Source organism: Triticum dicoccoides, chromosome 3A (genome assembly GCF_002162155.2).
Source record: "Triticum dicoccoides isolate Atlit2015 ecotype Zavitan chromosome 3A, WEW_v2.0, whole genome shotgun sequence".
In the NCBI taxonomy this organism is placed as follows: Eukaryota; Viridiplantae; Streptophyta; class Magnoliopsida; order Poales; family Poaceae; genus Triticum; species Triticum dicoccoides.
Genome location: NC_041384.1, coordinates 25,197,268 through 25,252,480, shown reverse-complemented (window position 1 = coordinate 25,252,480; position 55,213 = coordinate 25,197,268). Strand labels below are relative to the sequence as shown.

General features: G+C 46.1%; 1 pseudogene; it reads right to left on the bottom strand.

The window, feature by feature from the left end:
- Nucleotides 1-10,325: 10,325 nt before the first annotated feature.
- LOC119271797 lies at nucleotides 10,326-45,563 on the bottom strand (annotated as a pseudogene).
- Between the last annotated feature and the right edge of the window lie 9,650 nt (nucleotides 45,564-55,213).

Here is a 55,213-nt window from a genome sequence, read left to right as displayed (position 1 = left end):
TGGGGGGTTAATTTAGGTGTTTCATATATTGTGTTAGCTAGCTATAATTAATAAAAAGAAGTGTCCTCTCTTATGTCCGTGCTTGGTCGACGCTACGTACTATACATACGTATAGAGAGGACTAGACACGCTGGCTAGCTAGTAAGCAAACGAAGGAAACAGAAGATCGTCATGAACATATATGCATACAGAGAGAAGTGATATCGACCACCTCTCCTTCTCCGAGAGATTGGTCGAACAACAAGTTCTCGTATATCTATCTGACACTACCGGCTACATATATATAATAATTATCTCTTACAAATATAATCATACGGACTCAGGGTCCACATAGAATTCTCCGTCTTCAGGGATCACGTGGTCAAGAAAGAATGCCGCCAATTCCTCTTGAATTGCTCGCATGCGAGCTGGTGCTAGGAGTTCATCCCGCTTCCGAAACATCTAATTTGAAGAAAGGGGTCAATACATATATATATGAATGAATGAAACTCAATACAAATGATGTTAATAAAATAAAATTGTGAATGTTGTTATTTACGTACTTCATATTGTTCGTTAGAGTACCCGCCCCGCTCACAGGTCGTGTGGCGGATGGACTCGCAGATGTAGTATCCACAGAAATCATTCCCTTGTTCCTGCCACAACCACTTTACAAGAAATAAAGGTCAATCAAACTGATAAGCAAGAATGCTAAATGGTATTGATGAAACTAGCGCTTGAATCACTAGGAGATGCGCGGAACATGCTACTATAGTACTTACTTTCGGGTGTCTAAATTCCAGCTCCTTCGGCAGTTCCGGAACTGTTTTGGTGAATTTTCTTCAAACCCTGCCGGACAAAAAAAACAATTTCTTGATATCAGGAAATGAACAAAGTTGCTGATATGGTGGATAATGATCGATTTAACTTACTTCTGAAGTATTTGAGTCATGTCTGCATAGTCCTGGGGATCTTTTCGTTTAGAGTCTAAGACGGTTACTACTCCCTGCTCAAGCTTAATCTCTAGGAGAATATAGTGGAAACTGCACACACATGCATAACTCATCAATTATATTACTATAACCTTGACTAATATATAAGGGAAACCGAATACGCACAAGACAGTAACACTCACCTGAAGTTGTAAGGAAAGAGTATTATATCTTTGTTTTGATTTATTACGAACGATCGTAGCAAGTTGGCCTCGGTAGCTGCAGCATGAAGTTTAACCTGAGTTGCATCTATGAGATATGTGTTAATGAACCCAATATCACCGACTTGTCTTTTCTTCAATTCGGCGATCTTCAATCTGCATAATATAGTGAGGATGATTATAAATACATGCAATGAAAGAGCTAAGCTATATAGAGAAACTTAATGACAGAAGTAGTACTACTTACAGACAGTAGCAGGCGACCGTTGTTTTATCGAGGGCCAATTGATTGAAAAACTAATAGAACTCCTCAAATGGAACAGGCAACAGATCAATTCCAACGAGGTCATGCTCCTTTTTAACTTTCACATACAAAGTACTCCTCCCCCCAGAGTCTCTGCAGATTTTCAAGTACCAATCATGCAATCTTCGCATCATCGTTGATAGAGATCTTTCATGTTTGACGAGAGGCTTCCCGTACTCGTATCTTTGTATCTGCACGTCCATGGGTTCATAATGTACTTCGTCGGGCAGGTAATCTGCAAGATTGCTATAACCGGGCACCATCCTCGGATCATTAGCGACGTTGTGGCTAGGCACCTTCAGCGGGGGGCACGATTGCTTCGCTTGTTCGCCGAGCTGGGCAATTTGTTTCCCAGCTCGTCGTTCTTTCAGCCTTTGATCACTAATAGTACTTTCCGACCACTCCGCTTCGGCAAATTCCTTTCCAATAATGCGGTCATAGTTTCCTTTCGGCAGATCAGACTTCGGTGGTTTTGTCAAGGCAGCCAGAGTGCGCTTCACTTTCACCCGATCTACCTTCTCCTCCGGAGGTGGATGTTTCTTTGCTTTCACCCCTTCAAAGAAGTTCCTCACTTCTTCTCGCACGATCTCGGCGTTGTCCTCCAGGGTCCTCTCATATGGTAACTTCTCTAGAGTCTTCAGAGAAGGACCGAATCTGTATGTCCTCCCGCCTCTGGTTGTACTGCTAGACGCCGACCGAGCAGACGTAGAGGTTGTCTTCTTTACTTGCTTAAGAGGCGGAGGAGAAGGACTACGACGCGCCGGAGCAGCTGGAGCGGCAGCAGGTCTCTTCCGCCCTTGCTGATGAGGCGGAGAAGGAGGAGGCTGGCTGCTCGGGCGCGTCGGCGCAAGCGAAGAAGGAGGCGGAGTGCCGCCACGCGCCGGAGAAGGAGCCGGCCGAGGGCCCTGATCGTCACTCGCCGGAGGAGGAGGCGGTGGAGGCGGAGTGCCCTGACTCGCCGGAGGAGGAGGAGGAGGCGGTGGCGTCCAGTTCGGAAGATTGATGTGCTCCTTCCGCCATAGGCATGGAGTCTTCAGAGCAGACCCTAGCCGAGTCTCCCCTTCACCGGTAGGGTGGTCAAGCTGGAGGTCCTCAAATCCCTCCGTTATCTCATCCACCATCACCCTAGCATATCCTTCTGGAATCGGCCGGCAGTGAAAAGTTGCGCCGGGTTCAGTAGGATAAACAGAGCCAACAGCCACCTTGACCTTCAAATTCATCCATTGCGTCATAAGGTGGCAATTTTGAGACTCCGTTATAGTATCCACGGGATAGCTGGCAGGAGCCGTCAAGGCATGCTCCGGCTGAAGAAGCTCGGTGGAAGCCATGCTGCTTCTGCGCTGAGATGGCGGGGTAGCTTCGGGGGAGGCTTCGGCAGTACGTTTGCTGCGATTTGCTTCTCGTTCCTCTATCGCGTCTACCCTTGCTTGCAGCGCCTGCATTTGGGTCTGCTGCACTTTTTTCCTCCTCTCATGGGATTTGTAACCGCCTGCGTCCGGAAACCCAACCTTCCACGGAATGGAGCCTGGCGTGCCTCGTGTCCGTCCAGGGTGCTCAGGATTCCCGAGGGCCATTGTGAGCTCGTCGTTCTCTCTGTCTGGAAAGAACGTCCCTTCCTGCGCTGCTTCGATATACTGCTTAAGCTTACTGACTGGTATGTCCATTTGATCGTTCGTCCAAATGCACTTCCCTGTTACAGGGTCCAGGGTTCCGCCAGCCCCGAAGAACCAAGTCCGGCAACGGTCTGGCCAGTTAATTGTCTCTGATTCGATCCCTTTATGAACCAGATCATTCTCAGTCTTGGACCACTTAGGCCGGGCTACGAGGCCACCTGACCCCGTGCGATGGTGAAGCTTCTTCTTCGCAGCATTTTGCTTGTTTGTCGCTGACATCTTCTGAATCTTTTTCGATGACTTGTGGGCCACAAATGCGGGCCAGTGATCTCTGATCTTCTCATATCTGCCCTTGAATTCTGGTGTCTCATTATTTTCGACAAACTTATTCAGCTCTTTCTTCCACCTCCTGAATAGTTCTGCCATCCTCTTCAGAGCAAAAGACTTGATTAATTTCTCTTTAACTGGGTTCCCTGGATTATCCTCAGGCGGTAGGGTGAAATTTGACTTCAGCTCAGTCCAAAGATTATTTTTCTGCATATCATTGACATAAGAGACCTCAGGGTCTTCTGTAGCCGGCTTAAACCATTGCTGGATGCTTATCGGGATCTTGTCCCTAACCAGAACCCCGCACTGAGCAACAAATGCGCTCTTTGTCCAGAGGGGTTCAATAGGTTGGCCGCCGGGCGCGATTGCTATGATCTCAAACTTTTCATCCGAGCTCAACTTTTTCTTCGGGCCTCGTCTCTTTACCGAAGTTGTGCTCGATCCGGAGGGCTAGAAAAAAGAACAAAGACTTAATTAATATGTGTACATACCAAAACAATGAATGCATCAATCAGCTAGTCAGCATAGGCTTAACTAATATATATACCTGGCTGGACTCGGTTCGGTCACCGGAGCCGTCCTCATGTTCTTCTTCTTGCACCGGCATTAGGTCACCGTAGCCAGCTTGTTCACCCTCTCCTTCCAGACCATCGGTTTCATTGAGAAACAACGAGATGGCATCACTTCCTTCTGCGATTATGTCCCTCAACAACGCTTCTTTTGTTGCTTCGTCTAGGGCGGTGTCCATAGTTTCTACAAATATTTACAACATGGCAATTATTATTCAAACATGACAGATGGATATATTAGTGCCAAACGTAGAACTAGCTACCTAATCATAGTAAGCTATCGGGAGGGGGTATATATCGACAACGATGACACTACATCTATGTCCCTCGACGACCCTCGTTCCCGATAAAAAAAGAGGAAGAAGAAGAAAAAAAAAGAGGAGAAGAAAGAATAGAGGAGAAGAACCCTCGAACCCTCGACCCCTAGACGACCCTCTTCTTCCTCTCATGTTGGAGAGGATCGCCGAGGGGTCGGGAGGTTGCCTAGTGTCAAAGGATTCAAGAAAACCATGTCTTCATCATTAGGCGAAAGTAACATGTGCATGATGGTACGAAGCTCTTCAAAGTTGTTCTGGAACGGAGTCCCAGATAGGATAATTTGCTTTTTGGTACAAAGTTCAGCAAGAGCCTTCCGAATATCACTATTTGGAAGGCCTTTGCTGAATTTGTACCAAAAGGCAGATTATTCTATCCGGGACTCCATTCCAGAACAACTTTGCAGAACTTCGTACCAACATGCCCTGGTTACTTCCGGCTAATGATGAAGGCATGGATTTCTTCAATACTTTGACACTAGGAAACCTCTCTCGACCCCTCGGCGATCCTCGACCCCTCGAACCCTAGACGACCCTGGAACCCTCAACCCCTAGACGACCCTCTTCTTCCTCTCATGTTCGAGAGGATCGCCGAGGGGTCGGGAGGTTGCCTAGTGTCAAAGGATTCAACAAAACCATGTCTTCATCATTAGGCGAAAGTAACATGTGCATGATGGTACGAAGCTCTTCAAAGTTGTTCTGGAACGGAGTCCCAGATAGGATAATTCGCTTTTTGGTACAAAGTTCAGCAAGAGCCTTCCGAATATCGCTATTTGGAAGGCCTTTGCTGAATTCGTACCAAAAGGCGGATTATTCTATCCGGGACTCCATTCCAGAACAACTTTGCAGAACTTCGTACCAACATGCCCTGGTTACTTCCGGCTAATGATGAAGGCATGGATTTCTTCAATACTTTGACACTAGGAAACCTCTCTCCACCCCTCGGCGATCCTCGACCCCTCGACCCCTAGACGACCCTACTGGAACCCTCGACCCTCTACCCTAGTTCCCGACCCTCGACCCCTCGAAGAGGAAAAATAAATAAGAAGAAGAAACAAGAAGAAAAAGAAGAGGAGAAGGAAGAAAGGAATAGTGGAGAAGAAGAGAAAATAGATTCTATTTTCTCTTCTTCTCCACTATTCCTTTCTTCCTTCTCCTCTTCTTTTTCTTCTTGTTTCTTCTTCTTATTTATTTCACCTCTTCTTTTCCTCTCCTCTTCTTCTTTCTTTCCTCTTCTTATTTTCTTCTTTCCTATCCGTCTTTTTCTAAAATTGTAATTTTTGCATATATAAAACTTTTCTAAAATTGTAAATTTCTATATAAAACTTTCCTATCGGGAGGGGGAGAAGATTGAAGAAAAAAAGAAGAAAAAAAAGAGGAGAATAAGAAAGGAATAGAGGAGAAGAAGAAAAAATAGAAAAAAAATTCTATTTTTTCTTCTTCTCCTCTATTCCTTTCTTCTTCTCCTCTTCCTTTTCTTCCTCTTCTCGTCTTCTCCTTCTTCTTCTCCTTCTTTCTCTACTTATTTTCCTTTTCCTTATTTTACTTTTTCCTCTCCACTAACATAAAATGCACTAACCTAAAATGCAACAAACATAAAATGCACTAAAGAGGCTCAACTAACCTAAAATCAGTGATAAAATGCACTAACCTAAAATCGATATCTACTAACAACTTAAAAAATTAATACATATATGAAAAAATGCATATATGAAAAAAAACATCATCATATCATCAACAAAAAAAACATCATCATATCATCAACAGAAAAAAAATATCATCATATCATCATATCATCAACATCATCAACCTAAAGGGCCGGCACCGGCGCGGGGCGACGACGGGTCTACCTGTCATTCCACTGTTGTCATTCCGTACTGTGGATTTTTCAGATCCACTGTTGTCATTCCATACTATGGGTCTACCTGTACCCCGCCGCCTAACAGATTGGCCCATTTGCACTTAAACAAAGGGACCTTAAAATCAGGTCCGTAGTCAAGTTCCCATATGTCTACTATGTAACCATAATATGTGTCCTTTCCGCTCTCGGTTGCTGCATCAAAGCGGACACCGCTGTTTTGGTTGGTGCTCTTTTGATCTTGGGAGATCGTGTAAAATGTATTCCCATTTATCTCGTATCCTTTGTAAGTCAATACAGTCAAAGATGGTCCCCTTGACAACAAGTACAACTCATCACAAACAGTGTTGTCACCTCTGAGACGTGTTTCCAACCAACTGCTGAAAGTCCTGATGTGTTCACATGTAATCCAGTCGTCGCACTGCTCCGGGTGTTTGGAGCGCAGACTGTTCTTGTGTTCATCGACATACGGGGTCACCAAGGTAGAGTTCTGTAGAACTGTGTAGTGTGCTTGAGACCAAGAATATCCGTCCCTGCATATTATTGAGTCTCTTCCAAGAGTGCCTTTTCCAGTCAGTCTCCCCTCATACCGTGATTTAGGGAGACCTATCTTGTTAAGGCCAGGAATGAAGTCAACACAAAACCCGATAACATCCTCTGTTTGATGGCCCATGGAGATGCTTCCTTCTGGCCTAGCGCGGTTACGGACATATTTCTTTAGGACTCCCATGAACCTCTCAAAGGGGAACATATTGTGTAGAAATACGGGCCCCAGGATGACAATCTCGTCGACTAGATGAAGTAGGACGTGCGTCATGATATTGAAGAAGGGTGGTGGGAACACCAGCTCGAAACTGACAAGACATTGCGCCACATCACTCCTTAGCCTTGGTACGATTTCTGGATCGATCACCTTCTGAGAGATTGCATTGAGGAATGCACATAGCTTCACAATGGCTAATCGGACGTTTTCAGGTAGAAGCCCCCTCAATGCAACCGGAAGCAGTTGCGTCATAATCACGTGGCAGTCATGAGACTTTAGGTTCTGAAACTTTTTCTCTGGCATATTTATTATTCCCTTTATATTCGACGAGAAGCCAGTCGTGACCTTCATACTGAGAAGGCATTCAAAGAAGATTTCTTTCTCTTCTTTTGTAAGAGCGTAGCTGGCAGGACCTTTATACTGCTTCGGAGGCATGCCGTCTTTTTCATGCAAATGTTGCAGGTCCTCTCGTGCCTCAGGTGTATCTTTTGTCTTCCCGTACACGCCCAAGAAGCCTAGCAGGTTCACGCAAAGGTTCTTCATCACGTGCATCACGTCGATTGAGGAGCGGACCTCTAGGTCTTTCCAGTAGGGTAGGTCCCAAAATATAGATTTCTTCTTCCACATGGGTGCGTGTCCCTCAGCGTCATTCAGAACAGCTAGTCCACCGGGACCCTTTCCAAAGATTACGTAGTGTAAATCATTGACCATAGCAAGCACGTAATCACCGGTGCGCATGGCGGGCTTCTTCCGGTGATCTGCCTCGCCTTTGAAATGCTTGCCTTTCTTTCGACATTGATGGTTGGTCGGAAGAAATCGACGATGGCCCAGGTACACATTCTTCCTGCATTTGTCCAGGTATATACTTTCAGTGTCATCTAAACAGTGCATGCATGCGTGGTATCCTTTGTTTGTCTGTCCTGAAAGGTTACTGAGAGCGGGCCAATCGTTGATGGTCACAAACAGCAACGCCTTAAGGTTAAATTCCTCCTGTCTGTGCTCATCCCACGTACGTACACCGCTTCCATTCCACAGCTGTAAAAGTTCTTCAACTAATGGCCTTAGGTACACATCAATTTCGTTGCCGGGTTGCTTAGGGCCTTGGATGAGAACTGGCATCATAATGAGCTTCCGCTTCATGCACATCCAAGGAGGAAGGTTATACATACATAGAGTCACGGGCCAGGTGCTGTGATTGCTGCTCTGCTCCCCGAAAGGATTAATGCCATCCGCGCTTAAAGCAAATCATACATTCCTTGGGTCCTTTGCAAACTCATCCCAGTACTTTCTCTCCATTTTTCTCCACTGCGACCCGTCAGCGGGTGCTCTCAACTTCCCATCTTTGTTTTGGTTCTCACTGTGCCATCGCATCAACTTGGCATGCTCTTCATTTCTGAACAGACGTTTCAACCGTGGTATTATAGGAGCATACCACATCACCTTCGCAGGAACCCTCTTCCTGAGGGGCTCGCCGTCAACATCACCAGGGTCATCTCGTCTGATCTTATACCGCAACGCACCGCATACCGGGCATGCGTTCAGATTCTTGTATGCACCGCGGTAGAGGATGCAGTCATTAGGGCATGCATGTATCTTCTCCACCTCCAATCCTAGAGGGCATACGACCTTCTTTGCTGCGTATGTACTGTCGGGCAATTCGTTATCCTTTGGAAGCTTCTTCTTCAATATTTTCAGTAGCTTTTCAAATCCTTTATCAGCCACAGCATTCTCTACCTTCCACTGCAGCAATTCCAATACGGTACCGAGTTTTGTGTTGCCATCTTCGCAATTGGGGTATAACCCTTTTTTGTGATCCTCTAACATGCGGTCGAACTTCTCCTTTTGACTAATGCATTGCGTCCTTGCATCGACAATGACCCGGCGGAGATCATCATCATCGGGCACATCGCCTGGTTCCTCTTGATCTTCAGCAACTTCACCCGTGGAAGCATCATTGGGCACATCGTCTGGTTCCTCTTGATCTTCACCAGCTCCCCCCGTTGCAGCATCACCGTATTCAGGGGGCACATAGTTGTCATCGTACTCTTCTTCTTCGCCGTCTTCCATCATAACCCCTATTTCTCCGTGCCTCGTGCAAACATTATAGTGTGGCATGAAACCCTTGTAAAGCAGGTGGGAGTGAAGGATTTTCCGGTTAGAGTAAGACCTCGTATTCGCACATTCAGTGCATGGACAACACATAAAACCATTCTGCTTGTTTGCCTTAGCCGCATCAAGAAACTCATGCATGCCCTTAATGTACTCGCGGGTGTGTCTGTCACCGTACATCCATTGCCGGTTCATCTGCGTGCATTATATATAATTAAGTGTCCGAATTAATAGAAGTTCATCATCATCGAGAGGAGAAAGCTTAAGTAGTGTGGCTCGGGCATTCCATCGAACACCTCATGTGCATAGGAGGTGAGCTAGAGCACCACAAAGCCCTCTCCCCCTCGGCCAGAAAAAACAGAGCACTGTGCTCTGCTCTTGCGCGAGGGGGTATATATAGGCACCTCATTGGTCCCGGTTGATGACATGAACAGGGACTAAAGGGAAGCCTTTGGTCCCGGTTCAAGCCACCAACCGGGACCAATGGTGGTGGGCCAGGAGCGAGGCCCATTGGTCTCGGTTCGTCCCACCAACCGGGACCAAAAGGTCCAGACGAACCGGGACCAATGGCCCATGTGGCTCGGCCGGCCCCCTGGGCTCACGAACCGGGACCAATGCCCACATTGGTCCCGGTTCTAGACTGAACCGGGACTAATGGGCTGAGCCGGCCTGGACCATAGCCCTGTTTTCTACTAGTGATATTGCCAAGGTGGACAATGAGGTGAGATTAGAAAGCATGAAAGACAGCAACCTGTTATCCATGTGAGTAACCATAAGGTCTTGTATCGATGGTGGTAGGAGGGACCAGCTATCACTGGATTCTTTTTCTGTCCATATAGAGAAAAAATGTGGGCACCCTGTTATGTGTAGTGTTTTGAGTGAGATAAATCCAAGAAAGCCTTCATTGCACAGAAGAACCAGATCTGGGAAGTCTTGTATGCACAAATACTCAAGCCGATTTAAGAGGTCAAGTGGGATATGCAACAAGCCATCAATTGTCCAGTAGTGGTTGTAAGATGTTGAGGAGCTGAAATTCCCAGTAATCAGATCACCAACTGCCAAGGATGCTATTTTTGGACAGCTTCCAATAGTCAAGAAATAAAGGAAGGGCAATTGCAACAGCAAGTCAGATAACTGCTTCCCAGTTATACCACATTCTTGGATTACAAGCTTCTTGAGCAAAGATGGGACTCCTTGATCATACGAATAAGCAGGCAAGAAAAACTTTGGGCAATCCATAATTACCAGCATCTCTAAGCAGAGAAGTCGGCTGAAATTTTCCCAGGGCAAATATGCTAGATCTAGGAAGCTTGCAATTGTTAATTTCACAAGCCCACTAAGCCTGCAGTAAGTCAAAATTGATGTTAATATCTCATCCAAGGTTCTCACTCTAGCACTCCCTTTGATATGTAATGCTCGCACAAATAATCTGATGTCAGGAAATGATCCTACTCCCTCAATAGACATTATGGATAGAGATTTCATCTCACCAAACTAGGGTTAGTCAACCAGCTGAGGACAGTTGTAAATGTTAACACGACGGGGACAACAAAATGAGTGAAAGCCTTTGTCACTGGAAGAACATTGAGGTAATGCAAATAACCTTAGTTTAGGGCAATCTCTTATTGTAAGTTCTTCTAGACATGGAAAAATGACATGCTTTTCAGACTCAGTCCAATCGTCACAGTACATAACTGGTACTTCTGTTGAAGCAGACAACTGTATCAAATGTAGTGTTTTAAGGAGTGGAAATTGCCCAAGTGGCGGAAGTATCTCCCATTTTGTGCAATTCTCCAGATAGATGGACTCTAAGCTGGTGAGTGGAAAATTGGAGCTCAACCATGTCGGGGAACAAATACCTCCATAACTAGTTATATGAAGGCGCTTGAGCCCAAAACTTGGATGAAGACCCTCAAGCACCTGTGCCTCAGTAATAGAACTCACACCAAACCGATTCTTACACCATGAAAGCAACATATCATGGATGTATATCTTGTCCCTTAATCCAGCATTCTTAGACTCCTCTCTACTACCCAAATTCTCCAGATTGTAAATTGCAAGAGATCCTACCAATTCTTTTAACCCATTCAACTGTTCAATCTGAAAGTCTTCAGTCTCTCCCACTCGGAATTCCTTCAATTCTGGGAGGAACTTTAGCCTTCTAACTCCAGCAATCTTTGCATGCAATTCGCCTCGAGCAACAAAATGCCTCAAGTTCAAAAGATTGTTCATGCCATGTGGTAAAGTAGAAAGATCCACGCAATACTCTACATCAAGAACCTGGATATGATAAAGTCGACATATAACCTCTGGCAAGGGTCCACCTAGTCCACTTGATATTAGTTCAAGATAGCGAAGATGGATCAATTTGCCAAAGTCACTAAGAAGAGTGTCTATGCTGGAAGTTAGTACGGATAACCTCAAAACGCGAAGATGCTGCACCTCTTTGAATACCTTGCAAAAAGTTTCAAAAAACCCTTCATCATACTTTCCAAATAACATTAATGTGCTCAACGTTTTGGTCTGCACTTTTCCACCAATGTAAGCCAGCTTTCTCTGAAAGTTATCATTGGGAGAATAATGCCGGGCACTTGTGTTCCACTTATAAGCAGATCTTGTATTGATAGATAGGTGTCGAATAGTTGGGTGACATGTTCCACTTCTTGAATCAAAATTTTCCAACATATGACATTCGTCTAAAGAAACTATATGGGCCAGGTCATGAATCAGATCATGCATACAATAGTATGTGCTTCTTTGAAAAAAACCTCGGTCCACTAAATCATTCAAGTAATGATAACCAGTCTCCTCCATTCTCTTACTTCCAGAAGGAACAAAACCTTGTGATATCCAAATGCGAACCAATTCCATCCCATCAAACATGTGACCTTTAGGAAATAGTGCACAATAAGAAAAACACCTTTGGAGATGGAAAGGCAAGTGTGTGAAACTAAGTTTCAATGCAGGGATGATATCATCCGGCCCTTGCTGCAGTTTCCATTCATCACTTAGCAAAACTGACATCCAGTGCCCACCATCAAGGTTTCTTTTCAACAGTGCACCAACACTTTTTGCAGCTAAGGGCTAACCCTTCAACTTGTTGGCTATCCGCTGTCCAATAACCTGTAAACCTGGATGTCCTTCATATTACTCATCACCAAATGCACATGACTTGAACATAGGCCAAAAGCCATCATCTTTCAAGCTATCCAAATGTTGGGGCTGGAAAGCAACAATGCGCTGCACAAATTCACCGACACGGTAAATATGCACACTACACAGCCCCCTTCACTTGTGATGAACTTTGAGGACAGCTTCAACCAACAAGTAAGCAGCGGAATAAGACAAACAACATGCACATGTGACACGGGATTTAACGTGGAAAAACCTCCTCAACTTGAGGGGTAAAAAACCACGGCTGTGGACCGACCGGTCCACGCAACTTCACTATGAGAATGATAAGTACAAAGTCTGCTCTAGAACCTCCAGAGATTTACAACACACTCTCCACGTTGCCAACCGGCAACAGCAACAACAACCACAAGAAGCAAGATTTCAGCAAAGCAGAGTTTACACAGCTTCTGTACCCTTCAGTATTTTGCGAACTGCTCTTAAACTGCTGAACCAAACAGCACCAAATTTGGCAGACAAGTAGACACATGAGTTCTTGACATCCCCACCAAATTTCAGCATAATCGGACATCATTTGCCTACCCAAACTGTTCGTCTCCAAACCTACTCTGATCTGAAACTGCAGCAGTAAGAGCTGACAAAACCACTCTCAAATGTGATGCTCCACTAACCCAATCCTCAAACCAGCTAACCAGATCGAGGTACTCAAAGTAAGGAACGAGCTCACCAAGTTTGTGGTCGATCCAAGAACGTTTGAGCCTCCAATCACCAGCTTGAACATTGTCTAGTCAGATGCAGTAAATATGGACAGAACCTCTGCTTCTTCTTCTTCCTCTCTCTCAGGTTGTGGTTTCTCTTGTGTGTACTCTCTCGCACTCTCACGAATGGCAGCCACCACCAGCAAGGGGTGGGGTGGCCAGGGTTTTCTCCTTACTTCACTTCCCTTGGAAGCACTCTCAACCGTTGGATGCAACGAGGATCAACGACTAACATGTGTTGGACTTATGTGGGCTGATGTTGGGCTGCCAACACACCTCCATGTGGAGGGACTTAGCCCAACAAACTCCCCCTCTCGACATCATGGAGGGTATCACGGCCTTCCGGCAGCCATGCCAGCGAGCCGGCGGCATACTTCAAGTTTCTTCTTTGTCACCACTTTAGTCAACATATCAGCCCCATTGTCATCAGTGTGAACCTTCTCAAGTTGCATTTTCTTGAAATACAACACATCTCGAATCCAATGATAATGGACCTCTATATGCGTAGACCTTGAATGAAAGCTTGCATTCTTACTTAAGTGGATAGCACTTTGGTTGTCACAAAGCAACACATATTTGTCTTGCTTAAAACCAAGCTCACAAACCAACCGTTTCAGCCACAATAGCTCTTTGCTCACCTCTGTTACTGCAATGAATTCAGCTTGAGTTGTATTCAGTGCCACACATTTTTGCAGCCTGCTTTGCCATGACACCGCTCCCCCTGCATAGGTAACCAAGTAACTGAAGTAGACTTCCTTCTGTCAACATCTCCAGCCATGTCAGAATCTGAAAAGGCAACCAGCTTGGCTTCACCACCGCCAGCAAAGTTTCAGATTTGTGCTGCCCCGGAGATATATCAAAATCCACTTCACGGCTTCCCAATGAGGTCTTACTGGATTGGACATAAATCTGCTCAAAGTACTAACCGCATGAGCAATGTCAGGCCTTGTACATACCATAGCATACATCAAACTCCCAACCGCTGAAGCATAAGGAACATGATGCATTTCCTTTTTCTTCTCATCAGTGGTATGACATTGCTTTCTGCTCAACTTGAAATGGTCTGCTAGTGGACAACTCACAACTTTAGCATTTTCCATCCTGAACTTCTGAAGTACCTTCTCAATATACTTCTCTTGAGACAAGTACAACTTGTTGCAATTTCTGTCTCGCTCAATTCTCATCCCGAGAATGTTTTTTGCTGGACCTAAGTCTTTCATAGCAAGACATTTGCTCAACTCCTTTTCAACTTAGCAATCCTAGAGACATTCTTGCCAACAATCAGGATATCATCAACATAGAGCAATAATATGATGAAATCATCACCTGAGAACCTCTGAATAAACACACAATGGTCTGAGCTACACTTCTTGTAGCCTTGCTCCCCCATGAAAGTTTCAAACTTCATGTACCATTGACTTGGTGCTTGTTTCAGGCCATAGAGACTTTTCTTCAGCTTGCACACATAGTCTTCTTTGCCTTTCACAAGAAACCCCTTAGGTTGCTCCATGTATATTTCTTGCTCCAACTCACCATGAAGGAATGCAGTCTTCACATCCATTTGCTCAACCTCCAAGTTGAGACTTGCTGCCATGCCAAGGATTACTCTTATGGATGTCATCTTCACAACCGGAAAAAAGATCTCATCATAGTCAATGCCTTTTCTTTGGCCGAATCCTTTTACAACTAGCCTGGCCTTGTACCTTGGATGTGATGTGTGCTCTTCTTACTTGATTCTGTAGACCCACTTGTTCTTCAAAATTTTCATGCCCTTGGGCAACTTCACCAACTCATAAGTATGATTCTTATGCAAGGAATCCATCTCTTCTTGCATAGCATTTTTCCACTCCTTCTTGTGCTCATCTTCCATTGCATCTGCAAAGCATTCAGGTTCTGAACCATCAGATAATAACCCCACGTATTGATCTGAGGGTTACCTGCTACAAGGAATTCGACCCCTGTTGGATCTTCTGAGTGGAGCAGTTGGTGGACTTTCTGGTGCTGGTGCTTCCCGCTGATCCGGATCATCAACTTCAGCATCATACTCTTGCTGCTACTGCTGGGGAGCATCTTCTTCACCTGCACCACCATGTACATCATCTTGTACATCTTCTGCATCTGCTTCAACTTGCACGGGAGCTGGAGCTGCAGGAACTGGGTCAGAATCAATCATGTCTTGCTGCTGCTGAGGAGGAACCTGCCCCTTTGTCTTCACAATATCCTCAATTGTTTGGTCTTCAACAAACACAACATCATGGCTTCTCACAACTTTCCTTGCTATAGGGTCAAAAAGCTTGTAGCCAAACTCATCACCACCATAGCCAAGAAAGATACATTGTCGTGTCTTCGAATCAAGCTTTGACCATTCATCTTGAGGAATATAAACAAAGGCCTTGCACCCAAAAATCTTCAGGTGGTCATATGAGATGTCCTTGTCACACCATACCCTGTTAGGAACATCTCCCTGCAAAGGATAACTTTGTGAGAGATTAATAAGATAAACTGCAGTCATCAAAGCCTCACCCCAAAACTGTTTGCGTAGCTTTGCACTTGACAACAAGCATCTAACTCTCTCCACAATTGTCCTGTTCATCCTCTCAGCAAGACCATTCAGTTGTGGTGTCTTCGAGGGACTAAATTGATGCCTAATACCTTGCTGCTTGCAATATGCATTAAATGGCCCAATATACTCTCCTCCATTATCAATGCGAATGCACTTGATCTTCTTCTCAGTTTCTCTCTCAACCGAGGCTTGGAATTGCTTGAATACACCTAGTACTTGATCTTTGGTCCTCAAAGTGAAGGCCCAAACTTTCCTGGAAAAGTCATCAATAAAAGTCACAAAGTACTTAGCACCACCAAGAGATCTTACCGACATTTTGCAAACATCGGAATGTATCAAGTCCAGCTTCTCGGGCTTCTTGTGAGGATGTAACCCCCGGATAATTAGGCTATAGTAAAACTCTCATGATGATGCCATGTCATCTATGTTACTGTTGCTAATCAGGTGGTAGTTCCAAAAACATTGCAAATTCAAAAATGAATTAGTGACGAACGCCCAACGTTTTCAAAAGCCAAAACAAAAATGTTCGGTGGGTGCCAAATATTGCACTCGTAATTATGGTGTAGAGGACACAATTTTACAAAATCCCTAAATGCCCTAAACTAAATAAAATAGAAAAGGAAAATAAATAAAAGAAAGAAATTACAAAAACAAAAAAAGGGGGGAAGCCCCCCTGGACCAAGCGGCCCAGCTCACACCGGCCGGCCCACCTGGCCCAGCTGGCCACACCCGGCCCGCCTCCCTCTGCCGCGTCCCCTTCCCCTATTCCCCCGACCCGGGTCGGAATAGGGCGCGTCCCCGCCGAACCTCCCTCGCCAGTGACGGGGCGAGGATAAGGCCGCCACGCCCCCGTCTCCTCGATCCCGCCTCTCACGCGCCCCCACTCTCGCCTTGGTTCCTGCGCCTTCCCCCTCAGATCCACCGCGCCTCTCCCCCTCGTTCCCCTCCGCATCCGAGCGCCACCGACGCCATGGCTCCAGCCTAGCCACGGCCACCGAGCCCACCTCGCCGCCCCACGGTGTCTCCAAGGGCCGCCGTCGTCCGCTGCTTCGACTGGAGCAACCCGTTGGAGACCGGAGCCACCGCAACGCCTCGATGCCGCCGTCTTCCTCCTCTGCTCCGAGGAGACGTGTCGCCGCTCTTCACCAACTCCGGCGACGCCCCTGCAGCTACTAAACCCCCAAGGGCCACCATGTGTGCCGCTCGGTGGGCCCCCGCTTCCTCCCCTCTCTTTCCCGAGCATTTCCGCCACTGTAGATCCTTCCCCACATCGTGCCCGAACGCGGCTCCGCCCGAGCTCGTCGTCGGCGTGGCTCCGGCGACCAAGTGGTCATGAGCCCGTGCGCAACGTGTTCCCCGCAACGCGTAGGACCTCCCACCCCCTTTAATTCTCCCGTCTGCACCCTACTCTCGCCGTTCGCCACTCACCCGACTGTGCCGCCGCCTGCGCGCGTCGCCGGCGCCCTTACGGTGACCAAATGGTCACGGGGCCGATCCCTTTGTGCTCAGCGCATCACGCAGCTCCCCCCTAGCCTTCCTGTTAGCCCCGAAGCGCGCTGCGTCGCCGTCTTCGTCTCACGCCCGAACCACCTCATGCCAATGAGCTCGCCGCGCTCGATTCCGGCCACCACTGCCCGCGTAACCACCACCAACTGACGTGTCGTCGTCTCGCCGTTCTAAAGCGCCCGGCCGCGCTCGTTTTGGTGCCCTGTAGACGAAACCCGACGCTCGCCCGAGCCGCGTCCCCGCGTTTTGCCTCGCCGGCGCCGTCCGCCGACGTGGCTAGGCAGGCCCCACCCCCTGGGTCGCTGCCTATGGACCTGGGGGCCCCAACTGGCCATGTTGACCGAAGTCAACTTCGCTGACGTGGCAGCTACTGGCACTGACATGCGGGCCCCATGCCATAAAACAAATAAAAACAAATTTATAAACTGCTAATTAATTAAGTTAATTAACGAAAACCTAATTAGACACTGGCTGTTGGGACCCACCCACTAATTAACCTATTTAGTTAGTCTAAACCCCCTATTATTGCCCACTGACAATGACATGTGGGTCCCACTGGACCCACCTATCTGGTTTGACTGGTCACCCGACCAGTTGACCTGCTGACATCACTCTGATGTCATGCCTGTGTCATCATTCACTGTTTTGGATAATGTTAGAATTAAATAACTAATTAAAATCAGAAAATGATTTAAATCTTTAGAAAATCATATCTTTTAATCCGTAACTCGGATGAAAATACTTTCTACATGAAAGTAACTCAGAACGACGAGACGAACCCGGATACGCAACCCGTTCGTCCGTCACACATCCCTAGCATACCGAACATGCAACTTTCCCCCTCCGGTTCATCTGTCCGAAAACGCGAAACACTGGGAATACTTTCCCGGATGTTTTCCCCCTTGATCGGTACCACCTCGTACCGCGTTAGGGCACACCTAGCATCATGCTTTGTCATGTCATGCATCGTCATGAATTTGTTTGCATTATATTTATTGTTTCTTCCCCCTCTTCTCTCGCTATACATCGAGACCGACGTCGCTGCTACCCAGTACGACTACGGTGTTGACGACCCCTCTCTCTTGCCAGAGCAACCAGGCAAGCCCCCCGCCCCCCTTGATCACCAGATATCGCCTACTCTACTCTCTATACTGCTTGCATTAGAGTAGTGTAGCATGTTACTGCTATCCGTTACTCCTATCCTGATGCATAGCCTGTCATTGTTGCAACAACTGTTGTTACCTTTACCTGTAATCCTAATGCTTAGTATTGGATGCTAGTTTATCATCAGTGGCCCTTCATTCCTGTCCGTCTGCCATGCTATACTATCGGGCTGTGATCACTCGGGAGGTGATCACGGGTATATACTATATACTTTATATATGATATTTGTGGTGACTAAAGACGGGTCGGCTCGTAGGAGTACAAGCGAGTGATTCACGGATTGGGTCCGAAAGAACGTTTGTCCCGACGGCCCTCTGAGTGGATCTTTGTGGCGAAGCGACAGGGTAGGTTGAGACCACCTAGGAGAGAGGTGGGCCTGGCCCTGGTCAGCGTTCGCGGTTATTTCAAAATAACACGTTTAACGAGATCTTGGTATTTGATCTGAGTCTGGCTACTAGCCTATACGCACTAACCATCTACGCGGGGACAGTTATGGGCACTCGACGTCGTGGTATCAGCCGAAGTCGGCGCGCGCTGGAATACCTGCTAGGCTAGGTCTGCTTCCGGCCGCCCACGCAACGTGCAGGTGTGCTAAGGGAGATGGGCCTAGACCCCTGGGCGCTTAGGTTTAGACCGGCGTGCTGACCTCTCTGTTGGTCTAGGTGGGGCTGCGATGTGTTGATCTTCCGCGGCCGGGCATGACCCCGAAAAGTGTGTCCGGCCAAATGGGATCAAGCGTGTTGGGTTATGTGGTGCACCCCTGCAGGGAAGTTAATCTATTCGAATAGCTGTGATCTTCGGTAACAGGACGACTTGGAGTTGTACCTTGACCTTATGACAACTAGAACCGGATACTTAATAAAACACACCCTTCCAAGTGCCAGTTACAACCGGTGATCGCTCTCTCACAGGCCGACGAGGGGAGGATCATCGGTTAGGATTATGCTATGCGATGCTACTTGGTGAACTTACCATCTGCTCTCGTCTCCTGCTGCAAGATGGAGGTGGCCAGAAGCGTAGTCTTCGATAGGACTAGCTATCCCCCTCTTATTCCGGCATTCTGCAGTTCAGTCCACATATGATACCCTTATTCCATTTGATACCAATGCATACATATGTAGTGTAGCTCCTTGCTTGCGAGTACTTTGGATGAGTACTCACGGTTGCTTTGCTCCCCCTTTTCCCCCTTTTCTATACTCGATTGCTGCGAGCAGACGATGGAGCCCAGGAGCCAGACGCCACTGCCGATGACGACTACTACTACTCGGGAGGTGCCTACTACTATGTGCAGCCCGCTGACGGCGACCAGGAGTAGTTTAGGAGGATCCCAGGCAGGAGGCATGCGCCTCTTTTGATCTGTATCCCAGTTTGTGCTAGCCTTCTTAAGGCAAACTTGTTTAACTTATGTCTGTACTCAGATATTGTTGCTTCTGCTGACTCGTCTATGATCGAGCTCTTGTATTTGAGCCCTCGAGGCCCCTGGCTTGTAATATGATGCTTGTATGACTTATTTTATTTGTAGAGTTGTGTTGTGATATCTTCCCGTGAGTCCCTGATCTTGATCGTACACGTTTGCGTGTATGATTAGTATACGATTGAATCGGGGGCATCACAAGTTGGTACCAGAGCCGACTGCCTGTAGGAATCCCCCTTCCACACTCCTTGGCCGAAGTTGAGTCTAGACATTACAAAAAAATTACTAACATGGATGTGTGCCTTACAGGCCCACGTCGCTGTCTGGGTGGTATTATGATCTTTTACTCCTCGATCCTTACTCTGGGACTCTGAACTCTCTCTACTCGGGTTAAAAAAATTTACTAACTTTAACATTAGGATCCCGTGACCACGTTCACCCCAAAGTTGGATAAGCCCTAGCTATTCATTATAGTAGTATATTGAATTATCCACACTGTCAGTTAACTCCTTTGAAACATCTTTGTTTTTAGATGGAACCCACGAGACAGGTCGTGCGCCACACGATGGCCATTGGTGCCTCACGATCACCTGTTGTGTTGGTTGAGATGATGACCTATCTGGGTTATCGCTGGCACCCTGAGTACACCGTCTATGAGGAGTATTAGGACTTCAATCAGGAGCAGTACCGTGCCATCGTCCACCTCTACTCTCGGGAGTATGACTCCGCTACCGTGTTGCACACTGCTCATGGTGTTGGAGTGACTATCGACATGACGGTCCATGATTCTGCTTATGCTGCTCTGACACGTCTTCGTGGAGAGTATCAGGAGTTGGACACCTCCCCCTTCAGGCATATTGCCATCGCATCCGATGTTGGTGCGGAGGGTTACTACACTGCTGCCTACTCCACTGTCACCCGAGAGCCCTTCTACCATCAGAACCTGGTTCCGCATGCTGATGGGCTGGATCGAGCTAACCGAGCTCTTCGCCACGAGTTGTACACCACTTGTCAGCACCTTTACCGTGCTCTGACGATGTTGCACCCCTTTGTCGGATCTGGAGAGCTGTCGCGTTCTGCGATCTACCCAGCCAGGACCGTGATGACCCATGGTGTCGGTTGGCCAGAGGTGGGAGGTTACTCTCCCGCACTTGGTCCTCTTCTGCCACTTGAGCGTCGGGTTCTACACCAGAGTACCCGCGGACCCCAGGTTGCCGACGTGGAGTTCCCGATGCCACACTACCAGCTTTCAGGCTACACCTACCTCCACAGTTCCTCCTGGGACTGATGTAGGCTTGCTTGTTAGTGTTAGATGCATTCGCCGCAAGCCTGCGTGCCGCCTATGATGTATTAGTCTATGTACTGATCTCTGTGTACCGAACTCTATGCATGATCTCTTTTGTAAGATATGCCGACTACTATGTAGTATCTATCGTGCTGCTTTCATTGTGCATGTTTCATCATGAATGATTCATGTCTTTGCAAATTTCTCAATGCTGAACTACCCCCTATTATATATTAGCAGGATGGTTAGACCAGGTGGTCGTGGTCGTAGTGGCAACTTCGCACCACCGCCTTAGTACATGGCTGGCATGATCCAACAACTTGAGATGAATCGCCAGTTCATGGAGAATATGATGGCTCAGTTTCCTCGCCCCAATATGAACCAGCAGCCAGCCCCAGTAACTCTGCAGGATTTCATGCGCCTGAACCCAACTGTGTACCGCAACTCAACTCAGCCTCTGGATGCTGATGACTGGCTCTGTGACATCACCTATGAGATTGAGTCTGTTGTTGTAGCCCCTGCCAGCTATGTCACCTTTGCTTCCTTCTTCCTGAAGGGACCCGCGGCTCAATGGTGGGACAGCCACAGGCGTACTCTGCCAGTTGGAACAATCATCACCTGGCCAGAATTCCAAGCTGCCTTTCGTGCTTGCTTCATTCCTCAGGGAGTCATGGACCGTAAGAAGCGCGAGTTTCGCAACCTCACCCAAGGCAACAAGACTGTTGAAGCTTATCAGTGGGAGTTTCTTGACTTGTCCCGCTATGCTGAAGAAGACATTGCAACTGATGCACGCAGACAGGAGAAGTTCCGTGATGGCCTTCAAGCTGACATCAAGCTCGCACTTCTAGTGCATGACTTTGCTGATTTCGCGACCCTGGTGAACAAGGCCATCAATGTTGAAACTGGTCTGCAGGAATACCAGAGCTCTCACAGGCGCAACCATGACACGGGCTCATCTTCGGGCCCGTCCTCGCAGAAGCGCAAGATATGGATTCCCAACAGCATGTACTAGCCGAATGCACCTGCCCCAAGGCAGACCTATGCTGCACCTCGTCTGCCTGCTCCTCCAACTAGGCAGCCAAGACTTCCAGCTCCACCACCACAAGCTCATGTTCCCACTCCCAATAATGGTTGTGCTTCAGGTGTGGACAACCAGGGCACCGTGCTAGGGAATGCAAACAGAACCAGAATCAACTGGCCCTTCCAGCAACTGGCCGTTGAAGCAACCAGCCACGCAGCAACAATGCCAAGTCTTATGATCGTGTTCATGCCAACCACGTTGATCTGAACGAAGCTCAAGACTAGCCTGCTACTGTGATGGGTACACTCCTCGTAAATTCAGTACCAGCATCCGTTTTATTTTATACAGGTGCATCGCATTCATTCATGTCAGAAGATTTTGCATGCTTGCACGACATTAAATGTGAGGACATGAATGCTTCACTATTAATACACACCCCTGCGAGCCAATGTCGAACCTCCGTGATTTGCAATGACGTCCCTGTAGAAATCGAAGGACTGGAATTCCTTGTCTCTCCCATCGTACTGAAGTCCTGTAGCATTGATCTCATTCTGGGAATGAATTGGTTAAAAGCGCATACTGCTTCTATAGTTTGCACCACTAAGACCGTCCATCTGCTACACCCTTCAGACGAAATAGTTACTTACCAAGCTCATCTGGTGCAAAACGTCGAGGCACGGCTTTATGCCTTGAATGCGTTGAATGCTGCACCACTCGAGGGCATTGAAAACATTCCCGTCGTTCGTGAATTCCAAGATGTCTTCCCAGAAGAACTTCCAGGGATTCCCCCTACTAGAGCTGTCGAATTCATCATCGACTTGTAACCCGGCACCACCCCTATAGCTAAATGACCCTACAAAATGCCGCCGCATGAACTCATTGAGCTTAAGGAGGAACTCGACAAATCTCTTGTCAAAGGTTTCATTCGCCCAAGTTGCTCTCCTTGGGGAGCACCTTCTCTCTCTGTTAAGAAGAAGGATGGGACAAACCGATTAGTCCAAGACTACCGTCCTATAAACCAAGCTACCATTCAAAATAAATATCCTCTTCCTCGGATCAGTGATCTTTATGATCAACTGGCTGGCTCATCGGCATTCTCCAAACTCGACTTGAGGTTGGGTTACCACCAGATCCGTGTTCGTGAAGAGGATATCCCAAAAACCGCATTCATGACTCGGTATGGATCATACGAGTACACCGTCATGTCATTCGGCTTAACGAATGCTCCCGCCACCTTCTCTCGTCTGATGAACTATATATTCATGGATTACCTCGACAAGTTCGTCGTGGTTTATCTAGACGATATCCTTGTATTTTCCAAGAACGAAGAAGAACATGCTGAACATCTTCGTCTTGTGCTGGAAAAGCTTCGAGAGCATCAACTGTATGCTAAGTATTCCAAGTGTGATTTCTGGCTCCCCAAAGTAACCTATCTTGGGCATGTCATCTCCAAGGATGGTATTGCCGTCAACCCTAAACGAGTTCAGCCTATTCTCGATTGGACTCCTCCGAAGAATGTGAAGCAAGTCCGAAGTTTTCTCGGTCTCGCCAGCTATTGCCGTCGATTCGTCGAGAACTTCTCCAAGATTGACAGGCCCCTGACTAATCTGTTGCATAAGGGTGTCAAGTTTGACTGGACAGACAAGTGTCAGGAAAGTTTCCAGACGCTCAAGGACAAGTTGACTTCTGCCCCCGTGCTTGCTCCACCTGATACTAAGAAGGACTTTGTCATTTACTGCGACGCTTCCCATCAAGGATTAGGATGTGTCCTAATGCAAGAGCGTAGAGTGATTGCTTATGCCTCTCGTCAACTGCGCCCTCACGAAGAAAACTACCCAGTTCACGACCTCGAGCTTGCTGCTGTCATTCATGCACTGAAGCAGTGGCGACATTACCTTCTCGGTAAACGTTGCGAAATCTTCACCGACCACCAAAGTCTGAAGTATCTGTTTACTCAGCCAGATCTGAACCTCCGTCAGCAGAGATGGATGGAGACTATTGCAGACTTTGACGTGGGTATATCCTATACCCCCGACAAGGCTAATGTAATGGTTGATGCCTTGAGCCGCAAGTCTTACTGCAATTACCTCCAGGTTCACAAAGTTCAGCCCTCGCTTGTCGAAGAATTTAGAAAGTTGAACCTTCATATTGTTCCTCCTGGAGCACTCGCCCCCCTCCCCCAGAGTTTCAGAAGATGAATCTTCGTGTTGTTACTAAGGGTTCTCTAAATACCCAGGCTGTCGTAGCAGATCTCATAGCTGGTATAAAGACTATTCAAGGTTGTGACTCTGAAGTCCATAAGATTAAACATCATCTAGCAGAGGGAAAGCCCTCCTTCTTCTCTATCACCGATGATGGCACCTTGTACTTCAAAGGCCGCCTAGTGGTACCACGTTTGAGGAAAAACCTGGATCAGACTAAAGAGGTTATGGAAGAAGCTCATGATATGCCTTTGTCTATTCATCCTAGTAGTACAAAGATGTGCCAAGACATCCGACAAAGATTCTGGTGGTCTAATATGAAGCAGGATATTGCTTGTTATGTTGCTGAGTGTGACGTTTGTCGCCGTATCAAAGCAGAGCATCAAAGGCCCGCTGGAACTCTGCAACCTATCTCTATTCCTGAATGGAAATGGGACCATGTTGAAATGGACTTCGTCACTGGATTTCCCAAATCGCAGAAAGGTAATGATGATATTCTTGTCGTCATTGACCGGCTTTCTAAAGTTGCACATTTTCTGGCGGTCAAAGAGACAATCACTGCTAGTCAGCTTGCTACTCTCTACATGGCCAGAATTGTTTCACTTCACGGTATTCCACTGGTTATCAGTTCAGACCGTGGTAGTTTATTCACTTCAAGATTTTGGGCAAGTTTCCAAGAAGCTATGGGAACTCATCTGTCATTCAGTACGACGTTTCATCCGCAGTCACAAGGGCAAGTTGAACGTGTCAACCAAGTTCTCGAAGACATGCTTCAAGCTTGTGTTATTTCCTTCGGCATGAAATGGGAGGAATCTCTCCCGTATGCTGAGTTCTCTTATAATAATAGCTATCAAGCTAGTCTGAAGATGGCCCCCTTCGAAGTGTTATATGGACGAAAGTGCCGAACCCCTCTGAACTGGTCAAAAACTGGGGAACATCCACTCTTTGGTCCGGATATTATCCAACATGCCGAAGAACAAGTTCGCATTATTCATGAGAATCTCAAGACTGCTCAGTCGCGTCAAAAGAGTAATTATGACCGTCATCATAAAGACATGGTCTATCAACCTGGCGAAAAGGCCTATCTTCTAGTTACACCAATGAAGGGTGCTCACCGCTTTGGGATCAAAGGAAAGCTAGCTCCCCGCTATATTGGTCCTTTCACTATTCTCGAGAGGCGTGGAAAAGTGGCATATCAACTAGAGCTTCCACCGAACCTTTCTTAGGTTCACGATGTGTTCCACATGTCACAGCTCCGCCGATGCTTCAAGGACCCAATCCGAGCAGTGGATCATGAAGTTCTCGAATTGCAACAGGATCTCTCCTATAAAGAGCATCCAGTCCGCATTCTCGACCAAGCTGAATGCCGCACACGTCAGAAGGCGGTCAAGTTCCTCAAGGTCCAGTGGTCGAATCACTCTGAAGACGAAGCTACCTGGGAACGCGAGGATCGTCTTCGAGATGAATACCCCGCACTGTTTCCTTCTACCTCCTAAATCTCGGGACGAGATTTCCTGTAGTGGAGGAGAATTGTAACGCCCGGATAATTAGGCTACAGTAAAACTCTCCTCATGATGCCATGTCATCTATGTTATTGTTGCTAATCAGGTGGTAGTTCCAAAAACATAGCAAACTCAAAAATGTATTAGTGACGAACACCCAACGTTTTGAAAAGCCAAAACAAAAATGTTCGGTGGGTGCCAAATATTGCACTAGTAATTATGGTGTAGAGGACACAATTTTAAAAAATACCTAAATGCCCTAAACTAAATAAAACAGAAATGGAAAATAAATAAAAGAAAGAAATTACAAAAACAAAAAAAGGGGGAAGCCCCCTGGACCAGGCGGCCCAGCTCACACCGGTCGGCCCACCTGGCCCACCTGGCCACACCCGGCCCGCCTCCCTCTGTCGCGTCCCCTTCCCCTGTTCCCCTGACCCGGGTCGAAACAGGGCGCGTCCCCGCCGAACCCCCCTTGCCGGCGATGGGGCAAGGATAAGGCCGCCACGCCCCCGCCTCCTCGATCCTGCCTCTCACTCGCCCCCACTCTTGCCTCGGTTCCTGCGCCTTCCCCCCTCAGATCCACCGCGCCTCTCCCCCTCGTTCCCCTCCGCATCCGAGCGCCACCGACGCCATGGCTCCGGCCTAGACACGACCACCGAGCCCACCTCGCCACCCCACGGTGTCTCCAAGGGCCGCCGCCGTCCGCTGCTTCAACTGGTGCAACCCGTTAGAGACCGGAGCCACCGCAACGCCCCGACGCCGCCGTCTTCCTCCTCTGCTCCGACGAGACGTGTCGCCGCTCTTCACAACTCAGGCGATGCCCCTGCAGCTACTAAACCCCCAAGGGCCACCGTGTGTGCCGCTCGGTGAGCCCCCGCTTCCTCCTCTCTCTTTCCCGAGCATTTCCGCCACCGTAGCTCCTTCCCCACCTTGTGCCCGAGCTCGTCGTCGGCATGGCTCCGGCGACCAAGTGGTCACGAGCCCGTGCGCAACGTGTTCCCCGCAACGCGTAGGACCTCCCACCCCCTTTAATTCGCCCGTCTGCACCCTGCTATCGCCGTTCGCCACACACCCGACTGTGCCGCCGCTTGCGCGCGTCGCCGGCGCCCTTCCGGTGACCAAATGGTCACGGGGCCGAGCCCTTTGTGCTCAGCGCGTAGCGCAGCTCCCCCCTAGCCTTCCCGTTAGCCCCGAAGCGCGCTGCGTCGCCGTCTTCGTCTCACGCCCGAACCACCTCACCACCGATGAGCTCGCCGAGCTCGATTCCGGCCACCACTGCTCGCGTAACCACCACCAACCGACACGTCGTCGTCTCGCCGTTCTAATGCGCCCGACCGCGCTCGTTTTTGGTGCCCCGTAGATGTAACCCGACGCTCGCCCGAGCCGCGTCGCCGCGTTTTGCCTCGCCGGCGTCGTTCCGGCGCTGTCCGCCGTCGTGGCTAGGCGGGCCCCACCCCCTGGGTCGCTGCCTGTGGACCTGGGGGCCCCAACTAGCCACATTGACCGAAGTCAACTTCGCTGACGTGGCAGCTACTGCCACTGACATGCGGGCCCCATGCCATAAAACAAATAAAAACAAATATATAAACTGCTAATTAATTAAGTTAATTAACTAAAACCTAATTAGACACTGACTGCTGGGGCCCACCCACTAATTAACCTATTTAGTTAGTCTAAACCCCCTATTATTGCCCACTGACAATGACATGTGGGTCCCACTGGACCCACCTGTCTGGTTTGACTGGTCACCCGACTAGTTGACCTGCTGACATCACTCTGATGTCATGCCTGCATCATCATTCACTGTTTTGGATAATGTTAGAATTAAATAACTAATTAAAATCAGAAAATGATTTAAATCTTTAGAAAATCATATCTTTTAATCCGTAACTTGGATGAAAATACTTTCTACATGAAAGTTGCTCAGAACGACGAGACGAACCCGGATACGCAACCCGTTCGTCCGCCATGCATCCCTAGCATACCGAACACGCAACTTTCTCCCTCCGGTTCATCTGTCCGAAAACGCGAAACACCCGGAATACTTTCCCGGATGTTTCCCCCCTTCATCGGTACCACCTCGTACTGGGTTAGGGCACACCTAGCATCACACTTTGTCATGTCATGCATCGTCATGCATTTGTTTGCGTTATATTTATTGTTTCTTCCCCCTCTTCTCTCGCTAGACATCGAGACCGACGCCGCTGCTACCCAGTACGACTACGGTGTTGACGACCCCTCTCTCTTGCCAGAGCAACCAGGCAAGCCCCCCCTTGATCACCAGATATCGCCTACTCTACTCTCTATATTGCTTGCATTAGAGTAGTGTAGCATGTTACTGCTATCCGTTACTCCTATCCTGATGCATAGCCTGTCATTGTAGCTACAACTGTTGTTACCTTTACCTGCAGTCCTAATGCTTAGTATAGGATGCTAGTTTATCATCAGTGGCCCTTCATTCCTGTCCGTCTGCCATGCTATACTATCGGGTCGTGATCACTCGAGAGGTGATCACGGGTATATACTATATACTTTATATATGATAGTTGTGGTGACTAAAGACGGGTCGGCTTGTAGGAGTACCCACGAGTGATTCCCGGATTGGGTCCGAAAGGACGTTTGTCCCGGCGGCCCTCTGAGTGGATCTTTGTGGCGAAGCGACAGGGTAGGTTGAGACCACCTAGGAGAGAGGTGGGCCTGGCCCTGGTCGGCGTTCGCGGTTATTTCAAAATAACACGTTTAATGAGATCTTGGTATTTGATCTGAGTCTGGCTACTGGCCTATACGCACTAACTATCTACGTGGGGACAGTTATGGGCACTCGACGTCGTGGTATCAGCCGAAGCCTTCGTGACGTCACCGACTAAGCGGCGCGCCGGATTGGACTGGAACGCCTGCTAGGCTAGGTCTGCTTCCGGCCGCCCACGCAACATGCAGGTGTGCTAAGGGCGATGGGCCCAGACCCCTGGGCGCTTAGGTTTAGACCGGCGTGCTGACCTCTCTGTTGGTCTAGGTGGGGCTGCGACGTGTTGATCTTCCGCGGCCGGGCATGACCCCGAAAAGTGTGTCCAGCCAAATGGGATCAAGCGTGTTGGGTTATGTGGTGCACCCCTGCAGGGAAGTTAATCTATTCGAATAGCCGTGATCTTCGGTAACAGGACGACTTGGAGTTGTACCTTGACCTTATGACAACTAGAACCGGATACTTAATAAAACACACCCTTCCAAGTGCCAGTTACAACCGGTGATCGCTCTCTCACTGGGCGACGAGGGGAGGATCATCGGTTAGGATTATGCTATGTGATGCTACTTGGTGAACTTACCATCTACTCTCGTCTCCTGCTGCAAGATGGAGGTGGCCAGAAGCGTAGTCTTCGATAGGACTAGCTATCCCCCTCTTATTCCGGCATTCTGCAGTTCAGTCCAAATATGATACCCTTATTCCATTTGATACCAATGCATACATATGTAGTGCAGATCCTTGCTTGCGAGTACTTTGGATGAGTACTCATGGTTGCTTTACTCCCCCGTTTCCCCCTTTTTATACTCGATTGCTGCGACCAGACGATGGAGCCCAGGAGCCAGACGCCACTGCGGATGACGACTACTACTACTAGGGCGGTGCCTACTACGACGTGCAGCCCGCTGACGGCGACCAGGAGTAGTTTAGGAGGATCCCAGGCAGGAGGCCTGCGCCTCTTTCGATCTGTATCCCAGTTTGTGCTAGCCTTCTTAAGGCAAACTTGTTTAACTTATGTCCGTACTCAGATATTTTTGCCTCCGCTGACTCGTCTATGATCGAGCTCTTGTATTCGAGCCCTCGAGGCCCCTGGCTTGTAATATGATGCTTGTATGACTTATTTTATTTGTAGAGTTATGTTGTGATATCTTCCCATGAGTCCCTGATCCTGATCGTACACATTTGCGTGTATGATTAGTGTACGATTGAATCGGGGGCGTCACAGAGGAGGTAGAGTCCTGAAGGCCACTCGGTGTTGCTTCCCTGCTAGACAATCTGAACATTTCTAGATGTGAACTCCTTTCACACCCTTCAACAATTTTTTCTTCACTAGCACTTTCATCCCCTTCTCACTCGTGTGCCCAAATATCTTGTGCCATAGAGCATAATGATCATCCTTCTCTAGTGCATTGACAGAAGCACTAAAGAGCTTAGCATGAACATGATACAACACTGAGACCATTTTACCTCTTGCAACAATAATGTTACCTTTGGTGAGCTTGTACTGCCCTTTTCCAAAACTGCTCAAGTAATCATCTCCATCAAGCAAACCAACCGAGATAATATTGAGACGAAGTGCCTCGACATGCCTCACAGATTTGAGGACTAACCTTGTACCATTTGCGGTCTCCAAATGCACATCTCCTTTTCCAATGATGGCTGCTCTATCATTGTTCCCCATCTTCACAACACCGAAATCACCTGATATATAGTTAGTGAAGAGCTCTCTGCGAGATGTAGCATGAATGGTAGCACCGCTGTCTGGTATCCAAATCATCTCCTCACCATCCACAAGATTGACGGTTTCATCAGAAACAACAGTGATCTTCTCCTCAATAGTGGAACCAAATCTGCCCTCATTTTGTTCATGCATAACAAGCATGATGTCCTCCTCTACTGTAGTAACTCGGTTACCCTTTGTGTCACTATCACTGTCAACTTGCTTCTGATCTTGCTTCTTCTTTTTCTTTTTGTCTTTCTTCCACTTGTCACATTGCCACTTAACGTGGCCCTTCTGATGGCAGTGATGGCACTCATAATCAGCATACTTACTTTTTGATTTGCTCCTACCTCTTTCTACCCCTTTACCTGGACCTCTGCTCTTACTTCTCCCCCTGGACTGAGTGACCAGCACCTCTGAATGTGAGGAAGAACTAGCTTCAGCCACTTTTCTGGACTCTTCATTTAGTACCCTGGTTTTCACAAGATTCCAAGTGACAACTCCATTAGGTGCTGAATTGCAAACCATGACCTTAAAGGTCTCCCAGCTGTCCGGTAATGAGCCTAGTAGCAGCAAAGCTCTCACTTCATATTCAAATGTTATTCCCATTGTAGAAAGCTTATTTATAATGCCTTGGAATGTATTCACATGATCTGCAATTAGAGTGCCCTCTTTGTACCTCAAGCACATCAATTGTTTGATCAAGAACATCTTGTTTGTACCTTCTTTTCGGGCAAACAACTCTTCCAATTTCTGCCATAAGGTGCGTGCATGTGTCTCATCAATGATATGGTTCAAAACATTATCATCGACCCATTGCCGAATGAACCCACAAGCTTGGCAATGAAGTACCTTCCACTGACCTTCCTCAATGCCCTCTGGCATCTCAGTGGAGAACACTGGCTTCCAGTATTCTTTCACATACAACAAGTCATCCATCTTGCCCTTCCATGCTTGATAATTTGTACCATTCAAAGATATTATCCTTCTGGTATTCACTTCCATCTTTCACCACAAGAAACTCAGAAATTTGCACAAGCAAACCAAGGCTCTGATACCACTTTGTTGGGGCTGGAAAGCAACAATGAGCTGCACAAATTCACCGACACGCCAAACATGCACACTACACAGCCCCCTCCACTTGTGATGAACTTTGAGAATAGCTTCAACCAACAAGTAAGCAGCGGAATAACACAAACAACATGCACATGTGACACATGATTTAACGTGGAAAAACCTCCTCAACTTGAGGGGTAAAAAACCACGGCTGTGGACCGACCGGTCCATGCAACTTCACTATGAGAATGATGAGTACAAAGTATGCTCTAGAACCTCTAGAGAGATTTACAACACACTCTCCACGCTGCCAACCAGCAACAGCAACAACAGCCACAAGAGGCAAGATTTCAGCAAAGCAGAGTTTACACAGCTTCTGTATCCTTCAGTGTTTTGCAAACTGATCTTAAACCGCTGAACCAAACAGCACCAAATTTGGCAGACAAGTAGACACATGAGTTCTTGACATCCCCTCCAAATTTCAGCTCAATCGGACATTATTTGCCTACACAAATTGTTCGTCTCCCAAAACTACTCTGTTCTGAAACTGCAGCAGTCAGAGTTGGCAAAACCACTCTCAAAACTGATGCTCCACTGACCCAATCCTCAAAATAGCTAACCAGATCGAAGTACTCAAAGTAAGGAACGATCTCACCAAGTTTGGGGTCGATGCAAGCACGTTTGAGACTCCAATCACCATCTTGAACACTGTATAGTCAGATGCAGCAAATCTGGACAGAACATTTGCTTCTTCTTCTTCCTCTCTCTCAGGTTGTGGTTTCTCTTGTGTGTACTCTCTGACACTATCACGAATGGCAGCCACCACCAGCAAGGGGTGGGGTGGCTAGGGTTTTCTCCTTACTTCACTTCTCTTGGAAGCACTCTCAACTGTTGGATGCAACGAGGATCAACGACTGACATGCGTTGGACTTATGTGGGCTGATGTTGGGCTGCCAACACACCTCCATGTGGAGGGACTTAGCCCAACACTAAATGGATAGGGTCCACAATAGAAATCATTTTTACGACAGAGTGATTTCTAGTTGTCACCAAGATCACATTGCCATTCATTGAACATCTTAGTGGTGCTAATAGCTTGTCCCAGCGACTTTTATCACTGTCCTCCCACATATCATCCAAAACAAGGAGTAGGCGCTTCGACTTCAAATCCTCATCAAGAATCTCTTGGAGTTTATTAAGGTTTGTGATTCCCTCATGCTTGCTCACACCAGTTGACACGCAGTCCAGCATCTCACGAGTGAGCCTTACTTCGTCAAAGTCGGCAGACACCGAGATCCATATGCGCTTGCTGAAGCAGCCTTTCACTCTCGAGTCGTTGTAAATGAGTTGTGCTCGAGTAGTTTTCCCAACACCGCCATTGCCAACAATCGGAAGGACTAACAAATCGATGTTGGGCTAAGTCCCTCCACATGGAGGTGTGTTGGCAGCCCAACATCAACCCATAAGTCCAACACATGTCAGTTGTTGATCCTCGCTGCATCCAACGGTTAAGAGTGCTTCCAAGTGAAGTGAAGCAAGGAGGAAACCCTAGCCACTCCACCCCTGCTGGTGGTGGCTGCCATTCGTGTGAGAATGAGAGTGAGAGCACACAAGAGAAAACACAGCCTGAGAGAGAGGAAGAAAAAGAAGCAGAGGCTCTGTCCAGATTTGCTGCATCTGACTAGACAGTGTTCAACCTGGTGATTGGAGGCTCAAACGTGCTTGGATCGACCCCAAAATTGGTGAGCTCGTTCCTTACTTTGAGTACTTCGATCTGGTTAGCTGGTTTGAGGATTGGGTCAGTGGAGCATCAGTTTTGAGAGTGGTTTTGCCAGCTCTGACTGCTGCAGTTTCAGAACAGAGTAGTTTTGGGAGACGAACAGTTTGTATAGGCAAATGATGTCCGATTGAACTGAAATTTGGAGGTGATGTCAAGAACTCATGTGTCTACTTGTCTGCCAAATTTTGTGTTGTTTGGTTCAGCAGTTTAAGAGCAGTTTGCAAAACACTGAAGGATACAGAAGCTGTGTAAACTCTGCTTTGCTGAAATCTTGCCTCTTGTGGCTGTTGTTGCTGTTGCCGGTTGGCAACGTGGAGAGTGTGTTGTAAATCTCTCTAGAGGTTCTAGAGCATACTTTGTACTCATCATTCTCATAGTGAAGTTGCGTGGACCGGTCGGTCCACAGCCGTGGTTTTTTTACTCCTCAAGTTGAGGAGGTTTTTCCACGTTAAATCCTATGTCACATGTGCATGTTGTTTGTGTTATTCCGCTGCTTACTTGTTGGTTGAAGCTGTCCTCAAAGTTCATCACAAGTGCATATTTGCCGTGTCGTGAATTTGTGCAGCGCGTTGTTCCTTTCTAGCCCCAACAAAATGGTATCAGAGCCTAGGTTTGCTTGTGCAAATTGCTGAGTTTCTTGTGGTGAAAGATGGAAGTGAATACCAGCAGGATAATATCTTTGAATGGTACAAATTATCAAGCATGGAAGGGCAAGATGGAGGACTTGTTGTATGTGAAAGAATACTGGAAGCCAGTGTTCTCCAGTGAGATGTCGGAGGGCATTGAGGAATGTCAGTGGAAGGTACTTCATCGCCAAGCTTGTGGGTTCATTCGGCAATGGGTCGATGACAATGTTTTGAACCATATCATTGATGAGACACATGCACGCACCTTATGGCAGAAATTGGAAGAGTTGTTTGCCCGAAAAGAAGGTACAAACAAGATGTTCTTGATCAAACAATTGATGTGCTTGAGGTACAAAGAGGGCACTCTAATTGCAGATCATGTGAATACATTCCAAGGCATTAGAAATTAGCTTTCTTCAATGGGAATAATATTTGAAGATGAAGTGAGAGCTTTGCTGCTACTAGGCTCATTACTGGACAGCTGGGAGACCTTTAAGGTCACGGTTTGCAATTCAGCACCTAATGGAGTTGTCACTTGGAATCTTGTGAAAACCAGGGTACTAAATGAAGAGTCCAGAAAGGTGGCTGAAGCTAGTTCTTCCTCACATTCAGAGGTGCTGGTCACTCAGTCCAGGGGGAGAAGTAAGAGCAGAGGTCCAGGTAAAGGGGCAGAAAGAGGTAGGAGCAAATCAAAAAGTAAGTATGCTGATTATGAGTGCCATCACTGCCATCAGAAGGGCCACATTAAGTGGCAATGTGACAAGTGGAAGAAAGACAAAAAGAAAAAGAAGAAGCAAGATCGGAAGCAAGTTGACAGTGATAGTGACACAGAGGGTAACCGAGTTACTACAGTAGAACAGTAGAGGACATCATGGTTGTTATGCATGAACAAAATGAGGGCAGATTTGGTTCCACTGCTGAGGAGAAGATCAATGTTGTTTCTGATGAAACCGTCAACCTTGTGGATGGTGACGAGATGATTTGGATACCGGACTGCGGTGCTACCGTTCATGCTACATCTCGCAGAGAGCTCTTCACTAACTATATATCAGGTGATTTTGGTGTTGTGAAGATGGGGAACAATGATAGAGCAGCCATCATTGGAAATGGAGATGTGCATTTGGAGACCGCAAATGGTACAAGGTTAGTCCTCAAATCTGTGAGGCATGTCGAGGCACTTCGTCTCAATATTATCTCGGTTGGTTTGCTTGATGGAGATGATTACTTGAGCAGTTTTGGAAAAGGGCAGTACAAGCTCACCAAAGGTAACATTATTGTTGCAAGAGGTAAAATGGTCTCAGTGTTGTATCATGTTCATGCTAAGCTCTTTAGTGCTTCTGTCAATGCACTAGAGAAGGATGATCATTGTGCTCTATGGCACAAGAGACTTGGGCACATGAGTGAGAAGGGGATGAAAGTGCTAGTGAAGAAAATATTGTTGAAGGGTGTGAAAGGAGTTCACATCAAGAAATGTTCAGATTGTCTAGCAAGGAAGCAACACCGAGTTGCCTTCAAGACTCTACCTCCTCACAAGAAGCCCGAGAGAAGCTGGACTTGATACATTCCGATGTTTGCAAAATGTCGGTAAGATCTCTTGGTGGTGCTAAGTACTTTGTGACTTTTATTGATGACTTTTCCAGGAAAGTTTGGGCCTTCACTTTGAGGATCAAAGATCAAGTACTAGGTGTATTCAAGCAATTCCAAGCCTCGGTTGAGAGAGAAACTGAGAAGAAGATCAAGTGCATTCTCACTGATAATGGAGGAGAGTATATTGGGCCATTTGATGCATATTGCAAGCAAAAAGGTATTAGGCATCAATTTACTCCCTTGAAGACACCACAGCTGAATGGTCTTGCTGAGAGGATGAACAGGACAATTGTGGAGAGAGTTAGATGCTTGTTGTCAAATGCAAAGCTACGCAAACACTTTTGGGGTGAGGCTTTGATGACTGCAGTTTATCTTATTAATCTCTCACCAAGTTATCCTTTGCAGGGAGATGTTCCTAACATGGTCTGGTGTGACAAGGATGTCTCATATGACCACCTGAAGATTTTTGGGTGCAAGGCCTTTGTTTATATTCCTCAAGATAAAAGGTCAAAGCTTGATTCGAAGACACGACAGTGTATCTTTCTTGGCTATGGTGCTGATGAGTTTGGCTACAAGCTGTTTGACCCTATAGAAAGGAAAGTTGTGAGAAGCCGTGATGTTGTGTTTGTTGAAGACCAAGCAATTGAGGATATTGTGAAGAAGAAGGGGCAGGTTCCTCCTCAGCAGCAGCAAGACATGATTGATTCTGACCCAGTTCCTACAGCTCCAGCTCCCGTGCAAGTTGAAGCAGATGCAGAAGATGTACAAGATGATGTACATGGTGGTGCATGTGAAGAAGATGCTTCCCAGGAGTAGCAAGAGTATGATGCTGAAGTTGATGATTCGGATCAGCAGGAAGCACCAGCACCAGAAAGTCCACCAGTTGCTCCACTCAGAAGATCCAACAGGGGTCGAATTCCTTCCAGCAGTTATCCCACAGATCAATACGTGGTGTTATTATCTGACGGTTTAGAACCTGAATGCTTTGCAGATGCAATGGAAGATGAGCACAAGAAGGAGTGGAAAAATGCTATGCAAGAAGAGATGGATTCCTTGCATAAGAATCATACTTATGAGTTGGTGAAGTTTCCCAAGGGCAAGAAAATTTTGAAGAACAAGTGGGTCTACAGAATCAAACAAGAAGAGCACACATCGCATCCAAGGTACAAGGTCAGGCTAGTTGTAAAAGGATTCGGCCAGAGAAAAGGCATTGACTATGATGAGATATTTTCTCCGGTTGTGAAGATGACATCCATAAGAGTAATCCTTGGCATGGCAGCAAGTCTCAACTTGGAGGTTGAGCAAATGGATGTGAAGACTGCATTCCTTCATGGTGAGTTGGAGGAAGAAATATACATGGAGCAACCTAAGGGGTTTCTTGTGAAAGGCAGAGAAGACTATGTGTGCAATCTGAAGAAAAGTCTCTATGGCCTGAAACAAGCACCAAGACAATGGTACATGAAGTTTGAAACTGTCATCGGGGGGCAAGGCTACAAGAAGTGCAGCTCATACCATTGTGTGTTTATTAAGAGGTTCTCAGGTGATGATTTCATCATATTATTGCTCAATGTTGATGATATCATGATTGTTGGCAAGAATGTCTCTAGGATTGCTAAGTTGAAGAAGGAGTTGAGCAAATGTTTTGCTATGAAAGACTTAGGTCCAGCAAAGAACATTCTCGGGATGAGAATTGAGCGGAGACAGAAATTGCAACAAGTTGTACTTGTCTCAAGAGAAGTATATTGAGAAGGTACTTCAGAAGTTTAGGATGAAAAATGCTAAAGTTGTGAGTTGTCCACTAGCAGCCCATTTCAAGTTGAGCAGAAAGCAATGTCCTACCACTGATGAGAAGAAAAAGGAAATGCATCATGTTCCTTATGCTTCCGCGGTTGGGAGTTTGATGTATGATATGGTATGTACAAGGCCTGACATTGCTCATGCGGTTAGTACTGTGTGCAGATTTATGTCTAATCCAGGAAGACCTCATTGGGAAGCTGTGAAGTGGATTTTGAGATATCTCCGGGGCAGCACAAATCCGAAACTTTGCTTTGGTGGTGGTGAAGCCAAGCTGGTTGCCTTTTCAGATTCTGACATTGCTGGAGATGTTGACAAAAGAAAGTCTACTTCAGGTTACTTGGTTACCTATGCAGGGGGAGCGGTGTCATGGCAAAGCAGGCTGCAAAAGTGTGTGGCACTGAATACAACTGAAGCGGAATTCATTTCAGTAACAGAGGCGAGCAAAGAGCTATTGTGGCTGAAACGGTTGGCTTGTGAGCTTGGTTTTAAGCAAGACAATTATGTGTTGTTTTGTGACAACCAAAGTGCTATCCACTTAAGTAAGAATGCAAGCTTTCATTCAAGGTCTAAGCATATAGAGGTCCATTATCATTGGAGTCAAGATGTGTTGTATTCCAAGAAAATGCAACTTGAGAAGGTTTACATCGATGACAATGGGGTTGATATGTTGACTAAAGTGGTGACAAAGAAAAAACTTGAAGTATGCCGCCGGCTCGCTGGCATGGCTGCTGGAAGGCAGTGAGACCCTCCATGATGTCGGGAGGGGGAGTTTGTTGGGCTAAGTCCCTCCACATGGAGGTGTGTTGGCAGCCCAACATCAGCCCATAAGTCCAACACATGTCAGCCGTTGATCCTCGCTGCATCCAACGGTTGAGAGTGCTTCCAAGTGAAATGAAGCAAGGAGAAAACCCTAGCCACTCCACCCCTCCTGGTGGTGGCTGCCATTCCTGTGAGAGTGAGAGTGAGAGCACACAAGAGAAAACACAACCTAAGAGAGAGAGAGAAAGAAGAAGAAGCAGAGGCTCTGTCCAGATTTGCTGCATCTGACTAGACAGTGTTCAAGTTGGTGATTGGAGGCTCAAACGTGCTTGGATCGACCCCAAACTTGCTGAGATCGTTCCTTATTTTGAGTACTTCGATCTGGTTAGCTGGTTTGAGGATTGGGTCAGTGGAGCATCAGATTTGAGAGTGGTTTTGCCGGCTCTGACTGCTACAGTTTCAGAACAGAGTAGTTTTGGGAGACGAATAGTTTGGGTAGGCAAATGATGTCCGATCGAGCTAAAATTTGGAGGGGATGTCAAGAACTCATGTGTCTACTTGTCTGCCAAATTTGGTTTGGTTCAGCGGTTTAAGAGCAGTTTGCAAAACACTGAAGGGTACAGAAGATATGTAAACTCTGCTTTGCTGAAATCTTGCCTCTTGTGGCTGTTATTGCTGTTGCAGGTTGCCAACTGAATAGTGTGTTGTAAATCTCTGGAGGTTCTAGAGCAGACTTTGTACTTATCATTCTCACAGTGAAGTTGCGTGGACCGGTCGGTCCATAGCCGTGATTTTTTACTCCTCAAGTTGAGGAGGTTTTTCCACGTTAAATCATGTGTCACATGTATATGTTATTTGTGTTATTCCGCTGCTTACTTGTTAGTTGAAGCTGTCCTAAAAGTTCATCACAAGTGGAGAGGGCTATGTAGTGTGTATATTTGCCGTGTCGGTGAATTTGTGCAGCGCATTGTTGCTTTCCAGCGCCAACAATCGACACCACAAGCCTCAGCACTCATCAGCGTCTGCACAATGCGCTCCTTCACAGCATCTCTCCCAAATATCTTTGGCTCTGTAACAAAAGTTGTTGTTGGGCTGCGGTGATCCATACCAGCATTCAGACCTCCGTAGGTGACAACAGCGTCCAGCTTCTCCATCTTGAGCGCCTCACGAACGTCATCTCCAGCTTCACACATTTGCTTCAAGATCTCATCAATCCGAACTGTAGCGGTCGCATCCTCGTCCCCGTAGCAAGCTGAAGAAAAGTCTCTATGACCTGAAACAAGCACCAAGACAATGGTACATGACGTTTGAAACTATCATGGGGGAGCAAGGCTACAAGAAGTGCAGCTCAGACCATTGTGTGTTTATTCAGAGGTTCTCAGGTGATGATTTCATCATATTATTGCTCAATGTTGATGATATCCTGATTGTTGGCAAGAATGTCTCTAGGATTGCTAAGTTGAAAAAGGAGTTGAGCAAATGTTTTGCTATGAAAGACTTAGGTCCAGCAAAGAACATTCTCGGGATGAGAATTGAGCGAGACAGAAATTGCAACAAGTTGTACTTGTCTCAAGAGAAGTATATTGAGAAGGTACTTCAGAAGTTTAGGATGAAAAATGCTAAAGTTGTGAGTTCTCCACTAGCAGCCCATTTCAAGTTGAGCAGAAAGCAATGTCCTACCACTAATGAGAAGAAAAAGGAAATGCATCATGTTCCTTATGCTTCAGCGGTTGGGAGTTTGATGTATGCTATGGTATGTACAAGGCCTGACATTGCTCATGCGGTTAGTATTTTGTGCAGATTTATGTCCAATCCAGGAAGACCTCATTGGGAAGCCGTGAAGTGGATTTTGAGATATCTCCGGGGCAGCAAAAATCCGAAACTTTGCTTTGGTGGTGATGAAGCCAAGCTGGTTGCCTTTTCAGATTCTGACATTGCTGGAGATGTTGACAGAAGAAAGTCTACTTCAGGTTACTTGGTTACCTATGCAGGGGGAGCGGTGTCATGGCAAAGCAGGCTGCAAAAGTGTGTGGCACTGAATACAACTAAAGCTAAATTCATTGCAGTAACAGAGGTGAGTAAAGAGCTATTGTGGCTGAAACGGTTGACTTGTGAGCTTGGTTTTAAGCAAGACAATTATATGTTGTTTTGTGACAACCAAAGTGCTATCCACTTAAGTAAGAATGCAAGCTTTCATTCAAGGTCTAAGCATATAGAGGTCCGTTATCATTGGATTCAAGATGTGTTGTATTCCAAGAAGGTTTACACCGATGACAATGAGGCTGATATGTTGACTAAAGTGGTGACAAAGAAGAAACTTGAAGTATGCCGCCGGCTCGCTGGCATGGCTGCTGGAAGGCAGTGAGACCCTCCATGATGTCGGGAGGGGGAGTTTGTTGGGCTAAGTCCCTCCACATGGAGGTGTGTTGGCAGCCCAACATCAGCCCATAAGTCCAACACAGGTCAACCGTTGATCCTCGCTGCATCCAACGGTTGAGAGTGCTTCCAAGTGAAGTGAAGCAAGGAGAAACCCTAGCCACTCCACCCCTGCTGGTGGTGGCTGCCATTCGTGTGAGAGTGAGAGTGAGAGCACACAAGAGAAAACACAACCTGAGAGAGAGAGAAAGAAGAAGAAGCAGAGGCTCTGTCCAGATTTGCTGCATGTGACTAGACAGTGTTCAAGCTGGTGATTGGAGGCTCAAACGTGCTTGGATCGACCCCAAACTTGTTGAGCTCGTTCCTTATTTTGAGTACTTCGATCTGGTTAGCTGGTTTGAGGATTGGGTCAGCGGAGCATCAGATTTGAGAGTGGTTTTGCCAGCTCTGACTGCTGCAGTTTCAGAACAGAGTAGTTTTGGGAGACGAATTGTTTGGGTAGGCAAATGATGTCCGATTGAGCTCAAATTTGGAGGGAATGTCAAGAACTCATGTGTCTACTTGTCTGCCAAATTTGGTTTGGTTCAGCGGTTTAATAGAAGTTTGCAAAACACTGAAGGGTACAAAAGCTGTGTAAACTCTGCTTTGCTGAAATCTTGCCTCTTGTGGTTGTTGTTGCTGTTGCCGGTTGGCAACTGAAGAGTGTGTTGTAAATCTCTGGAGGTTCTAGAGCAGACTTTGTACTTATCATTCTCATAGTGAAGTTGCGTGGACCGGTTGGTCCACAGCCATGATTTTTTACTCCTCAAGTTGAGGATGTTTTTCCATGTTAAATCATGTGTCACATGTGCATGTTATTTGTGTTATTCCACTGCTTACTTGTTGGTTGAAGCTGTCCTAAAAGTTCATCACAAGTGGAGAGGGCTATGTAGTGTGTATATTTGCCGTGTCGGCGAATTTGTGCAGCGCATTGTTGCTTTCCAGCCCCAACAATCAAAACCACAAGCCTCAGCACTCATTAGCGTCTGCACAATGCGCTCCTTCACAGCATCTCTCCCAAATATCTTCGGCTTTGTAACAAAAGTTGTTGTTGGGCTGCGGTGATCCATACCAGCATTCAGACCTCCGTAGGTGACAACAGCGTCAAGCTTTTCCATCTTGAGCGCCTCACGAATGTCATCTCCAGCTTCACACATTTGCTTCAAGATCTCATCAATCCGAACTATAGCGGTGGCATCCTCGTCCCCACTCCCCCCATGCGTGCCCTTTTAGCGCCTGTCAGGACCCCGATCCTAAGTCACACCGATCTAGCATGTAACACATCATATCACTTTGCGGCCTCACGCACGGTATTCCCACGGGTGCCACCTTACCTGGCCTGGGACCATTTGCGCCTTTTGGCTCACGTATATGATAGTGTCGCTAGCATCCATATGACAGAGAACCCGGGCCGACATGGCTAGTCGTGAACCCAAAGCGGCACTAACCCATGGGGACAGGCATACATGAATCAACTTTGAGCATGTCGGTCAGCAGCGTGTGAATCCGGGCTGTAGCACTGGGCTAACAGGACTCCGGGAACCCGGGCTGTATCAGGCTAGGCAGGACTCCGGATGTCACCGCATGACATTTCCTCGAAGGGACAGACACAGGAACGAAGTGAAACACATGCCGGCCAGTCAAGTGTCCTAAGTAGTAGTGCTGGGCTAGCAGGACTCCGGTGAACCGGGCTGTAAAGGACTACTATGGCTCAAGGAGGCACTAGACTACATTTCCCCATAAGAGAGGCTGCCAAGGATAAACAACTAGATTGTCGGATCCCACACATAGCAAGCATTTCAATCATACACACAATATGCTCGATATGTGTAAATACAACATGGCATCACAACATAACTCTACGACTCAAGTATTTATTCATTAGGCTCCGAGGAGCGAGATATTACAAACATGGGTCTCATGACCCAGCATTCAGAGCATACAAGTCAAAGCACATGCGGAAGCTTAACATGTCTGAGTACAGACATCTACAAATGAAAAAGGCTGAGAAGCCTAACTATCTACCAGATCCTGCCGAGGGCACAAGATCGTAGCTGAGGTATCAAGCTAAACGTCGAAGTCCACACGGAACTACTAGCGAGACTGACGTCTCTCTGCAAAACATAAATTAAGCAAACGTGAGTACAAAGGTACTCAGCAAGACTTACATCAGAACTAGCTACATATGCATCAATATCAACAAGGGGGGGTGGTGGAGTTTAACTGTAGCAAGCCAGCTTTGACTCAGTGGCTAACCTGAACTACGACTGCAAGCAACTCTTTTGAGGTGGCGCACACGAGTCCACATATTCACCATTCAATACACCACTATGGATCCGCTCCCGTCTCCCTACGAGAAGGCCATCCATAGCACTCACACTTATCTTGCGAGTTTTAGAGTATCCACTTTCACTTGTCTATGAACTGTTATAGGCAACCCAAAAGTCCATTACCGCGGACACGGCTATTCGAATAGATGATGTTAACCCTGCAGGGGTGTACTTCTTCACACACGCTCTCACCACTTACCGCCGTTTACACGACATGTACTCGGCAACCTTCAAGCGGAAGCCCAGCGAGGGTGTCGGCCACGGCCTACCTAACACCTAAGTCTCTAGTCCAGGTTTATCGCCTATCCAGGTTCCATCCGCAGGGAGTCCGGCCGGGGTTTCCACATACGGCCCCGAACGATGTGAACAGGGTTCCCGAGACACCAAATGGGCGCCCGGTACACCGTGCCACGGTGTATCTACCGCAACATAGCCCACCCCTAGGGTCAGCGCTACGCACGGCCGCCAACACATAACCTACAACACCAGAAACTATTTGCAACTCCTAGACAGAGTACTAGGGTGGTTAAGAAGCCGAGAGGGTCAATTAAGGATCCCAATGCATGGTAGTAGCTGAATCTTAAATCACACATACAGATCTCAGTTCTTAGGGACGGCCTCAATGAAACAACCCACCATGTACTCCTACATGGCCTCTCATTGATACCTTTACCAAAACATGTTCAACACATCCCTCACATTACTGGCATAAGTATTTCATTCTGGCCCATCACCCAGATGAACCAGACCTGACACAACTCTAAGCATAGCAGGCATAGCAAGGTAGGAATCACATACATGGCTCAATCAACTCCTACACATGCTAGTGGGTTTCATCTAGTTACTGTGGCAATGACAGGTCATGCAGAGGATAAGGGTTCAACTACCGTAGCACACAGCAGTTTGAATCGCGTTGTCTTAATGCAGTAAACAAGAGCAGGAGCGAAAACATGGGTTTGTATCGAAATGATCAATGGTTGCTTGCCTGGCACTTCTGAAGATAACATTGGGTCTTCATCAGTGTCAACGATCACAGCGTCGGTACCACGTCTATCGAGAGGGGACAAATACCGGCAAACAAGGAAGAACACAATCAATGTGATGCAACAATATGATGCATGATCATGACATGGCAATATGCTGTTGGTTGGCCTAATGCAACTAGCAACAAGTTAAGTGGAGTTGGTTTGAACACTAGGTTCAAATTCAAACTCCACATGTGGTTATTTAAATAACATTCATTTGATTTGTCCTAAACAGTGGCCTTAAGTTGTTCTAACATGCATGAAAATGGTACAGATGGATTCCTTGAATTTTTTTGATAATTTTTCATATATAATTTATTTCATTTGGAGTTACGGTTGATTTTCTATGATTTTTAGAAGTTTTGGACATTTTCTGAAATAAATAAATCATTTAAGATTTATTAAAATTTCAGAAAAAGGATTACTGCATCAGCCTGACGTCATGATGATGTCAACAAGTCAACAAGGCTGGTCCGGGTCAAACCTGACCAGTGGGGCCCACTGGTCAGTGATCCAGGGCTGGTTTCTGTGGCTGACGTGTGGGACCAGGTCAACGGTGACGTGGCTAGGTCAAACTGACCGGTGGGGCCACGGTCATTAGCTTAAATTAAACAGGGTATAACCCTGTGGTTAACTAACGGGTGGGGCCCGTCTGTCAGTGTCTGTTAGGGAGGGATTAGTGGTGATTAGTCTTAATTAAGCGACCACGTCAGCGGTCGACGCCGGCGACCAAAAGCACGGCGGTGGCTCGCCGGAGATGCTCGGGACGGAGCTACAGAGCATCGTTTCGCTCGTGGTTTGCGGCTACGGCGAGCTGGGAGACTCTTGCATCCAGCGGTGGCAACACCTCGCGCCGGGGTTGACTAAATCGATGGTGGCGGCAACTTTTGCGGTGGCCGGAGTTCGGGAACATGCGGGCACGAGGCTGCGATGCACTAGGGGGTCGGCTAGCGGCTGTGTTGGCCTCCTGGGGGCTTTCTGAACACGGTGAGGCGCTCCGTTGTGAGCGTGCGCAGCTATGGCCACGGCTACGCCATGGCCGGCGGCGAGAAGCTTTCGACCGCGATGAGAAATGGAGCTAGGGGACGGGAACGGAGGGGGCGAGCACAGGAGAAGCAGCAGGGGCTCACAGCGGATCGACGGGTAGGCTCAGCGGCTCGGGGGAGGTCCTGACGACGGAGAATCGAGGACGGCGGCCGTCGGGTCCGAGGAAGAAGACGGAGCTGATGGTGGCGTTGTAGGGGCTCCCGTGAGGCGTGGCTCGGTGAGGAGGAAGAGGGGGTCGAGGCGGAGCCTCTGAGCGCGTCGGTGAGGCGTGGGGTGGCCGGTGGCCACGGCGGTGCGCGTCGGCGGCGACGGCTACGCTCGGCGGTTGCGAGTAAGAGAAATGGAGGAGGGGGATGAGCGAGGAAGAGTGCGAGGGGTTCCAGGGGCGTGCGTGGCGGCGTTGGGGATGTCCAGGGCGACGAGGGGGCAGCCAGGCAGGCAGCTGCCGGCGTGGCACGCCGCGGCGCCGTGGCTGTCTTCTCCTCTGCCTTCTGGCAGGAGGAAGAAGACGCCCCTGCCCTCGGTGGGCTGGGCCAGTTGGCTGGGCTGCCAGCTGGGCCGGCCAGGTGGGCTGCAGGTGAGATTACTCTCTCTCTCTCTTAATTCTGTTTCTGTTTTCTATTTATGTTATTTTGTTTTGATTTAGTTAAAATACTAAATCATTTTATAAAATCCTAAAAATAAATATGTGACTAGAATTAAAATATCCCAAACCACATAAAATGTTCCAGGATTATTGAACATATATTAATTATATAAAGAATATATATCCAATGCAAATAGTTATTTAATTAATTCAAAGGCCCAAAATAAATATCTCTGCGATTCCAAAAATATTGTTTTAAGTTTTACCTCTTGCCAATATTTTCAGAGACTAAGAGGAACATTTTCTTGGACTTCTTTGAAAAGATTTTAATGTTGATTATTTTTGAAGTGATTTATGAGGGTTTCAACTAACCTCAATTTCAACTTTCAGAATTTAGACATGATGCATGATGCTCACTCCGGTAAATAGTTACAAGCAAATTCTAGGGCTGTGACGGCGCCACAGATCATGGAGACCACCGACTGGACGACCGACGACGACGAGGAAGTGTCGCTCCCCACATCCGGATGGAGCTGGCGGTGGATCTGGTGGTAGAGCATTTCGTCGAGCAGGTTGTCGGCGTCACTAGCGAGCCCGTGGAGGCGGCGGAGGGAGCCGAGCAGGACCTCGCTGCGCGCCCTGGGCACGCGCTCCCGGGCGGCGGAGAGGACGAGGTGGAGGCCTTGCAGGCGAGAGCGGAGCCGGTGGATGTCACCTCCGGGGTTGGGGTTGGGGTCGGCCACGCGCGCCGCGGCCCAGGCGGCGTCCATGCCGTCGCTGACGAGCTTCTCCAGCACGACCTGGACAAGCCAGGACGCTGCGCCCACGACGTCTATGGGTGCAGGGCGGCGGCCGCAGCGGTGGACGAGAGAGGTCCGAGGATGTTGAGATGAGATCTATGGCGATAAGGAGCTTCGACTGGATATCGGATGGACGAAGCCTGCCTGCCTGCAGCAGCAGCAGTTGACTTTGTCGTGTCATGCTACTCGTCACCGATGTATGGAGATGTTGACTTTGATTCAAAAGCATTTTTCCAAAGGATTTTTGAATGATTTTCAATTTTTAGGACTGCAATATACAGGAATTTTCCATACAAGTTATCTGTACTAGACTTCGTACGAACATTTCAATCCACTCCAACTTCATGTAAAGAACCTTATGATTGTTCTGTACACAATCAACATCTATGCAATCCTATAATGTTGAAAATGACATGACAATCACTCAATGTGTTTTCCTACAAATAAAAAGAGCACCCATTCCGATTGAACATACAACAAAGGAAAAAAAACGGAATCAAAGCTGATGTAAATAACTACAAATATTCACCGAGTATAATTTTGAACCTAGGCAGTCGAAAAACATTTTTCTACTCAATAGAAAAGTGGCATGTATGAACTTCTATTCTGTTCTTTTGTATATGTGTTCGGACAAAACTGTACTTAACCTTCCGCCAATGCCCCTGCTGACGTAAGACACAAGCAGGCAGACGACAGTCTTGTTGGGCCAAGACATGGTAGCCAAGGGGAAGATGTGCAGGCGGATGACACCAGCATTTTTTGTTTCACCCCAACATCTCATAGCAATTGTACATAGCTAATTACTGCAATGTCTTTTACTGTATTAGTATTGTCTTCAGGGCTACATGCCTTCACTTCAACATACAACCCGCTCACTTACCATTATTTGGCACTTGAGGAAGGAAGACACTTTGATTGGTTGTGTATATACACCACATGCCAAGATCATCCAATGGCCATGTATGTAGTCATGAGTATATTATTTGCACCCTGCATGCAATTTGTATGTGCTATACATTGTTTATCTTTCTCATTCACATGAAAAAAGCGTGCACAAAATGATTTTTTACTAGAAGTTAAATTAAACAGGTTGTTGCAAATGGGCCTGATCAACGTCTAGCAAGGAAAGTTCTATTTTTTTCCAAACCAACAAGCAAGACAGGGTTGTCCCGTCATCGAGGGATATGACCTGGTTGTAATAGGAAACATGTCCACCGACTACCACTTCGACAAGATAAAGAGCCAAGAGGACACCCTCTTTGCTTGCATTGGGGGGCTGCATGTATATGTGTAAATGTTTGTTCAAGCCAATATCCACATCACCAGCAACTAGATGCATCCTGGCGAGTGTTCAAAGCGTTTGTGATTGGTTTTTCGGCCCTTCCATAATGGGCTACTACTTCCTCCATTCCACGATGCAGTGCATTTTTTTTTACAAAATTCAAACATATTTATGTTTGACCAAGTTTATAGAATAAACCATTTACATATAAACACAAAATAGATAAAAGCATAGAAATGCACTTCATGATGAATCTAATGACACTAATTTTAAACTTTGGTTTGTATATTCTCTTTTATAAAACTTGGCCAAACATAAATATGTTTACATTTTGAAAAAAATGCACTATTAGCGAAAGCGTACATGCAAATGGTGTTGCCTTTCATAAACAGAGGGAATATGCAGTATTAATGAAAACTTGCATACAACTGGTGTTGCCTTTCATAAAAAGCATTCCCACTGTAAATTAATATAAGACGTTTTAGATCACTACTTTAGTGATCTTAAAAAATGTCAGAGGGAGTACAACTTTTGATTGCGGGAAAATACTTGTATTACCAAGGAATGGTGTGTCCCTCCGTACATGAAATACAACCAAATATGTGTGGAATTCTATCAGGTTGCCAACCATACACTACCCATAGATTAGTTTGAGACCGGGCAGGGTATGCTAATCTAACCTATAAGGTTTCTGGGCAACTAGCTAGCCTCCAAGAGGCTCCCCCGATTTAAAGTTTCGTTGGTCGTTGGATTCCAGTGAAATCGGTCTTCAACTTCGTCTCGCTTGTTCAATCTTCATTGATTTATTTTCACCGCCTAGTGGTTTTCTAGACCAATGACTGGTGAGCTCATGCTTGTGTGCATGTTGGTTAGGTGAAACGTTCATGGGTGAGAAGAAGCCTATCCTTGACGATGATAAGGATGTAGAGATCTATGGCGATAAGAAGTTTCCACTGGATACCCATGGACTCACCTTAACAACAGAGCCTGTCTGCAACAAGGGTCGACTTTGTCGCGTCATCTGGCTCGTCAAAGGAACTAAATGAATGGAGCACTATGATCTTCAAGAACTTCTTTATACATGTATTGTTTAATTCGTAGGACTGCGATTGATATAGAATTTATTTGTCCAGATGCAGAGGCCGAGGGTCTTCCTCTTTTTCTAAAAAAATTTATAGAATTTATTTGTATGGAATTTGGTAGGACAATATGTATCCACTCCAAAGCATATATGAAGAAATTATGTGTTTTCATGTGCACAATCAGCTTTGCTTGCAATTCGTACTAGTATTGACAAATGGCATACACACGATTCGAGTGTTTATTCTATCCCTGGGTTTTAAAAATCCTAAATATCAAAGAGCCGTCACTGAAAAAAGAATCAAACAGGCGCCAACTCAAAGGACGACATGAATCAGTTGTGGTTAGTGGCCACGGAGGAGTTTCACACACGCGTGACATCAACCAAGAACATGCCGCTGTGTCATTTTCTCCCATGGAACGGCTGTGAACTCCACCCATGATAATTAAATAAAAAATAATAGAGAAGCACAAGGCTTGTTTGTTTTGCTCCAACGTCCCACTAATTACTGTAATGTCTGTCAGTTCACTAAGGTTTTTCGGTCTAGGACTGCATGATTTCGTTTTGACATATAGCCTGCTGACTTGCTACTGGTCGGTACTTGAGAAAGGAAGGCGCTTTGCCATGGGATGTATATACACACCACATGCCAAGATCATCCAATACTCATGTATGCGGTCATGAGTATATTATGGCACCTTGCATGCAATTCGTTCGTGTTATACATTGTTTTTCTCTTTCTCACTCACATGAAGAATGCATGCACAAAATGGGATTTTTTTTCACTAGAAATTAAATTAAATGACTTGCTGCATCTGGTCCTGATCAACATCTATGAAGAATACTTTTGCCAAACAGACAAGCAAGACAGGGTTGTCACCGTCATCGAGGGATATGACCTCACGGCACCAGCAGTACTAGAATCTCTCTTTTTGCCGAGTTTCAAAGAAACTCAGCAAAGCCCATATTAAACTCGGTGAAATCTTCGTCGAGTGCCATACTCGGCATATCACGCTCGGTTGGACGGGGCCGACAATCATTAATATTGTCGAGTTCTTTCTATCATGAACTCAATGAATATATAAACAATGTTTGCCGAGTTCCTGACAAAAAAAAACTTGGTGAACCACAACGTCGAACGGGATGGGCCGTTACCAAAAGTGCCATGTGTCACCACAGTTTGCCGGGTTTTGGCACACTAAACTCGGCAAAGTTAGGTTAATAGAAATTATCCACATGGCAGAACTGATTGCCCAGTACAAAATATCTGTCGAGTTCTTCATTCAGCAGAACTGGGCAAACTGTTTGCCATCCAGTAAGCGTCCGACGCGTGGCAGTGCATTATTACCCAGTGCCACATTCCGCCCAGTTTGTAACGATCAAAACTGAGCGAACTTATGTTGATTATTTGCCCAATCCACATATTTACCACGTTTTCTGCCTATGTAAACTTGGTGAATGTTTGCCTTTCGCCGAGTTCCACACTCGGCGCAATATGGCAGTAGACCGGCAAATTATATGTTTGCCGAGTTCTGAACTCGGGAGAGAGCATAGTAGACTGATAAAACGGGTGTTCGTCAAGTTTCTCCGGTGCATCTTGTGATTGTCTCATGCAAAATTATTACGTCATCGAGTATATTCCTTCCTTGCATGAACACCATTTGAGATGGCTGGACAACATGGTCAGCTACCAAGTTTAACTTATTTATAGTCACTTTGGTGAAAATATTGAAGCTAACATTAAGGAGGCATATGGGTCTAAACTATTGAATCCGTTCGACCTCCTTAATCTTTGGTAACAAGACAATCTCGCCAAAATTACGTCTAAATAGGTCCAGTCAGTCGTCATGAAAACAATGGAACAGATCTGAAAGGTCAATCTTGATGATATCCCAAAAATTCTGATAGAATTATGTCGGGAAACAATCTAGGCCTGGAGCTTTGTTATGTTTCATTTGAAACACCATCGCTCTCACTCCTCTTCTGAGAATGGTGCAGTTAGGATATCATTTTTTTCTACCGTGACTTGTGAAATATCATCTGTTCATGTCTCGTCAAGGGTGAAGTTCCCTTCAGCTGGCAGTCCGAACAGAGATTTGTAGTATTTGATGATATACTTGAGACATGGAGTACTCTGATCTTCAGGATTTTCTTTCTACATGTATCGTTTAATTCGTAGGACCGAAATTCATACAGAATTTGTTTGAACAGAATTTCATAGGATCTTTATAATCCACCCCAAAGCATATACTCGACAAACTGGGTATGAAGAATTTGTATGTTTGTTGTGTACAATGACACATCCGTGAATGAATAAACACACCAATCGTGTGTGCTATTGACAATAATGTTTATTCTATCACCGCGGTTTAAAAATCCGATCAAAGAGGTGCTAACTCAAAAGGAACTACATGAATGGAACACAGACTTGCTGGCCCAATTCTTGTTAGTACAACTCAACCATTCTGTAAGTTATATCAAGTTTACTCACACTTTATTGTACGTCCTCTTCAGATTCATATGCAGTCTGATGCAGCGCAAACTCACATGCAGTCTCATGCAGCGAGACGACCACCGCGATGAGCCTAACAACACGGAAACTGCATGTGTGAAAAACGGACTTGCCGGCTTCTTGCCAGTACAAGGAACCAGCACGGAGAATAGCGCATCGATGCTCCTGTGCAAAAATGCTAAACACACGGGCATTTTATGGAGCTGTTACGGGGCTAACGATAAAATCTCTCCATTCCCCCCTATTTTCAGGTGCGTGAGGCCCAACCTCCCCCTTAATCCAATAGTAACTTGCCATGTCAGAAGGAACTCCGTGAAACCCAGTAATAAGCCCGTGAATGTAGCATTGTTGTGCTCCTGTGCATAGTGGCCATGGAGGAGGTTCACACAGGGGTAACATCAACCAACCACGTGCCGCCGGCCCATTTCCTCCCACAGAACCGCTGTCTACTCCACCCATGATAATTAAATAAAAAATAATAGAAACACACCGGGCTTGTTTGTTTCGCTCCAACGTCCCGTAGCCACTATACATAGCTTATTACTGCAAATGACTTTCAGTCCGCTAAGGTATTCCGGTACACATGCTTTCAATTTAACATATAGCCTACTCACTTGCTACTAGTACTTGGTACTTGAGGAAGGAAGTCACTTTGCCATAGGCTCTTTATGTACACCACATACCAAGAACATCAAATGCTCATGTATGTGGTCATGAGCATATTAATTACTGCACCTTGCATGCAATTCGTTCATCTTATGCATTGTTTATCTTTCTCATTCACATATGCGCAAAATGTGTCTTTTACTAGAAACTAAATTTAACGACTTGCTGCATCTAGTCCTAATCAACATCTAGGAAGAAAAGTTCTATTTTTGCCAAACAGACAAGCAAGATAGGGTTTGTCACCGTCATCGAGGGATATGACCTGGTGGTACCAGTATCAAAAGCCAATCTCAGGTGAAACATGTCCATCGGACACTACTTCCCCAAGATAAAGAGCCCATAGGACACTCTCATTGCCTAAGGTGGCATAGAGACGTAAGTGCCCCTCTGAGTCAACGTCCACATCACCAACAAATAGATGCATCCCGATGGGTTTGTCTCATTGCCTGAGGTGGCACAGAGACGTAAGTGCCCCTCTGAGTCAACGTCCAAATCACCAATAAATAGATGCATCCCGATGGGTGTGCAAACCGTTTGCGATGGGGTTTTTGACACATCAATAATGTCTTAGTATGTAATAGTAAAATCCATCATGCAAATGGTGTTGCCTTTAATGGGAAGTACATGCAAACAAGATACGTTGGTAATTTCTAGTCTATCAGCATGATTCCCTTCCACTAATTTGTGACTTTTCACTAATTCTTAGTCTTTATTTGATCTAAAAAAACTTGCCATGCTTATGAAAAGTTATTTAAGAAGCAAAACAAATGAGCAATACAAAATAAAAGGAAGCTGAATGGAATCATGAATCATTCTAATACGGTAACGTTGCTCAAAACTCAAAATACTAGGCAATCAAAATCTCATCCGAACTAGACCCACGTAGAACCTATAAAAAAACAAAAAGGCATCCCTTTGCATTGACCAGATAGCAAGAAAAACATAATATGGATGGAACCGGTTCAAGTTACTAGTTTGGAGTCAAATATATAAATCTCTGAACAATCTCTTATGAATACCTTGTACATTACAAGTAGATGTAAGATACAACGATTTTGGAATTGAATTTTGAACTTGGACGGTCAATAATAGTTCTGAATCGAGGTGAAAGGTAAATGTCTGAATCACAATCTTGATTTATGCTCATGTACAAACATAAATTCCACCTTGACCTTCAGGAGACACAGGTATTCGCCGAAGGTCAAGTAGGGAGACGGGCACCATGCCGGGCCCAACCAATGTGGCCATGCGGGGGCGTGTAACTAACAAGATTCTGCCTGCACCACTTCATTCCATTTGACTAATTTTTCTCTGCGCGGCCCGACAATAGTTACGGCGTCCCCATGATCCCACCTCCATTGGGGCATGCCACATTCCATCCAAAGGGACAATGCCTGGGATGGCTTATTGCATACTCCATGTATGCTAGTTAAATCAAAATTTATAGCAAAACAATGTTTGTTTGTTTCACTCCAACATCCGAGAGCAATTGTACTGGTAGCTTATAAATTTCTTCATGTACATTACTAAGTCCAGGACTACATACTTCCATTTAAAGCTAGAAATTGTTGACTTACTAATACTTGGTTCATGAGGAAGGAAAACACTTTCCGATGGGTTGTATATATACACACCAAGATCATCTAGTGGCCATGCATTCATGTAGGCATGAATATATTATTACTCCACCCTGCATGCAATAAGTTTGTGCTACACATTGTTTCTCTTTTTTCTCTCATGAAGAATGCATGAACATATGTGTGACTCCTACTAGAATACTTAGACGGGCTATTGCATTTGGGCCTGACAACGTCTAAGCTGGAAAGTTCCATTTTTGCCAAACTGGCAAGGGAGCTTGGATATTAAGCGTCACAGAGCGATACGACCTAGCAACAGTAGGATCTCAGGCGAAACATGTACATCTACTATAGTTCTACGAGATAAAGAGCCTAGCGGATAGCTTCTTTGCTTGAAGGGGCTAATCTAGATATGTAAATGATCATCAGAGCTGGTAGCTGGTGTCCATATCAGGAACAGACAATACGCATCCCAACGGTTGCTCCAACCATTTTGTGATGGGGTTTTTGGGCCATCAAAATTTCGTAGTATGTAGTGGTGAAGCTATACAAAGTAGAGTAAAATGCATCATAAGTCTTGTAACTATTAGGTGTCTCAAGTTAGTCATATATCTTCAAAACTCCAGATTTTGTTCCAAAACATTTCTAGTCATCCATCGCAGGTCATAAGCTTGCCTGACCAACAATGATATGTCGATATTTCACTTGGACCGTTCGACATCGTCCTAGTGAGCATGGTTGTTGTGAAGTTTTGCAGATGAGCCCTTTATATGTGTTGCCTTCTCCAATAGAGGTCCTTCCATCCCCTTCCATCTATCTCTCTCGTCCTGAATGTCCTGTCTACCACCCATCACCAACAAGAACAAATTGGGGATGCTCCACCTCTACTTCCGACGGTGGACAATAGCAAGATTATTTTCCTTATTCTTCTTATGTGTAAGTGCTGCTCATGCCATAGTGAAATAGACAAACAAGTGAACTAGAGTAATTTCCAATGATAAGCATGAATTCCTTTCCATTTGTATGGTATCTTGCATGTGTATGAAGATTTAAAAGGAAAACTAAATAAATGAAAAATGCAAATAAAAGGAAGTTGAATGCCTTTATGGTGGAAGTTGAAGGAATTTGTTTAGACATGAAAACTATGTCTCAAAACTTGTACTACTATCTCATATCACCAAGATGGAACCTAGAAGAAAATTAGGCATCCATTCCCACTAGTAGAAAAAGGGCCATTTGTCCCGGTTCTAGAGGGCCTTTAGTCCCGGTTCCCGGTTCTGGAACTGGGACTAAAGGGTCGTTACTAAAGCCTCCACTTTAGTCCCGGTTCTAGAGCTCCACCTTTATTCCCGGTTGGTAACACCAACCGGGACTAAAGGTATTTTTCCATAAAAATTTTGATTTTTTTTTTAAATTTTTTTTAAAAAAAATTGATTTTCAAATTTCTAAATTATTTTCCAATTTAATCTCTAATCATCCCTCACCACTGCTCTATTTAACCTCTAATCTCTAATCACCCCTCATCATTCCAAATCATCTAACTTCCCGGCCGGTCACCCATCCTCTCACTACTCCAGCCTGAGCACGCTTAACTTCCGGGTTCTATTCCCCCTCGTTTCCAAGTCTGCACTTATTGTTTTTGTTTTCATGACAATAGTAAGATGTCAATCCTATTAACCCTTAGGAGTTTAGCTTGAGCATGAAGTCACACGTTTCACTGTTTGAGTTTGAAACTATTATTCTAAAAAACAATAATTATTTAGTAACACTAATATTTCTTAAATAAGTAGTTTGACCATAATTTGACCAAAATTCAAAAAATTGAAATAATTATTTAGTAACACTAATACTCTTGAATAATTATGTAGTAACACTAATATTTCTTGAATAAGTAGTTTGACCATAGTTTGACCACAGTTTGACCAGATTTGACCAAAATTTCAAAAAAATTGTAATAATTATTTAGTAACACTAATATTCTTGAATAATTATTTAGTAACACTAATACTTCTTGAATAAGTAGTTTGACCAAAGTTTGACCTGATTTAACCAAAATTCAAAAAAAAACTAAAATTTGAGCATAACTTTTTTCCTTTTAGAATTTGAGGATGCGGATTTTCGTGCGGAACATTTTGATATATCATACGTTTTTTTACATCGTATGCAAAAGTTATAGCCATTTTACTTTTTCATGACACTTTTTAATTTTCCTAACTAGTAGATGTAGTAATATAACTACATCTAGAAGAATTTTATTTTTTGAAGTTTTTATCATTTTCTTTTGCTTTTTAC